The 57,382-nt window shown below is 38.0% G+C and overlaps 1 protein-coding gene across 2 annotated transcripts; it reads right to left on the reverse strand.

The window, feature by feature from the left end:
- Nucleotides 1–4,613: 4,613 nt before the first annotated feature.
- On the reverse strand, nt 4,614–44,035 carry STX7 (syntaxin 7). Of its 2 annotated transcripts, none has more exons than XM_019729369.2 (10): nt 43,904–44,035; nt 38,867–39,017; nt 18,803–18,872; nt 16,665–16,758; nt 15,837–15,974; nt 14,973–15,025; nt 14,324–14,420; nt 13,098–13,170; nt 8,711–8,793; nt 4,614–5,960 (listed from the first exon to the last, which is right to left on the reverse strand). In XM_019729369.2, exons 2-10 carry the CDS (start codon nt 38,949–38,951, stop codon nt 5,868–5,870), a joined length of 786 nt encoding a protein of 261 aa, XP_019584928.2. In that variant the 5' UTR covers nt 38,952–39,017; nt 43,904–44,035; the 3' UTR covers nt 4,614–5,867. The 2 variants fall into 2 exon arrangements, with proteins under 2 accessions (XP_019584928.2, XP_019584929.2); XM_019729370.2 differs by having other exon boundaries at nt 4,614–6,862.
- Between the last annotated feature and the right edge of the window lie 13,347 nt (nt 44,036–57,382).

Raw genomic sequence — 57,382 nt, forward strand, 5'->3', positions numbered from 1 at the left:
GGAATTAAGGCCCTTTCAAGTTTATTTAAAGACTCAATTCAGTTCTAGCAGATTCCCTCTAAAACAAGCAGGGGTGTTATGCATGCTAACAACTGCACAGGAAATCTGGTTTTGCCTTCCGCCACTTACATTTTAAGCAGAAATTCCATCACTACACAAAACCTGCAGGAATCCCACTCTGAGTAATTAAGTGACCAACCTCTTAAACATCTGCCAGAATCAACAGTGTCTATAAAAATCTATTTAGTGTGTCAGTTATTTAGTTCTATTTCTGCATTTAAAATTAGGATTATTTGGAGGAAAATAAGATATTACACAATTCTCATGTTAAACAAATGATTGCCAAAATAAAAGATTAAAATTATCATACTGACACAGTATTTCAATGATAAGGGATTAACATGAGCCATTAAGAGGGTGCTGTTTATTCCCTTTAGATACCAAAAAAAAAAAAAAAAAAAAACTTGCCAAAGCATTGGTTAGGGTTAAACACATTTTAATGACCATTTTACCTGGAGCATATGTAATACATTGGCTTTTGAATGCAATCTAAAGAAATATAGATTTCCAAATTTCCCTTAGCTCTTTCCCTTCTTTCCAGTGCTCTCTGCCCTCTGTCGGAAGCAATGATTTTCCAAGAATCCAATAAATGTCAGATCTGACTTCAGGACGCCCCCACTCTGTCTGAATACAGATGCCGCCACCTAAAGAAGGAAGGTCCTTTTTTGGAGACATTACATACAGATATCCTTTCAAATTAATAGCTACTCTTTAGAAAACTATCAATTTTCTTGTAGTCTTACTAAGGGAGCAAAGAAAATGAAATTCAGTTACCTGGTAAGGGGGCTAATAGGATAAAGAGGAAGCCAGTCCTTAGAGTGAATGGTCCCCAGATCTAAGGTGCTAGGTGGTCTGAAAAGTGAAGAATCCATCCTCAGATATTCCTTTCTTCCTTGTCTCCTTCCTCTCCCACCTACCATTTTCTTTCTGACACATCAGTGTTTATTGTGTGCTAAATGCCAAATGTAGGCTCCTGGGGGCAGGGCCATATTCTTCTGGTTCACTTTTTACCCTCTGTGCCCAAGACTGTAACAGCCTGGCACAAAATAAATGCCAAATTACGTCAACAAGTATTTATTGAGCAACTATGAAGGGAGTCTACTGCTAGGTGCTGGGGACCCAGAATGTTTGCTTATATAGGACTTTGTTCTGGTTGGAAAAATTGACTTCTTTACCATTTAGGAACAGTGCTTCTAAATTTTTTCATCAAAGAACTTCGAACGGAAGAGAATACTGGGAAGCTGTTTGCTTCATGGAGTTCGTGCTCTTGCGCCATTTTAGTGTTTCCACTCCTGTGCTGGGCAGTCTGTCATCAGCTCATCAACACTGCTCCCTCCTTCTGTAGTGTCCTCTGCATTGCAGAGTCAGAAACTGCATTTCCCAGACTGTCCTTCGCTTTCTGGTTCTAAGTCGGAGTCCACCAACGAAGCAGAGGTGTTTCCATGAGATTAGGACGGCAGAGAAAAGGAGAGGTCACCCTTCCTCAGGGGCTGCTGGCAGGCAGAAGTGTGGGCAGGCAGCAGACACAGGCTTTGCAGAAGCTTCAAGATCTCTGGCAGGTCACCTGCTCTGCTTGCTATCAACAGCCAAGTAGGTCTTTGAGACCAACTGGCACCCGGGCTGCAAGCTGAGGCAGCAGGCATTCCGGATGTTTCGAGATTCAGTTTGCAGCGTCTCCCGGGACGGCTCCTGAGATCTACCCTTGTTGCTGCTGCAGATGAACCTTTCCTCAGCCTCCCCCGTTCTGATGCTGGTGGAAGCTTCTCAGTTCCCATATTGTAACCCTTTTTGCTGACATTGAGGGGCTGTTTTCCTGAGTGTTGCCTTACAGCTGCCAAACCATTTGTTCCCTCACGCTCTTCCCAGGATTTCACAAGGGAGTGCCTCAGCAAACTGAGGCCCAATGGAGAGATATCGGAAAAGCTCCTTTGAGGGGAAGTCTCAGCAAACTGAGACCCGATGGAATTATATTGGTCCCTCCCCTTCAATGGATTCCTTGGAGATGTGCGTGTGCGTGAAGGCAAAGTCCAGGCTGAAACACAATGGGAACTTTCGGAGAGATGGCCAGCAGGCTACTAACACACAGATCTTGAGATTAACAATCATTACCTCTTTAGAAGTTTACCAATAAAAACTACACATTGGCCCGATTTGGGGCTCAGTCCCTGAGACTGTTGCCCTTGGCCCCGCTTGCACTCTATTACTGGCTACTGTCTTTTCTTAACCCTACGCGGCCTTTCTCACTCCCCACAACCCACATCGTGCTGGACTTGACAACTGAGCACTGGTTGAAATGTTAAAATAGTTTCAATTACCGTTAAGAGAAAACAAGTTTTCCAAATGCTTTGTTAACTTAGCTTCCTCACTGTGTCTAAGATGGCTTTGCATGTTTGCATCCAGGCATTTCTTTAGTATTTCCTGTGTTACAGTATTTTAGGACACAAAGTCTTAAATATGTAAGGAACATGGTTTTATCTTCATTGACTTATGAACTATGACTGGGCAGTTGTTAAATAGAGATGTCATGTATTTTTGTCAAAGAAGTGGTACCGTGTACAAGTTCCAGCTCCTGTTCGTGTAAATTTTACTAAGTATATTTCCTTGCTCAGAGGTCAAGCTCCTCAAATCTTATGGTAGACTACAGAGGTTTGGAATCTACAGATCAGTTTTTTCAACTGGTCATGAAAATTCACTATTTTTTTTTTAAGGAAAAACACTTGATGTTATTTACCACTAATGAGAAATTTTCATCATATTTAAAAGAACTAAAAATGTTATTTAACTCATAACTTACCCAAACAACTCTCTTCATCCCATTCTGATTTTTTTTTTATTGCAGAAAACTACTATGTAAAAAAATTGTCAATTTTTATCTTTCAAAAAAATAAATGCTGAATGTTGCCCTTGTGAATCACTCTTCGCTATTATGATGGACAATGGCTTTCTTTATACGGGCTTCATCTTTTATTATGACATCCTTTTTTCTATGTGAAGAAACAAAAGTTACACCAATTACAAAAACAATTCTGCACTTTCTTTCCTAAACTAAACTAATTCTGTGAAGGAAGATGCCTCCAAGTCACTTCTTTTTTTTCCAATATAAATTTGTCTAAAACAATTGGTATTCAAAACTTCTGTTGTGTACAAAATTTTACCATTTTTAGCAAAAGCAGCAAAGACCCTGAAGGACCCAGTGGCAACCTAGGCAAGGTGCGCTGTTCACAGCCCATGCAGATGCTGCCGACCAGGAAACCGGGCCAGGTCCGTGGGCCTAACACCAGGTGCCGCGTCCAGGCTGCCATCCTAGATTGAGCTCCAAAGTGCCCGTATCTCTGTCTTCTTTTGGAGGTAATCTCATGTCTACTGAAAAAGCAAGCTGCATTATGTTGAAATGACTCTGGTTATTCTTTTACCATCAATCACTGTGCAAAACCAAAACCTTTTCATATTTAATGACCAATACAACGGTCAAATACTTCATGCCACACTGTCATTCAATTTAAGCAAAGAAGCTATTGAAGCTCAATCAACATCATTCAAGCATGTACGTGGGGCACAGCAAAATAAACAATATGTGCCATCTGATAAAATAAACAATATGTGTCTTCAGTTTGAGACTCTGTTTGCCTCACAGATTCAGATATGTTGACAATTCTAATTTTATTTTCCACAATGTACACTTCTCCACCTTCAAAGTGATTCTAAAACTAACCTAAAGGAGAGCTTTAAGAATTTTTAAAATTTGGCTATTGTACTGTTTTACATTTTATTTTTTCTAATCAAGATTACTCTTTGTGTTCTAAATATTTGTGTAAATTTCCCCCTCAAAATGAATGATTCTTAAAAGAATGCAAGCGACACAAGTTCCTGTTTTTGCCACTGATGTGTCCCAGTTTTAGAATAATTTATAAATGATTACCCTTTAAATAATGGTGCTAAAAATAAAATCCTGCCCCCCAGAATTAAGTGTGCTTGTTGTTATTGGGAACTTACCATAAATACAAGTAAATGATACAACTATATGATAAAAACATTTTATCAAGTACAACTGTGGGGGAAAATTGAAGTGATTTGTGGAGATTTATAGCCATGAGACAGTGGTATATCACATGAAACAGCATGCTTCGCTGCACTTACAAATAAAACATGTCCGAGAAGGCAGTGTGGGCTTGCACTGAGTTCAGCACAGATAGTAATTGTATGAATTCTCCTCCCTGCATCACCCATCCTGTTCACTAAAGCAACCGGATTCTGGTAAACGCAAAGTCTCAGTTTCTAATCACTCATAAAAAAGTTTTGTACACTCACTTTTGTGGAAAAAAGTGAGTTCTACTGACATACAAAGCAGCTTTTACCTATTAGTGGCAAAACCTCTTAAGATTGCCAAAATAAAAACTTTGAGTAAACCAGTACTCCAGAAAGATGGAGCATCGCTGCCCTGTGCTTACATCTCCTCCCTTGGGATTTCAGGTAGCACGGTGGCAAAAGTGTGAATTAAGTGTCAAGTGTCGGTCCCATGGAAGCAGAGTCCTCATAAAACAAAACTATACAGACACTTTCAAAATCATCTTTATTTTGGTTGTAAATATACAATTTACTTAGTTACTTACGATTTCATTTGTTCCCATTTGAAGTTTCATAGTTTGCCATGTAAAACACTGCCCTCACTATCAAACTGCTTGCTATATAAGAACACTATAAAATACAAATTATAAACTAAGACAATCCTCTGTACAGTATTCAGATTAGTGCATTAAAACAACATCGATTTTAAAAGGCAAGTGAGTTAATCAGCAAACATCCAATTCCTTTTCTAACGAAGGATAGTACAAAATGATATGCAAGGTAAACACTAAATTTTAAGTGCTGGGTGCTGAAAAACAGTAATTGTGGAAAAGTTACTTCCCCCAAATAATTTTGATCCAGGGATACAAATGTAGCCATTATTCTGTAGGATATAAGAAAAAGTAATCAATTTTCCATTATATAGCTGTGGAAATACACAGTGAAATAACAGGTTAGGATCTTTAGAATTCGAACAAAATAGGTACTGATTTGTCATACTTTTCCTCCAAATCACATTAAACATTTATAGTGAATACACGTTCCCTAGTAACTGTCAGACTTAAACAGAGCCTATGTAAAAACAATCTACTCTTAGTATTTTACTAGGCAATGTACAGCAAATCCTTACTATATACACATCAGGTATATGAAATACAGTAGGAAGTTATTCACTTATTTCATTCAGAGTAATCAAGGGTCATAAGAGAAAACCAACAATAAAAGTTAAATAGATAATATATACTGCTCTGAATCAGAAAAACAAAGCCAACACAAGCAAATATGTTAATTTTTTTAAGTTATAGAGAATATTTCTTTCACTGGCCCAAATCAAAATTAAACTTTAGAATTGTAATTGAAGTTACACAAATCTGGGTTCATGTTACATGTGACAGAGACAGATGCCCACAGAACACACCTTTAAATTTACTAATTCCAAAAACTAAGTCAACAACATAAATAAATTATAAATGAAAAACATATACAATGTGGACAAAAACCTAACAGTTATTACACCAAAAAGCATGGAATTCATGACAGCAGTGATATTTAGAAAAGCTTTCAGTATTAGAAAACATCAGATTTAATCGAAGGAAAACTTCCCCCCAATAAAAATAACAAAGTATGGGAACCATCCTTTATGCAATAGTTTTAAAATAATAATAATAATACAGAAAAATGATCACAGGAACCTTCCTACATAATTTAGATAATGTAGTGCAACAGTGTGCTCCTTTGTAATTTTAGCCTTTCACTCCCCATATAATTAAACCAATAATTGTAACTCCGACGACAAGGATAGAAATGATGATGCACAGGGTTTTTCTGGATTTGCGCTGCAGATGCAAAAACAAAAAACATGTTTACAGATGTAGTGCAGCATCTCCATAGCAACTGAAAATCATTTTGTTCATTTCTAAGGTAAAATCAATAGTCATTTATTGCCCTCAAATTTTTGGCTGTAATTTTTTCCTTCTCAAAAATCTCTTCAATATATATGGCACTATTCTTTCAAAAAATATTCTTCTTGAGTTAATGGTACAATTCAAAGGGTAATTATTCAACTTTTGTTGGTAATTTTTCTGGGATGTAGTGGGCTTAAAAAAGAAGATATAGAAAATAAAAGTTACTGATCTAAGCAAGAGACTGAAGTTTACCTCTGTGTGAAAATGAAGAGCAGCTTAAAAGTTTATACATGTTTAAACTTTTATCAAAAAGTTCTTCAAATTGCCAGTTATAAAAATAGTCACGGGGATATAAAATAAAGCATAAGGAACATAGTCAATAATATTGTAATAACTATGTATGGTGTCAGATGGGTACTAGACTTATTGGGGTGACTGCTTCATAAGGTATATAAATGTCTGATCACTATGTTGTACACCTGAAACTAATATGATATTGAATGTCAACTGTAATTGAAAATTAAATTTTAAAAAAAGTTGTTTGTTGTCTTCAAAATGTTTTCTCCGAAAATATCACCAAGTGTAAATGTTTGGCAATTTTTCCTAAGGTGAATTTATTCATTCCCAAATTAATTTTCATTGTTTAGTATTGACAGAAACTGCATTAAAAAATCTCAACATACAAATAAAAAACAGAGAGGCAAAAAAAATTATGGCATTTAAAATATAAAGGTTAAGAGTTTTGTTCCATTCTTCATTCCTGGCCCAGTTGCAGATTTCTATATTTCTTTAATGGCTTGTGTATCTCACAGCAACATGCAGGAACCTTTTTTCTTACAGAGTAGAAAAATTTGTAAATTTACTTTGTGTCAACCAGAAGTACCGTAAAATATACAAAAAGATGTATTTCTGACTCTGAAATTACCCTGCAAACCATGAATACTTTCAGTATTCCACATATTCACCTAATTTTTCAACTGAATACTCCTCATATGTTAAACACAATTTCCCTCAAGTTTCAGTATCCTCATGCTTACGTATCTGCCCAGACTCCACCTGATTACCACTGACACACTACATGAAATGGGCCTCTGCGAACAGTTACAGGTATCCCACTCCAGTACACCTGTTACCAAGGGCACCCTCCCCATGAGGGGTAGTGAGGTCCTTGGGCTCTGCAGTGGCAAGAGCACTTACCACCTTCCTTTAAGCTCCTAGTCCACCCAACCTATTTAGAAGCACCGTATTTTGCAAAGGAATGACTATTATCAAGGCTTCCAAGTAGGACAATTTGGAAAACTGCTCTCTTCCCAGCACTTGTAGCACATGGCTCTTTCCTCATCCCTTCAGGGCCTATGGAATTAAGGATAAGCACAGCTTGGGAAACGTATTTCTTTTCCTCAGGGTGGCTGCAGGCTTTCTCCTCCACAAGGAAGAAGAAAAGTAAAATTTTTATTTATCTACAGCTCCCCAAAATCCAAAAGTAAAAATAACAGTATGTAAGTGCAGTCACTGATGAATCCTGTTAAACACTATGTTTGAGCAGTTATAACTGTGGCACTTACAGATTACCAGGTGTGTGTGTTCAACTATTTATGCATAATACCTGCAGTGTATGACACAGTGACATTAATTCTGCAGAGCTGCATATCTAAATCACATGCACAAAGACGGTCAACATGAGTTGCTCTGCCATTAAAGACAATGGGTTGTCACTCAGCAGTCTCTATATAGCTTCACTGTTCTCTACATATAACTAAATATGCAGTGATTTGTTCAGTGAAAAAAAAAGGCATTGAAACTAAAGCAAACTTCTAAGGTTAGTGAGAAAAGTGAAAAGCAACCGAAAATATCTAAGATGGCACAAATCTTAGATATTTTATAATAGGGTAACAAGGTCTGAAAAGATAATTATGAACAACAACAAAAAATGGAGTTTTAAAATGGCAGGCAAAAGCTAGGGTGCTATTTAGGGGTTTCCTAGGAGCCTGGTCTCATCCTTGTTGAATAACACAGGTCCAAATATTAAACAATATATTAATAGTTCATGGTCCCAATATTTACACAGTACTTTACACAAACTTTATATTTGACACGAACATATGAACCCCTTATATTAACCTGATTCACTTAGGAAATCAATTCACTCCTGGTAAAGGGTCTGCTGATGCTGACAGAATACATACCCAATGGTCAAGGCCATGCCAAGCTAATATAATTTCCACAGGAACTGAAGAGATTTCTCTAAGACAAACATCTTTAGCTCTTTAAATCTATAGTGTCATTGACAAAAAAAAAAAAAAAAAAAGGCGGGTGGGGAGAGGGAGGGAAAAGTAAAGAGAGGGGGTGGGGGGAAGAGAAAAGGTAGAAGGAAAGAGTGAGAAAGGAGGGAAAAGGCTATCAAAGAGGTTTCTGGGTCGGAATGTCACAGGGACATCAGAGGCTGCCAGAAGGGCCTGGAGTTCTCTAGCGCTCCCCTCAGGATTAAACACTAAACTTCCTACCCCTGTGGACCACAATTCTGGTTCAACCCTGAGAAGAATCGCGCAAAGCCAGTTCTAAACCGACTGGCAGATTTCTGACCTGTCCTCCATGGGACCTGAACATCTCCACCCACCGATTACACACACCTACAGTAAAAAGGCCGAGAGGTGCAAAACATTGATTCCATTTAATATTACCTGATATTCTGCTGCCCTTGACAGTTGCTGGTTTGCTTGTTGAACATGCACCTCTGTAGTTTCAACGTTGGCTTCTATGCTATCTTTAAAACAAAAGACACACACATGCACACACACACAACTGTTAAACATGTGTTGGCGTTACCGTAATAGAGCTGCATAAATCACTCGATGGTATTCAAGGTAAGATTAAACATGTTCGCTATTCAAAGGTTAATATTAATATCTGAACTTGTATTTAGGGTAAATATAGAGAACTGAAAACCATCATGTGTTTTGTGTCCATCCTTAAATTACTTCAGAGCCGAAACCTAGCCCTCCCTCTGCCCATGCAGTCTTCTCAAGTGCTGCCAGTTCTCCATCTCACCCTCCTATGGCCTGGACCAGGGGTGGCTGTGCAGCATGAGTCTTGAGACACAGCTTCAACTCTCAGTGTTAAAGCTCATGCTATCAAACTTACCCACCCCTTCTTGTTACAGACATCTACAGATCTTGTGGCCTTTTCTTCTCTTTCATTGAATGTTTTTGGCCCCTGACTCACAGATGTTCTCTTCAATCCTTTTCCTATTATACATATTGGCCATTTCAATATCCAATCGCCTACCTTCTAATACCCTGGCCACTCAGTTCCTTGAGCATACATTTTTCAAAGACTTAGCTTGTTATTGTTACCTTGTCTCAGACACTCACTTCCCTGATCACATCCCAAACCTTGTTATTACAAATAACTGCAGCTTCTTCATAATCTTCATTTCAAATCTCACGCTCTGACCACCACCTGCTATCTTTACAGTTCACCCCTTCTAATACCCCACTTCACAGATCCTAGTACTTTTCCACTGTCCCTCACATACTTCCTGTCCTCACTTCCCTCCTTACCTAGCTTGGACCCCATGGGCAGTCATTTATCATGACTTTGTTGCATTCATCCTCAGTTCCCTCATCTGTATACATTGGTCATACTTCACCACAAAACCCCAACCTGTCTCATGCAGCTGAACATAGATGCAAAAGGGAATAACCTTCTATTTTTCAATGTATAGGTCTTTCACATCCTTGGTTAAGTTTATTCCTGGGTATTCTATTCTTTTTGTTGCAATTACCAAGGAATTTGTTGCAATTTCTGTTGTTGTCTTTTTAAATTTCTTCTTCTGAGATTTCATTGTTAGTATATAGGAATGCAATGGATTTTTGTACATTGATACTGTAGCCAGCAACTTTACTGTATTCATTTATTGCTTCTAATACCTTTTAGTGGAGTCTTTAGGAGGGTAAGGGGGGAAGAGAGTGGCAGATGAGGGCAAACGGGGTCAAATATATGGATGAAAGGAGAACTGAATCTGGGAGGTGAACATACAATGTAATATACAGATGATGTATTACAGAACTGTATATCTGAAACCTATGTAACTTTACTAACCATTGTCACTCCAATAAACTTTACCAAAAAAAATAAATAAATAAAACAAATAATCTATGCTGATTTATTTCCCTTTAAATTTGCGACTGCCAAACAAGCCTACCTCATTTCCCTAACTCCTGAAAGACTATTACACTTTTGGGCATACTTTCTCCTTTCTCCTCAAACTTCTCATGCCTCTTCATGCACTGTCATTCTCAGCCAGTGACCTTGATTCTAGATCACTGAGATAAAAGAACAATCAGAAGACATTTCCACATTTTCCCTGGAGCCTACCCACCAAGGACATGCAACAATATACCTGGGCTCTGACTTCCCTCCTTTGATGAGGGAAGACCTGTCCACGTTCCCAGCAACAGCCAACCTCTCCGTTTGTGCACTTAACCCCATTCCTGGTCACCTGACTCAAAGACCTCAGCCCAGCACGTTTCCTCTCTGTCACTTATGAACAATATTTCTTTCCCTTATGAATTATTCCCTTCAATCCTATAGCTGCCATCTTAAAAACAAAAAGCCAAACACCTCTCGTTTATTCTACATCCACTGACAACTATGACTTTATGCTCTGTTCCATTTTCCAGCCTGACTCCTTAAAATAGTTGTTTATACTTGTTATCTCCAGATGCTCTCTTCCCATTCTCTCTTCCATTTATCATGCTTTCACCAACACAGTTCTCATCTGAAGTCTCCTATGTCCTACACACTGTTCAATTCAGTAGTCAATTCTAAGTCCTCAGTTTACTTAACAGTAGCATTTGGAACAGCTGATTGGCCATCACTCTCAAAACACTTTTTCTACCCCACTCCGAAACAATACAGTCACTTGGTTTTCCTCTCAATCACTGGTTAGTCCTTCTTAGTCATTTTGTTGGTTCCTCCTCAGCTGTATGGGTTCTAAATCAGGGGTCAACAACTTTTTCTGTGAAGGGGCAAATAAATAGTAAATATTTTAAGCTCTGCAATTCATGAAATTTCTGTCATACTCAACTCTGCCTCTATTGTACGAAAGCTGCCATAGATAACACATAAATGAATGGATGTAGTTTGGGAATCACACGCTAAATATTTATAGGACTCAAGGTTAAATCTCAGGCCCCTGCTCTTCTCCATTTACACGCTCCCTGGTGACCTGGTGATCGCATGTAGTCTCACGGCTTTAGATACCATCTATGTGAGATGACTCCCAGACTGATATCCCCAGCCTAGACTGCTCCCCTGAACTCCACCTTCAACACCTACCAAAGCTTCAGTTGGGTGTCAAATGGTGCCTCAAACTTAACATACCCAAAATTGATTGGTTTATATACCCAAACCTGCTCCAGTTACTGCTTTCCTCATTTAAGAAAATGGCAACACCATTACTTTTGTGGGCCAGGACAAAACCTTAGAGTAATCCTCGAATTAATTCTGTTATGTCCATATCCAGCTAGTCAATAAATCTTTTTGCCTCTACATTTTCCAGCTACCCAGAATTCCATCACTTCTCACCACTTCACTGCTTCCGTCTGATCCAAGGCAATACCAGTTTTCACCGGGATTCCTGTAATATAGTTTTTTAAGTTGTCTCTCTGCCTTTGGTATTGCCCCTTTACAGTCTGTTCTCAAACTAGCAGCCCAAGTGAGTATTAAAACCGAAGTCAGACTGTAACAAATCCCTCTGTGGCTTCCCATCTCCTACTAATAAAAGTCCTTGCAGTGATTCAAGGTCCTACATAATGGCATCCTGACATCATCTCCGTCTTCCTCTTCCTCATGTCACTCACCAAAGATGTCAGGCGTGCTACTGCCTGAAGGTCTTTGCACTTGCTGCTCCCTCTGCCTGGCACACTTGCTCTTACTAGCTCCCTTACCTCCATGAAGTCTTCACCAAAACGTCGCCTGTCAGTATGGCCTTACCTGACTATGCTATGTAAAGCAGCAACTTCCTCCGCTGCCAGCAGTCCCATCCCCCTACCCTGGCCTTACTTTCTCCATAGCACTTTTCACCATTGACTTACTTTTCTTTCTTTCTTTTTTTTTTTCTTTTTAATTGTCTCTCTCCTTCAATTAGATTTTTAAGATCGAAAAAGGCAGGGTCTATTCTCTGTTGTCCAATTTCAGCTGAATCCCACTGCCTACATTTCTGGCTAGACACAGTAGGCACTCAATAAATATTTGCTGGATGCATAAATAGTCTTTGACATTTTACCCTGTGATCTACTGGGGCAACAGAAGAGTCTAAGAATGGACACATAACAGCTATATTAAAGTATAGGTCTGCGTATTTCAACTGAACCAAATTCAGAAAACATGTTAAATGCATTTTTAGACATATCCCCAGATAGCTTCGTATTTCAAAATGATAAAAACAATCAGCATCCTGATCAGTGTTCACATTTATGCCTGAAATGAATACTATTATTTAAAACTTAATAAAATAAAACTTAACAGGAGTCTTAGTCACTGACTTAAAGACATTGTTTTTTAAAAAGAATTCTTAGTATCTAAGCAATACTACTAAATTAATCTACCAAAAAGCTCTTAAAACGAATGATCAGGGAAATGGCTACCTATTCCCTCTAATCTAAAAGGCCAGGTAGCATGCACAATTACAAATAATACACATTTCCCAAAACGTCCTTGTTGTGATGAGAATTAAGCTGGGCTAAGATGAAAACCAGAGGTCCTGGAAATAAGCTAGAATGATGTTACATGGTGCCTTCCATGACCTCAGCGGCAGGAGGCCTGATTCAATTTGAGGCTTCTGAGATAAATGAAGCTGGTCATTTCAATTATGAGGAGCCAAAAACAAGATCTGTTTTAGATGATACCAAGGGTGATGCCTTGTCTGTTGTAGACTTTGCTTTTGATTCCAGAGTGACCAAAAGGCAAAGAGGGAGCAGTAACTCTTGTCTGAGAAGTTACGACAGGTAGATCGTATGTAGGTTGCTTGCTCACACCTCATGAAATCTAATCCGTAGGGCTTACCTATCATATCTCCTTGCTCATGAATCATCATTCCCAAATCTTTAAATATTTCATTAATATCCATAATATCAGCCTAAGAGAAAAAGACACATATTATTATAATCAGAAATTCAGTCTCCAGTCTACAAAAGGGAGGAAACAACAACAAAAAACAAACCACCACTCATACATAGAGCATTAATACATAAATTGTGACAATATCAGAAAACTGTTTTACGATAAGCAATCCCAAGTAAGTAGACCTTGAATAACAGTAACCTGTTCTCTAAAATAAGTTTGTAACACCAAAAATATCAAGCAAAGCAGGATGAAAATGAAAGATGTATATTAGGGGAGGGCTATGGTTACTAAGCTTATGTTATACAATCTGATTAGTTTTGTTTTCACAAGCAGCATTTCCTTACAAGGGTATAAAATATTCTTGTTATGATATATTTCTAGTAAAAATGTACTCATCAATTTGACAATTTAAAAGCATAAAACTTTAGGTGTAGATTGAAAGTCTCACATTAATAAATTTGAATATGCAATGGGATAGTGATGGATAAAGAAGTTATAAATTTACTTTTCTTCAATATATGATAACTATTATTTTACCCGAATAAACAGTAAAATTAAAGTATTTTATTCAGGAGGGTTGGGGCAATTTGCATACTTGTCCTATGTCTTAGTTCCCACACTATAAAATGGCAATGATAATGACATAGTTATAATCACTTCACAGAGTTTTTATGAAAACTCAATGAGACAATTAAGATAAAGAGTTTATTACATAGTGCTTGGCACATGGAAGCCCTCAATAAATTGTAGCTATTTTTGGCTATTAGTAGCCCGCCCTCTAGGGAACAGGTAGGTGCCATAAGAACTAAGGCTTTAGATCTTTTTGTTGTCATAACATAAAGATAAATTAAATACTTTTAAAGCCTTTGTAAAAATTCTTCTTCATGCAGGTGTAATGTGTATGAAGTGTCCTAGAAGCCATCCAGACTCACTGAACAGACATTTATCTCTAGATTGTTACTTTTCTTTATGCTAAGGTGATCTGAGATTACTTAACAAAGAGAATACTTATTTTTAAAGGAATTATTCCAATTTATATGAGACATGCTACCAAATTGATATATTTATTTAGTTTTCTTTGTCAACCCCTTTCCCAGCATTATTTAAGCATCTCACAAACTCACTAAGAACAGAACAGGGGTCCAACTCTACAATGTAAAGCTTACTTCAAGTTGCCTAATGGAAGACTCTCTCTCATGAATAAGGCGAAGGTCATCCTCTGTAATTTCATCATCCTGCACCTGCACTTGAGGTTGAGTTTGGCTAATAAAAAGAAAAATAGATGGGAAAAATAAAGACCGTATTACAACAATGGGGCTTCCTTCCTATTTAAGAAATACCAAGTAGAATAATTTTTCTTCGAAGTCAGAGACTTGCTCATTTAAATTCTAAGAATATAACAGAAATATTAATTTTTATTCAGGTTTCATTTCACTAACACTATTTTTTAGAGTTGTTATGAAATTAATGAAAGCTATATCTGATAGCCAGGTTTTTATTGTTGGCCAATTTAAACCTCACACAAAGGAATAATCTATATCAAATACTAATTAAGTCAATAATATTTATTTGGACAAATAATTATCTATAAAGTATTATTCCTATATTGGAATATTTTTATATATTTATATATTTTACAGTAAGTACTGATTTCAAAAAAAGTTTCAAATTTATTATTTATTTTCTATTTATAAGTAACTTAGGATAGTCATAGTACAAAATACTAAAAGCTTTAAATCTGTTCCAGGGACCATAATGTATAAAATGTATTTGAAAAAGTATCTTTTGATCTATATAATGTTTTATACTTCTTACCTTTCCCAGGATACAAGATTCCTTTCTTTTGAGCTCTCCTCAGGAAAACCACCCTGAATTATTTAGTAATAGAATGGATTGAGAAGGGGAAAGAGAAAACACACAACATTCACATTTTCCCTTATAATAATCTAGACTGATTTATAGATGCATGTGAATACATGTGTAAAGAAAAAGAAAAAATTTTGATCTAATATTTTTGGTCAACTACTTGAAGTAATAATAAAATATAAGATGGCAAGGAAGGAATTTATGAAATATTCCCAAGAGCCAAATAATAGTTTTTATTTAATTACAATGTAACGTAGTCTTAGAAACTCTACCTTAAGGAACAAGAAAACAACTTGTGATAGTTTCTAAGGGAATTTGAAATTAGATTAAGTCATAATTCCATGCTAAATTATCCTTTCATTCATTTTCTCCAGGTTATATTTCTCCAGCTGAATATTCTTCAACATTTGTACAATATATTCACTCTGTTGATTTCCAGCATCTTCATACAACCCAGGAGTAAAGTGCTCTGCTATACTAGCATGAACACAAAGTAACAGCTTCAAGTTCAAGTAAATATGGGAATATTACTTAGGATTTGACCCCTCATCTTTTCTGACAAAATATTTCTATATTTTTATATAATCTGTAATCTGTTCCATGACATGAACAAAATAACCACAATAATACATAACTACAAAACTATCATCCTTCTTAAAAACTGAGCAGAAACACCTGAAAACAAATATTCAAATACTGATTTCCCAGCTATTCACAGATCTTTATGACTTAAAAAATATGCCAAAACATGGTCTTTCAAGGGATCCCTAGAGAATATCGTGTTCATTTTTACAATGCCTTTTTAATACTTACAGATACTCTGGAACTGGCTCTCACTCGAGCAACAAACTCTTTCTCTTTCTCAGCAGCTTGCCTCTGGACCTTCTGAAAGTTTGTCAGTGATGTTGTGAATTCAGCCACTAAGCGATCCTTCTGTATTTTCCTTTGACGCTAGAGGAAAGGGGGATAAAAACCTACTAGAATCAAGCTGTGAAATTCTACAGAATTTGCAAAAGTTGTTTCACCACTAGCTGCTCTTTATTTAATTCTGAAATTTTCACTCACTCTCCAATTATAGGGCCTTAATAATTAACTCTCAATAACATTTTGACAACTGTATAAATTTACCTTGAGGCCAAAGGTCCATAATGCTGAATTTCTCATCTCATGTTTTCATCCTAAAATCTAGGCCATGATTTTGAGGTTATTTTAAAGTAGCTCTTTTTTTTTTTTTTTTTTTTTTTTTTAGGAAAATAATACCTTATACTCTTACCTAAGTAATAATGTCCACTAAGTGAACAAGGAAATATGTGCCCCTAGGAAATGTCACATCTTGAATGAATGTGCATGTTATATGGAGTCAGTCCTGGAAGGCCAGGAAACAATTACTCAGGAAGCATTTTCTGAGCACTTACTTAATTATGGGTCAGGGCAACTGCATGGAAATAATTTTTGCTTTACTGAACCACAGGATACTACCTGGGCAATTAAATATAGTTTTGTGTTCTGTGAACTAACCTCAAATAGAATTCCCCACCCCTACCCCTAATTTCATTTCCAGCCTAACAGTGCAAACGTACTACAATGCATTTGATTTCTTTCACACTCAGTACATCAATACTGTGCTTTAAAATTTGATACCTGTTCACTGGGGGTGGTGGGCAGAGATCCAAACTCTTTAATGTACTTATCTGTTTCTTTGGCAAGCTGGTTAGTATACTGCTGCTTCTGTTGCCTAAAGTGAGAAAACACGCATTATAGCCAAAGAACTAATACATTTCTTGAAGCTACAACTCTGCCACTTGAATCAACCCTGATGAATAGTTTTATAAAAATCACTTTTTTATAGACTGGCTCCAAATTTTCTATATGAAAATAAATTTTTCAGGTTCTATTCTTTGGTAAGTATTGAGCAAATATTCCATGAAAAGTTCTTTACTCACATGAGGGTAACTAAGCTTTAAGAATTAATTATCAATAGCCATTTAGAAAGGAAGACGATTTAAGCCAATATGAGAGTGTGAGATGTCTAAGGTTTGAGATATGGGAGTGTGGGAGCCTTTTACCTGCATCCCACAATCGGGAGGTCCTTGAGTGAGGAAAGAGGATTTGTTGCCTTAAACTTTGCCCAGTGCTCAAGTCCTAAGATACATCTGGCCTCGTATTTCTGTACTTGGGTATTTATATCCTATAGACACTTAAAAAAAACAAAAACACCCCCAAAAACGACTACTGGGGAAGAGTAGTAAGTTATACTACAAATTTACTATTATTTAAGTTTGCTGTAGAAAAAAATACCACTTCCCCATAAATGGAACAGGACACAATAAAAGAAGTAAATTATATCGTATCTACATCTATCTTGCTAGCTAACTCATAAGTAAAAAGAGATCTAAAGAACTTGACACTAAAAAGCTTGTATTAATGTGATGTTTTATAAGTTGATTGTAACACTTGTACCTCTCATGTATACTATCTCCTTTTAAAAACATATTAGTCACACTTACGATCCTTTAAAAATGAAATACTATATAAGACTATGTTTAAATATAGATATCTGTATTTGACTGAGAAGGAAGAATTATGATCTATTTGTATATATTTATTGAGTATCCTATTTTTAATATGCCTTTTTAAATCTTTAGAAAATATAATTAAAATTCTAATAAAAGACTTTACTGATGGCTACATATTCAGAATCACCATTATTAACCTTAGCAAAATTCTATAACTATTAAGAATTATGTGTTTCTATTCCATTTTACTTTATTTTAATAAATGATGGTTTATTATTTAGATTTGTGACATTTTTATCACTCTGACATATACATATACTATAGAAAAATACAATATAAATTAGAGATAAATGTAAATTCTTCAAATTGTACTTCATAAAAAACATGAATTATTACCTTTTAATTTCTTCCTCTACATTTTTTCCTTCCATAGCTCATGTTCTTTGACATATCACTTATTACATATATGTTACTTGAAAATTTGTAGCTGTAACAGTGGTGAACTAAGATTTAAAGTTCAGAATGATGTTGGGCAAATCATCAAACCCCCAAAAGACATATTTTCCTTATGAACAAATGAAAACAGTTATTTTGTTCTCTCGATTTAAGTTCAATTTTATAAGGTTCAGGTGAGAAAATGTATAAAAGCAATCTAAAACCTGTAACACCACGAAGTATTATTGCTGTTCTTCTAATAGCTTATTAACTTACAGAAACATGTATTATATAACTTTGTTATATCATTTTTCTAAACAGAGACCAATGCTTTCTGAAATTCAAATATGTAGGTATAAGCTTTTGGGGGATAGTTCATATTATAATAGATACGTATTAGATCTAAACCAAGTAAAAATGTGGTCACTGTAGGAACTGTTAACTATGGAAAGTAAATCACAGGGATACACACACACACACACACACACACACACACACACAGAGCTTAGAGTACCAGTTTTCAAAAGCCATAAAAAAACAACTTATTTAAAAAATATAAGAAAAGCAACTAAAGAAGTTCTGCTTTGATAAAGTAAACCAGATAGCTAAGAAAACACACACACACACACACACAAAACCACAAAACAATCTGCCTATTCTGGAAAGGGAAAAACTTACACAAAAGCTTGATACAAATGAGGTAGCAGAAATACCTTATTAAGTTTCAATTGTTTTCTCCAGTAAACATAACACTACACACTATTAAAGGAACATAACAGTAGTTGTATTTTCCCATTCTTTTTCTTTTTTTTTAAATTAAATACTTACAGCTGTTGCCTCAATTCAGGTGAATCTTGAGGTGTTCCAAGTTGATTCAGAGTCCTCTGTATTTCCACAGCTATTATGATAGAAAATAAATGTATAATTGTTACAAATGTTAGCATAACAGAAATTAAGTTGGAAATTAATATAAGCAATTGAGCAGTTAGAAAAAAGAGAAAAAGATAAATATAGAAAACATCAATTGAGAGAAAAGAAATAAATGGTTTATTTGAATCTAATTAGTAACAATTAATTAATTTTCAAGAAGAAATTGTATGGAGATATCATCATATGAAACTGCACTTCATGATCCAAAAATATTATCTTCTTCCCTCTCTTATCAGAAGATTTAATACAAGGGCACATGGACTTTACTGGCATAAAGACTGTGAGAAAAATAATTGTAACAATTTATATTCCAATGAATAACAATGGAATATAAAGTAAATGAATTATAGTTAACAAACAAGGGAGGAATAACAGCATTAGAAAAAAAATCATTTTTCAATTATCCTGTAATAAGTGATTCAAGTGAGGTTGATCAAAGAATACTAGAACCACACAATATTCACACGACCTTAAACTGTTACCACATTGCTAACATTAATTATAAAGGAATGAACTTTATCATAAATTTGTTGCTTAAAACAAAGGATCAAATTTAGAACTACCAATGGTACAAAGTGGCACTACGAGCTTCCCGACAGGATGTAATAAGAAAGTCACAATATGCCCTATGCATTTTCCTTGCCAAAATACAGAACTTCAATCTAATAGTGAGAAAGAAATCAGACCAAGCTAGATTGTGGGATAATCTACAAAACAACGAGCTTGGACTTTTTAAAATGCCAATGTCACAAAAAGAAAAAAATAATTAAAAGCACTAGAGCTTTCTAAGTTAAAGAACTGAAAAGCCCCAAATAATAAAACACACAAAAGGTAATATATGATTTTTGACTCTGACTCAGAAAAACGAAAATGCTATAAAAAAAAAACTGTGGGAACCATTGGAGGAATGTGAGTGGAATTTGAATCTGGAGTGAGAGATATCAAACAAAAGTTGAAAAATGTCAACAACTGGTGAACCCGGGTGAAGGGTATATAAAAAGTTCACTGTACTATACTTTTACTTTTCTATAGGTTTAAAATATTTAAAATTGAAAGTCAGGGGTTTAAAATTCATGTGAAGCTCCCAATCCAGAATTCTATTACCACAGCAAAACAAACAAACAAAAAGACTCTTTATAATAAGGAAGGGTCCTATAGTTTTATGTATGTGTGTACACAAATAAAATGTCAAGTAGAAATAAGTTGAAAATCCATCTCAAAGTACGTTCACATTTCCAAGAATAATACAACCCATCGTTCTCTACATTTAAAATAAGTGGTTTATTTATATAGCTTAAATGCTTTTAAATAGCATTATTTATTTATGGAATCAAGGGAATAACTATCTCAAAACACAGCATAACTTTTGTTCACTGAGGATGATGTAATGAACACTGCTTTCAAGTCAAAGATGAAAAATATAAATACTGAAGAGGAGTCATATAGCAACTGCTAACTATTCAGCTAATTTCAAAGGAATTCCTTTTCCCTTTTAGTTTGGCAGATTTTTCTTTTGTAGGGTGGAAAATTCTTATTTGCTGTTTTTAACTTATGGCTGATTGCAATTAGTTATATATTTCCTTCTCAACCTCAACAGATTTTCTTGGACTGCCTTATAGGGGTTTAAAGCTTTTAGTTTTTTAAGTATGTTAATAAGACAAACTGCAGTGTAGGCCTCTATAGGATAAAGACAGGCATTTATCTCATCTGGAGAGGGTTCTTCTTGTCTTTTAAAAACATCACATTAAGTGAGAAAAAAATAAACTGCTCAATAAATGACACCAGGAAAGCTCGCTAGTCATTTGCAGGTTAGAGAACCCTATCTCACCTCATGTAGCAAAATAAACCTGTAATACATTATTAATTGAAACATTAAAACTGAGACCATTAAACTGTTACATAAAACTATAAAAATGTATTTATTACATGACCTTATTTATGATCTTGGAGTGAGGTATAAATTATTATCTGAGTATGAAACAAAACTAAAAACCATACAGGAAAATATGACAAACAGACAAGAAGAAAATTTTTAAATGTATGAAAAATATGTATCTATGTTACAAATATATATAAAGAAGATATATGTGTGTATACATGGGAGAAAATATCTGTAGCATATGATGAGCAAAGGGGTTAATATCCTTAATATAAAAAAAAAACTCCTACAAATTGGTAATAGAAAAATAGCCTATAAAAAAATGGACAAAATATATCCTCTTAAAATTTACAAGCAAATAATCGTGTAAGAAATTCCACTTCACTGATCATCAACTTTTCACATATCATACTGATAAAAATCAAGAAAAATAAGCAGGCAAGAATATAGTAATTACAACCAAAAGCCTTAAAAAGAAAAGGTAGAGACATACATAAGAAAGAAGGGGCAGTATCCATAATGTATGAAGGAACTAGAGATAAGTGAGCAAAGGTCAGGAAAACCAGTACAGAAATGGACCAAGAGCAGGAACTTTAATAATGTTCACTGAAAAAATGAAGAGCAAAAACAGATTAAAAAGCATATTAATCCTGGAAAGGATAAATCACTTTAATGCATGAATGCTATATAAAATTGTTCAGGCGCTAAAAAGAATTAAGTTGACCTGCTTCTGACAGGCCCAGTGGGAGCCTAAATCCACCAAGTTGTTATTTCCCTAGGTTTTTTTTAAATTTATTTATTTTGTTTTGGTTTTTAACAGATACACTCTGTAACTCCAGTTTTCATCCTTTCTGCCTGAATGAGGACTTCAGGGAAAGGAAGAGATCACTGGAGGCCTCTGGGGGCTCAGCACTCCTAACAAAACAATAAACCAAGAGCAGCTCCTATTCCTGTGACATTGCTCAGAAACGCCACCCACGACCTGGGCAGCTCGGAGCAATGACACCTCTCCTCTCATGTAACTGGCTTGTCTGGAGGACACAGAAGACAAAACAGTCATGGTGGCTAGCAGAAGCTTATTCAGAGGGCGAGTCCAACTGCAATGCTCTAAAATATGGGATCTGTTTACTGGAACAGATCATCACATCTCGGGCACCTTGTATAAACCTGTTGATACGATACATACAGTTTGCTCTAGCCTGAAAAACAGGACACTTGAGGAGTTTGCTTTCAAATGGACAGGACAGTAGTGAGCCTTAACAGTCTTATTTCGGTTATACACACTCTATCTCTGTAGTACAAGCTGGTTTCCAAGGATACCGATCATCTCCTGTAGGACACTACACTAATCCAACGCATTGCTTACATCTGCTTGTAAGATCTGAAAAGCAAGAAGCAACATGTACTGTTAGGTGCCTTGGAAGGATGTTAAGTATGCCAGCAGGTAGACGATAAATTCCATGAAAACATAGGGTCCTTGGTGATAAAATCTTGGTCCATTAATCTGTATGGATTGTTGACATGCTTCTGCAAAGTAAATGATAAACTGCTTTTCTTTGCAGTCTCAATACAAATAGGGAAAGTGCTGGGTGAGAGCTATGCTGCTCCAAGCATTTTACTGAATGCCCCAAAAGGTTGCCAGCTCGGGCTTCAACTCCCCCAGAGAAAAGTCTACCCCGCTAGTTCAAGTTCAAGTAGCGGTACAAGTAGCTCTATAACTTGGCTTTAGTGACCTGGTTGACCCAGTCGTAACTCAAGTGGCAGTGTATTACCAGGATGCTGGATAAAACTAGTCACAAGTCTCAACAGATAAAAAAAACATAGCAGTCCCTTAGAATCATGAAGCAAAATCATGCTCTCTTTGGCAAACCAGTGTTATCATCTTGAGGAATAGTTTTGGTCTTGCTACTGAGCCCTGGATAAAAAGTAGATAGTGGTATATATACTAGGTAACCAAGTGACCTGAGCTGCCCACTATGCATTAGGTGTTATGTTACCTTGTTGGTATATGTTTCTACATTTTGTTCTATGTATGTCAACCAGCCTTCCCCTCACTCAACTCCTATAGCACTTGTTCAATGTGATAATAAACTAGCAATGGAGAAATAAAAAGCCACATATATATATAGGCTCACCAACATGGACTTCCCCTTTCTCAGACTAACACGATTAGTGGCAATGCCATATACCAATTTGCAGCAACAGCAATCACAAGTAAATATGTGTGACATGGCACCATTCCTGGGGGTATCGGCAAGCCAGTGCAGAGATGATTATACTCCTTCCACTTTGGTGGAAGCAGAATTTTATATTCACTGAAATAGAAACACTGTAGATTTTATTATGCTTCCTCTACTCCCCTCACCCCAAGATTCTAGCAGGTTCCTAATGCAAGTATTAGACAATCATAGTAGTCCACACACCAGTGCTTCTGAGCAACATATTCACTTTAGAGAGAGAAAAAAAAGTAACAGCTCTTCCAAGAACAACGGGATTCATTGCTCTGCTCGTGCTCCATTATCTAGAATGTGCTGGACTTCTGGAACGTTTAATGGCCTCCTGAAGACTCAATGATGGCATCACCTGGGAGACAATACCTTGGAAAGCTGAAGTGCCGTCCTATGGGATCTTTATGGTCTCAAAGAACAACCTTTCCACAGAGCTGTTTTACCCATAGTCCAAAAGCACACTTAGATTTGAGAACTAAGGGATGAAAGTGAGTAGAAATTTCACAATTACAGCTGATTACCCATTTGCCAATTTTCTTCCATCCCTGAGGTGATTTAGAAACAATATCCACATAAGGAATGGAACCATGTCTCCACCTGAGTAGAAGCTGAGATTGCACCTGTGCATCTGGGACCAGGATAGTATAATATCGTTGACCGAAGTAATTATTAAGGGGAAGTACGGTTATGTCCATGGCAACATGAGAGGGAGACATGAAAACAAGTTTGAGGATGGAAGGAGAACTGACTCTGGGTCAATTGATATATATATACGATGCATTACAGAATTGTATGCTTGAAACCTATGTAATTTTACTAACCATTACAGCCCAATAAACTTTAATTAAAAAAATCAGTAACAAAAAGGTAAATTAATTAATTAATTAATTTGAGGCAATTAGCTGGGAGGAACCAGCTCATACTTCCATCTGTAATAATAACAGTGAGGATCATACTGCACGTGAGCAGGAGCCAAGGGGACCCAGGTTGGAACATCTGGGTTACTCCAAACAGCCAAGGTGTTGAATAAAGGCCTAAGGAACATGGAATGGTTCTTCAGGGAGAAAATAATTAATATGAACTGCATCCTTGTTCCAGCCGTAGAGCGGCAACAATAGATGACAAAGAGGTTTCTAGATAGATGACAAACAGGATAATCATATGGAAAAAGTGATAATCATTCACAGTTTCCCCCAAATCAGGTCTAAAAGGTTTCATTTCATTATCTAGCCTGGGGTATTGTGAATGCATGGAATAGTCATGCTCAATTTTAACTGGCATATGTCCAACTTTAAAGGAAAAAAAAAACCCTCATGAAACATGAAAATTCTTTACATAATCATAAACAGTTTCTTGAAGAAAAATTGACCTACTACACGGAGGTAGGGATTAAATTAAGATGCACCTCTACAAGAATACGATGAACAAACTGTTTTCAGATTATTCACAATTTGGAACTATTTGCACCATTGCTTCTAGAAGGTGACTTTAAAGAATATATTACATTTTTTCATAGCATAAAAAGAATAGCATTTCCTACACATCCAAAAAAAGTGTATTGTTATTTTCTAAAAACCCAAACAGTCCCCTTTCTGGCTCTTGACTTCACTACAGAAGACCCATTCTGTTCCACATGGATTTGCTGCCATCTAGTGGATTCCTTTAAAAATGCTTCATAGCCAAGACAATATATGAATATATATATATATACACACACACACACACAGTATATCTATATATTCATATACATGTATATATATGGTCATAAGACTGTAGGCAGCTGTTGGTGTCACAGGCTATGCAATGTGACAACCTGTCCGGGTTCACCGAGGAACGGGGAGGACGCTGTCCAACCAGCGCTAGTGGCGCGCCGCGGGCACCAGCCCTAACAGGTAGACAGAGCACCTTCAGAGAACTGTATCCATATAACTGAGAGCAGAACACAGCTATCCTCTCTTTTAGCACAAAATATCTCTGTTGCAGAACCCAAAATAACTCAGAGTTGTAAGAGCCAACTAATGGTTAGTAAAATCCTTGAGATTTTTCACTCCGCCCCACCCACATCACACTGAGAAAGAAGTGGAGTTGAATGCCGACCAGCGGGCCTTGGAGCCAGGCAGCCCGATTTGGCAGCCTGACCTCACTGCTTCCTGGCGGCTGACCTTGGCCTGTTTTCCTCCTCTCTCCAAGCTATAACTGCCGCAACAGTCAAATGGAGAGGAAATCACTTCCTTCTCAGTTACGAATTTCCACTGAGAACAATGGACGTAAGCACCGTGTACTGGATAATAAGAGCTCGATAAAGGAGAACTGACAGTATGAACTGGTTTAGTTTTTCTCTTGGAAGTCAGAAATGAATAAGAAGAAGATTCTTATTAACATAACTAACTACTGTGAACCATGCTTTAGGAAGGTACTAAAGCCTAATTTCTGATACAGTTATGGCAACTGCAGAGATGATGATACATATCAACTGACATGAGACAGTTACATCCCACATTTGGGAGGGAAGTTAGCTACCTGACAGTGACAAGCATCTACTAATTAGTAGTTACATACAAGTGATATAATCGAAACTGAACTAGAAAAAAAAAACACACACAAGAAACAGACTCTGTTTTAGACTCAACTCCTTCCTCATCTATTAAAGCCTCCACCTGTTTTAAACAGTGGTTTGGCGTACTACAAGAGATGATATGTATGAAAACTGGCAGGTTGACTATAATTAGAGAATCATTAGGTTAGGCTCATTTCAAAGTACAAGGTGCGTAGGGTAATATAGCACGAGAAAATACCTATATCGTCTCATTGAAAATAAGTATCAACACAAAAAGTTTCTAAGAAAAAAAAAATCAAGTGAATTCAGTCTCTTTCATATATCAAGAAAAACCAAAAGAAGTGTATTCTAATTCCAAAAAGCACATCCCAAGTGGAGGAGAAACTCCTAGAGAATCTGAAAGAAAGCTACTAAAATAATTACGGGCTTTTTTCCAAACAGGGGCTATCTCATGCTCTGTCTTGTGACCCCAACAGAGAGCTTATTTCCTTCGTGGGTAAAAGAACTGACACAAATTATGGAGAGGAGAAGGGGCGGGGAGAAAGATGAAGGATCTTCTAAAGGATGCGTCCTGAGTGGAGAAGACCCGGGGCCCGACCCACTGGTTTGCCGTGCTCTCCTCCTTGGCACGCAAACACCTGTGGGCCTCCCCTGCTTCCACGAAGCAATCTCACATTTAGAACATGCTTAATTTTAAATTTCTCACTGGTTTTCTTCCTAGATACTTCAAAGGTATAAAGGCACACAGCTTAACAAAATGGAAATTCGGGGCATCTAAAAGCTATTGTAGGTTAATACAGGGTTAGATCTGAAAATGTGCTTCTTAAAAATAAAGTACAAAAATAACAAGTAATTTGAGAACTATACGTCGATAACACTTTGGATTTCTAAGATGGCCGGGGCACTGCAAGCTCTCTTAGCAAAGATATTCAGTCCTAACATTTTATCACACAGACCTGCTCAGTTTACCAGCTGAGACTCTAGAATCAGAAGGCCCTGAGGAGGACGTGAACCCCTGAGAAGGTGAGCTGGGTAAGCAGCAAACGCAGGCGAGGCCTTGGGGAAGCAGGTTCCAAACCCGCCCCGGACAAAACACTCCTATCCAGGCTTCCCCTGTGCCTCTTAAGTCATGTGTAAAAGACACAAGGCTTTGTTATGATGTTCTTGGAAATACAGTTGTACTGTCACTGGTGCCTCAATCATATGGTTCTTGAAAAGGAAACCAACCAACCTGTGTGAGTTTTAGACTATGTATCTATGCTCTTAGCAAAATTAGGTTTTCAAAAACATGAGAACAGTACAAAATTGCAGAACCACATTTTGTTCCTTCAAGGCTCTCTCTTGTACGTGCCACTTGAAGACCTGTGAGTGTTCAGTAATTTTATTTTAAAAACGGAACAACTTAGGATTGTAAAGCGTTTTATCATGTTTTCTGAAAACAGTTGTTCTTGGTTTGCTTATGTAGAGTCCTGCCTTATTGTTTCTCTTTATTTATGACAGAACGTACAGAATCTGTTTTGTAGTTTTAAATTTTAAAACAATCCTTTATATAATAAAATAAAGGATCTCAAAAAAAAAGAGGGGAGGGAAGTACGGTGAAGCCTCACTCTTTCCAGTTCCCCAACCTTCTTGACCCCTTCTTGGCCCACCTCCTCGAAGAGCTTCTTTCCTGTCATCCACCAGGCGGCCCAGTAATTCCCCTCTGGCTCCCAAAGCAGCCAAGTATTAGCCATATCACGAAGTTCACCTCCAGTTTATATGGCAGTGACTCCCAAATCGTTACCTCGGTCCTAATTTCTGATCAGTTGTATCTGCCGAGATTCAGATGTTGCTAAAACACTGAAAATGGACTTCAGCTTCCTATAGGAACATAGTAGAAGTCTGTTTCTAAATCTTCCCATTTCTTCCCTCCTCAAGTCAGATAGAACAAGGGGGTAAGGATGAAGGAAACCCACCAAAGTTACATTTTCAGAACCATTAAGACAATGAAAAAAAAATAATCTGAAAAAATATGCACATGTGGCCAAAAGCAACAGAAAAGAGCCTCTCCTGAGTGGGAAGACATATATGCGTGGGGCAGGGAATAGGGGAGTTTGCAGAGGGGAGCTAGGGGAGACAGAGCTCCAGAAGTCACCAGCAAACATCCACTTCCAGAGGATAATCGCACCCTGCGTGGGAGCAGGAGCAGGGCTGAGAAGGATCGGGCCACACTGCTGGGGGAGGTGGGAAGGAGAGGCTGGGACCACACTCACCGGAGCGAGCGCCAGACTACTGATCTCTGTAAGTGTCATCTTTCTCTAAGGGGAGGCAGATGCCTTAGAAAGAGGGGGCTGTGCATCTTGGGGCCAGTGGAGTGATGGGGGCACATCAGGACTGGAGGGGAAGCCCTCCTACACCACGCTAGGTTCTGAGAGGCAGAGGGGGAAAGAAACGGTGCCTGCCTCAGGGCAGGACAGAGAGGAAGGAGTCCTTGAGCAGAAAAACAGGGTACTTCCCTCTTCACAGCGCTCTCCTGCCAGGAAAATCAAACTTACTCTACTGGATTAACAAAAAAAGAAGATATAGCAGCCACACAATACATATAAAAGAAATCATAGAAAAGAACAGCAAACTCTCAACAAAGAAAATGCAGCAGGGAAACAATGTTGCCACAAAGCAGAAAAGGTGAACATTATAACCCAAAATAGCACCGCACATTTTTTCTTAAGCTCGATGAGGCAATTGCAATTTTAAGAGATCACAAAAGATCTCACAGATGTCATGGCCAGATAATAGGCACCCTCGAAGTGGAAACTAGAACTCAAGAAAGAAAGAAAAAGAAAGGCCAAATCAGGAATGAAGACTAACTGACAGGAAGCACAAGAAGGGACACACAGAAAGCAGGAGCCCCCATCGTCACCGCCCATTACAGCTATAGTCATTTTTGGTTGCTCAGGCCACCACCCCACACACATAGTTTCTGATGGTTTTAGCTCCTGGCTCACCATCACTTCAACTCTTGTCTCAATTCCTCATGATTTCACTCACAGGCCTATGCTACTTCCACCATCCTGGCCTTAGTTCTTTGCACGCTTTTCCCTAAATTACCTTGTCCTCCCGCCTACCTTAGCCACACACTCCAAGTTCCTATCAAAAGCTTTCTCATTACCAATAACTGTAACTCTTCCTAATGGCAGTTTCATGCACACCCCACACCAGTCACCACCTCCTGTACACCCCGCTCGTGCCCACTGGTACCCTGACTCCCACACACCTCTGACTCCCCAGAGCCGTTGGTCCCACCACTCTGCCACTTTCTCCCACACAACCTCCTCACGTCTCCACTTGTCTCCTGACCCGACTTAAACGCCAGGCACTCATCCTGTCACTCTCTTGCACATACCCCCAAGTCCCTCACTCTATTCATCTTAACCACTGAACAAATCCAAAACTTTGGTTAAGACCAACACTGTCCCTCCATTACATGAATGTGCCATATGTCATTTAACCAAATCTCCTTAATGGACATTTTATCCTAAGATTATATATTTAAAAGTTGGGGAACTTACTATTTATGCTGCCTCCACAAATGAACCCTTCTGAGGTATATCTATTTATAGATAAAATAAAGTATGATGCTGACTATACGATAAAATTCTCCTATCTATGTTTCCACACTCCATTTATTTAAATGCTCAAAACCTGTGTTCTACGCCGAGTAAAACCCGAGTCCTTCCGAAGGTCTGCAGCTCCTACTCAGGGCTCCAAGCCCACGGGCCTCCTCACCTCTCCTCTAACACCCCAAGCACATTTCCACCTCAGAGCCCTTGTACTAGCTGCTCCCCCATCGAGAACATTCTATCCCCAGATAAAGGATGCATTCCCTTACTTCCTCTGAATATTTTGTCATCACATCAGTAAGGCCTATCTTGGCTCCCTGTGTACCCAGTGTATTTATAAACGTAATCCCCTCTCCAGAATACGAGTATCAAATCCCCGCTGGGATGTTTTTGTCACTGCTTTTCATGACACTTAACATCTCCTTCCAACATATATCTAACTTATGTTATGTGTGTCTTCTCTCACTAAAGGTTAAGAGGCAGGTATTTTGTTGATTTTATTCACTGGCATAGTATCCAGACAGTGCCCAGGACATCATAGGTACTTAATAAATAACTCTTGGAATGAATGAATGCATAGAAATGCCCTAGTAACATCCTAGTACAATAGAAAACATCCAAATGCAGTGTTGCGTGAATCCGACTGTCCGCCATTCAAATACTACCAGCCTCCCCACTTAACAGCTGTATGAACTTGAGCAAGTGACTTAACCACTCCCAACCTCAATTTTCTCATCTGACAGAGCTGCAAGATCAAAGAACAATGGACACAAAATTGATACCAAATACCAAATACAGGGCACAGAGTAACCTAATAAAAGTTAAAAGATACTTACCTCTCAGTAAGAGGTTTTTTTGAATAAAGCAGTGTGTATATACAGGCAATGCTAAACAACTAAAACCACTCAGTAAGAGGTTTTAGAATAAAGCAGGGTGTGTACACAGGCAGTGCTAGACAACTAAAACCGCTGGCTGTATCTGGGCCACTTTGCCCAGCTCTCCTCCCACTCCCCTGAGCACCTCAGTTTTCTGTGTTGTTCACAAATAAGCAGGCCTCTGCGGGACTTTTAGCTAAAGGCTGCCACACTCCCCAGCAGGAAAATAACAGTCCACAGGCAGGAGGGTCTCTTGATATCTGTGGGCATTTTCTCGGACCAAACTACCCCAGAGAAGTACTTACGGATATTACTCAATATCAGTAAAATGCTACTGCAGCGATGGCTTCTTCAAATCATGATCATGATAATGACACTATAACAAGAAGGAACGCTGGAAAAAAATAGTGTACCATGATGTACAAAACGTATAGAACATTATTTTGTATGACCTTTGGGTTCTTCCAAATCAATTAATAGGCAAACTAACTACTAACTGCTTTAAGGAAAATAAACCCAGTCTGGACTAAGTATGAAAGGCAATTAGTCTTTAATGAAAAATACTGATCAGTAGTTGGTTAAAAAAAAACCAACAAAAAAAAGGATCAAAGAGATGAAGGTTGGAACCAAGAGTAAGGAAGTTCGCGTTCAGGGCAGAGCATGTGGACAACTCACTGAGTAGCCAGGAGCACTGAGGGATGACGCTCCTTGGAGCACGTTGGAGCCGTATCTTAAAGTTGTAATTTATAAAACAAAAAGGGTTCATTCACATTTGGTCACAAACAGCATTTGTGTCTGGCTGTGCAGGAGAAGTCACTGGAGAGAAGAAAAAGCCGCTCTCTGTTAAAATTCCCTTGGATAGGACACTAATTTCCATACCTATCTCTGTTCAATGGCAACACCGCAGGCGTGCAGAAAACCACAGCAACGAAATCAAAGCTACTGAAGTTTTTCTCCTCAAGGGAAAAAAAAACAAGCATTTTCAGATGTGTGATAACTAGAAGTAGATCTATCCAATCGATCGATTGATCCAATTGATCGATTGGATGGATCTATATAACAGCATTTTAGGAGGAAGAGGGAGGGAGGGAGTGACGAAGGGGGGAGAGGGGAAGAGAGACAGAGACAGAGACAGAGAGAATACACATGTTTTCCACCCTAGGAAAAAAAAAAATCCCCAACTCCTGGGTAAATACACACAGTTCCAGTAAATTCACATTAACTGCTCAGGATTGAGGCTCTTTTTTGAAGAAAAGCTTACCCTAGCACCAAAAAAGAGAAGTCGCTATCAGCTTCCTCTTTGTGCAATCATGAGTGAAGGTAAAAAAACCAGACTCTAAAAGAATTGTATTCATTCTCGTAAGTAACAAAAAGGCTCACATTTCTATATAGACTGTATTTCATCTCACAGTCCTATGAATCTTATAGGGACAAGAGTCAAGCACTGATCCTTTATAATAAATAAGGAATGAGAAGCTAGTTGCAACGCAGAAAAACCAACGGTCTTTTTTTCAACTCTAAACAAGTCTGTGTTGGACTAACAGCTTTAATCTATAGGATAAAAAAATGGAACAATAAAGATTCAACATAAACATTTTTCAGTCACCTTCTCTTAACCTTTATAACATGGGCTAAAGTTCACACATTTTATGCCTCTCTAGAAAGTTCTGCCTTCCAAAATCAGGAAAACACACACACATACACACACACACACACAAACACACGTGATAAATAATGCATATTTTAGCAGAAAATTTCTGAACTGATAAATTCAGATGTGTATGCTCTATATTACCAATGGATGTACTTTACTCGTTTTCCAAAGGCTGTTAGCCACCCTATCCTCCTCCTTCAGATTATTCTTAGAAAAAAAAAAAAAAAATACTCAAATGCCAGACTTCTCACAGCACTGGTGGGAAGACTTACTGTAATATGTTTGTATGGGAAATTTTTATCTCAAGGACTATGTTTCATGGTCAGCTGTTATCATTTCTATTTATCAATTTCCTTCAATTCACTTAGTTAATTCTAACACGATTTACACTGGAATCCCTTTTGACTGTAACTCTCCCACCTCTCAATACTTAGAAATAATGCCTAGGTCTTAGCGGAACTCTAGATGGTCTTGTGAATGACTGTTTTTATTATGGGACTTTAAAAGTATGTACTACGGATTCTGATATGGCAACTGGTTTTATAATAAGAAAGAGAATGATCCTACATGTATTAGAAGAACTTTCAGGATTCTTTAACACTTGGTTAGAATCACAGCCTGTTAAAGTTGGAAGACCACATTACAGTCCACAGAAAATAAATATGTAAGGAGATCATGTCCTAGGAAGTTAAACAGTGTATGCAAGGTCACACTGCTATTTGGATCTGATTTCAGGAAATGTGCATGCACACACATATAGCGTGCTTTATTAGAAACTTTTCCTATCGTCTCATTGATTTTCCTAATTCAGCGATAGTCTGAAAAGTCTGATTCAAGTCAGGAAATTGCAATATAAATCACTATGAGCTACAACTATGGCTAAAATTGGTAAAATGCAAAAACGTAAATGCCAAATGTTGGCAAGCAATTGGAGCCAATACAAACTCTGATACACCGACTGGTGAAAGTATAAGCTGGTACAACTACTTCAGGTAACTGCATAGCTGTATCTACTATAGCTGAACATACACATATCCTATGACCCAGCGACCCAGTTCCTAGGTACACACGAGACAAAGAAAAGGTACAAGAATATTCAGCATTGTTCATAATAACAAAAAACGAAAACAGATCCAAATGTCCATCAACTGTAGAAAGAATGAAGAGATTATGCTATGTCTGAATGTGGAATATTATACAGTAATGAAAACAAATGACCAACAGCTACATACAACATGGATGAATTGCACCAACATAACGAGAAAGAAGTCCAATATAAAACATATTACTTGATTCTATTCGATAATTAATCACTGATGATGTTAGAAGTCAGGACACTGATTACCTTTCGTGAGCATGGAGGGAAAGGGAATAAGCATGAGGAGGGCTTCAGGGGTCTTGTAATTTCTGTTCAATTTATTGACATGTGTGGTGTTGTAACAGATAATTCACTGAGCTATACACTAACAATTGGTGTACTACTGTATATCTAAAAATACATCCTTTTTTAAAAGTTAAAAAAACATCTTGAATTATGTGATGGAGTTCAACAGATTTACTCTGCTTCTATCAAAAACATGAGTTCTGTCTGTGTGTCTTCTTGTCCTGAATACATTTTCCGCTCTTGTTTGTGTTTGTGCGAAGAGGAATGGCCCCTTGAAAATACCCTCCTCTGGTTTACGTTAAAGAACAGGCTTAGCCATGTCAGCCCACAAAGGCTCGCTTATGTTTGTACTACAATATACACCACTGGTAAGAGTCTGTCTCAAAGAAAATACAAATGATAAAGAGGAAATGGGTGTATGTCTCATTTCCAGATACATACTGCTAACAAAAATGTTCCTTTCGAACATCTCAAGCCAGAGCTTGAGAATTAAATCGAAGCATTTATTTGGTGTATGATGGTTTTCTAGACCTGGGATAACAAACAGTTTAATTTACATGCCAACTCCAGTCCACTGGGAATGGGTGCCTAGAGCACTGGGTTGAGAAAGACTGGATGCCATGCTGAGGCCAGGGACAGAATACCGCCTATGCCCCGGGCAAAGGATGGAGCCCCAGGCGCATAAATCCCCTGCTGACTCCATGACAGAGTCAACAGGACACTTTCTCTCTGGAGAAAGACATTGTCTTAATCATTTTAAATGCTCCACAGAGAAATCCCTAATAAAGTTCCAGTTTGTTATACCTATTTCTTCCTTATTCTTAAAAAGTCATTTTAATGTAATCTTTTTTTCTGTCTAATATATTTTATGCTTAAGTATTCCTCTTTAAATGTTTTGTTTGATATAAATTACATTACTGTAATATGGTTTAAATACTTCGCTGGTAAAGCAAATTGGTAAGACTATATTTTTAACAAAAAGCAGTTTAAGGAAAAGTAGTTTAAGTACATTTTCTTTCATTTATACTATTCTTTGCAAACCAGAACTGCCAGAATATAATACTAGTTAAAAAAAACGACAATAAAAATACCCCCCAAACTCCAATTCTCCAATTTTACTAAATGTTATCCTTGGGTTTCTCCAAGAATCAAAAATCTTTTTGATTGCTATTTTCTTTTTTGGTATAAACTAAACCATACAACTCAATATTTTGCAAGTTTTCATTGATCTGTATCAAAACTAACATGAAAATAAACTTCCCACTGCAGTGATCAGAAAGACTTTAGCTCTAGTTGAACAGACGCACATGTTCTAACTACAGGGTATTATTACCTTACTTACACCCTCCCTTTAGATTTCTTTTGTAAAACTAGGTCATTTGTACAGACACAAATTCAAATATGCAAATGTAGCGTGAAGAGAGCACCTAAATGTGGTGCCAAGTACCATTTTATTCAATCACATCCAGTATTATTAGCATTACCAGATGGGGGGAAAAGTGAACTGAAATTTCACACTTCTGCCTTTCACTTCCATGTGATATCTTCACAGCCTGTATCAGTGACACACACTGGATACTAGGTTAAATTTTTAACAGTAACTAAGTCTATGTAAATCTAAACTTCCCTTCATTTAGACACTGAATCTCAGAATTAGGAAAAATACACAGTGATGACTGGTTTCACTAAATTCATGTCCCCAGATCTCAAATGAATACTCAACCTTGTCAAAACTACAAGCAATCACTTTCTCTCCTTTCCATAAATTTCCATCAGCCTTCCTTCCCATTCTCTATCCAGGGCCTTTGTCTGCTGTTTTGTTTACAAATAGTCCATTCAGACAGGAACTCCCCATCTTCACACACCATGTTCGCTGTCTACACCACAGGACTCTGCACAGTGGATGAAAGGAGAAGCAGACACTAAAGATCCATTCCCCTTCCCCTCTAGCCTTCGAGACATTTCTATTACAAATACGTATACTCACTAGAATCTCCTTTTTGTGGTGGAAAAATGCAACCCTTTCTTTCACCCTCTTTCTACTTCCATGGCAGAATCTACCAGCTGTCTGCTAAGTACTGATTCCTTCTCTCTCAAATGGAGCAACAACCCCCAATCTTAGTGAGCACATTGCAATCCAGCCTTCCCGCAGCGAGGTGTGGCCATATGACCACATCAATTCTGGTCAATCATATAAGCAGAGGTCAACAGGCTTCTGGGAATTCTCTTTACATGAAATGGGTTGGTCCTTCTTCTTCTTTTTCTCCATCTACACTTGGAACATGGATATGAGACCACACTTTTCAAAGTCACCAGTTCGCTCGATCTAATACTCTGCTTTTATCTTAGTCTGTCAGCAACAATAGACGTAGGTGATGCCTCCTTCAGTCTTGAAACACTATTTTTATTTATTTATTTTTTTTGCTGTCTGGAAATCTATCGTATCCTGATTTTCTTGTTATCTCACTGGTCATTGCTCTGACTCTTTATTCTGCTCTCTTCCGGCCTTCCTGACCTCTACATTTTTTAATACTCCAGCCCTCTTCTATTTATTCACTCTTTTGTTATTATTTTATACCCATGGTTTAAATGCCATTTCTATTCTGAGGACACACTGATCTCTTACTTCATGTGTCTAAAACAGATGTTTGACATCTTCACTTAGACGTTTAAAAAAACATCTCAAAATTTACTTGGCCAAGTGTCCATCGGATGCCCTAGAAAATCTGTACATTATTGAGTATATTCCCCAAATTGTCTTTCATATCCCTGTGGCAATCTTGTAGTTACCAATTTGTGCTTTCTCATCCCCTCACCTTCTCCCTCCTCCCCACCTGCCTCCCATCTAGCAACCCTCAGTTTTTCCTCTATGTCTCTGAGACTGTTTCTGATTAGTTTGTTCATTTATTCTATTCTTTAGATTCCACATATAAGTGAGATCAAATGGTATTTGTTAGGGAGACCACTTCATAGGTAGTAGAAGTCCCTGACCACTGCACTGTACACCTGAAGCTGAAGCTGAATAATAATGAATGGCAACTATAATTAATATATATATAGTCACAGGATGTGGAGTACAGCATAGGAATAGAGTCAGTGGAACTGCAACAGCTATATAGGATGTCAGAGGGGTAGTAGATTGGGGGAGGGGTGTAAATGTCTAACTATTACATTGTTTTGTACACCTGAAACCAATAGTAAAAAAAATAATTTAAAAAAAAAGGTAATACAACCTAACATATATATACAAATTATAGATATCTACTAAACTGTAATTAGTGTTTACCTTTGGGGTGGGAACTGGCATGGGAAGAGTTGGGGGTTAAATGAAGAATTTTACTTTTCAACTCAAAAAAAAAAGTTCTTGGCCAAAGCAAAACTCTCCTCACTTCTCCTGAAGCGCAGACCTTCCCATCTGAGTACACACTCACCACCACCCACTTGGCTGCTCAGTGCAAAAACCATGCAGTCGTGCTGGACTCCTCTCTCCCAGTCCACCCACATTCAACAGGAAGTCCTGCTGCCTCTGCTTCCAAAGAGCATCCGTCATTTCTGTCCTCACTGCTACCACCCTGGTGCAAGCTGCCATCTCTCTCATCAGACCCCTGTGATGGCTAGCGTGTCGCCCTTCTAGTTCCCCAAAGCAGCGGGCAAAGTAACCTTTTCAAGGTGCAGATCTGATTAGGTCTCCTCCTGCCTCTCAGAGTGAAAGCTAAACTCCCTGTGTGGCCTCCAAGGCTCTAGGTGATCTGCTCAGCCTGTGTGCTGATTTCATTCCTGGCACGCTTGCCTGAAGTGCTGTGTTTCAGCCACACTGGATTTTTTATTTTACTTTTTGCTTTCTATTTTCTGAACATACCAAGCTCCTCTGGACTGCTTTTTTTTTATTAAAAAGCAGTCCATCTGAACGCTGTGGCCTCCATCTGAACGCTCTTTCCCAGCCCCTTCTCATCCTCACTCAGGGCACCATCTAAGTGAAGGCAGCTTCCCCCACTCTCTTGCTCTCATATTTTATTTTCTTCAGAGGAAATTATGTTGTTCATTAACTACTTTATTCTTTTTACCCTCTGTTTCTCCTTACACTGCAAACTACAGGAGAACAGAGCCACTGGGATCTTGTTTACTGCTGGATTCCCAGGGTCTGGAATGGTGACTAGCAAGTAGAGGTGCTCAGTAAATTATTTGTGGCATGAATAAACACAGACTGTCAAAATCAAGACTCACCGAGTCTGAAGCCTGATTCCTGTGTTTAAAACTCTTAATAACAGACTTGAGGAGTATCTGACCACCACAGTCTGTCTCTATCACCTCCGCACACACAGCTATTTCTCCTTCTTCCCAAAACTTCTGACAACATTTCGCTGGAGGAGGCCTGCCCTATTCTTTGGAAGAAGGTCTCTTGGCCTCTTTTCTTAGTTAACAGTCCCGATTTCCCACACAGGTGTATTAAAATTATAAGCTCTCTTGCTTTATGCACAGGTAGCCTGAGGCAGACCAGCACTATTTCTAAGTAGCAGCAAGGGAGCTACAAAAAGAAGAGGCCCTTGTGGCTATCCTCAGAACAGGTGTGAAGCCAGAAGGACAGAGGGGAGCCAGTGCTGGTGGCCCGGGACTAATGGGAACAATCCTTGAGGTACTATTCTTATAGTCCCCGCTGTGGACAACAGGACGCCTCTATTCACTGCCTTCCTCCTCTAAGAACAGCCAAAGAAAACAAAAAGAATTAACCCGAATAAGAATAAGGGTTATTTTACACAGCTGTGCACAGTGGCGTGTTTTTAGAACCACCTGTAATTTAATTTTACTCCCTTTGTCCCAAAACACACTGACATCTCATTTAAATCATTCACGGAGAGTAATAACTGTTGGGAAGTTGATTAGATAAAGAAATACACTTTGGTTATCTGAAAACGTTCCTTATTTCCTCAGGGTGTTAGCATCTTGGTAAAGAGAGGAGGCTTAAAGAAGCAGACTGAAGAATGACACTATACTAACACTCTAAAAGAGTGCATGTAATGCCCAGAGGGCCAAAATACTGACCACAAGATGACTAGAACCATCTAGGTCTCTGATTAGGTGTGATTCAGGAACAAAAAAAAAAATAAAAATAAAGTAAAACAAAATCCTCAGGCTCAAATCTGCTACAGTGACTTTTTTTTGTATTCTTATGTATATTCTGAGGAGTAATAATTTCTAATAAAACACCACATGGGATCAGTCTACTAGTATTCTGTCTTTGACAGTTGTAGCAGAGGATGATTTATGGGGAATCCAGAGAGTAGTTATCTTGTATAACTGCCTCAATAGATAAAAATGCCCCCTCCTTAGTTCTTCCCTGCTCCTTAATAATGTGCCATATATTTACCCTTTACAAAATTAGTCTAAACCATATCCAGTCAGATTTTATTTTTAATAAACATATATTCTTTAAAATTTTGATAGTGCTTCCCAGTTCCAAAACTATGAGATTAAGTCAACAAGTCTCACTACTCTCATCTAGAACCAGATACCTTTAAAGCAAACATAAGTATGAACCTTTTAAAATCTTAATTGCATTAATGAAATTGTGTGCTATTATGTGCCTGATGCTCTAAAGAAAAACGCAGTTAAGTGTTATCTCTTCTCATGTAATCAATTCTTATATTCATTCCAAAGAGTTCTAGCCTTTTAAAATCTGTTTAGAGAAACGCTCCTCCCTCTCCCAGTAGTTGTCCTTTTATAAATCGCCACCAAGTTCAGTTAAGAATTGAAAACAAACAGTGAAGTCAATTGAAAACTCAACTCACAACATTGTGTGATCTTCTGGATATTGGAAGAGATACGCTGGGCCAGCTGGGTGGAGTCACCAACAATTCCTGGAGTGTAAGACATGGTTGATTTGCTTGTGCACTAATTTCATCAGATGTTGATGGGCTGCGCAGTTTGCTAAGCAGTCACCTACGTAATATAAAAGAAAAGTCACATAATTGTATTTTTAGTTACTGGCTTACACTTTCCATAGTCAATTTGGGAAGTCACAAGTACAAACTTGACTAACCAACAGGGTAGAAATCTATCAAAGGGGCACAACAAATAGTAAAATGCTTATGTCTATCAAAAAAACCTAAACTCTAAAGGACAGAATTGAGTTAAACATGTTAAAACAAAATATGGTTCAAATTGTACACTCCTTTTGAACTTCTCTGATCTCTCTAAGGAAGAGTTATTAAGTCCCTTTTCTGTGTATAGTTTTAATTGTTTCTATATTTTCTCTTTAAACTGCGAGCAACTATAAGGCAGGCCCCACATGCCATTTATCTTTCTCCAACATTTAACATTGAAAACAATTCCTGGCACAGACAGGTATTTAAATATTTATTAAAAGGAAAACAGACTTCAGGCTATCCTGAGAAATTTCACTACTGTATCTACTTTAACACACGTAGGAACAGCTCAGGAACATATGATTAATGGATGTGTAATTTTAATGGGAAAGAAGGTCAAATTTGAAAGAGCAAAGTCAACAAGTGAGGGAAAAAAAAAGGAATGCCCTGTAAAATGCTCATCACACATATACCTTCCTGACAGAGCAAGGAGAACAATATTCCTCGTCCGGAAGCCAGTGTCTTAGGACAGGAAGCTAAGCTGGGATACTGCTATCGGGAGGGGTACAATGAAATTCTTTTCTTCCTCAATCCATCCCACACCATTCAGTTTGCAAAGACAGGATGAAAAGGGGTGTCCTATGTATACGACCATGCCCAACAAAGAATTTCAACTATTCCTACACCATCTTTTCACTGAGTGTGCACGGAATACTGCAAAGTTGTAGGAGGTCAACTTGTAATCCAACTCTGCTACGAGTCTGCTACCTGCCCACCATTCAAAGAAGCACTTGGGAGCTGTAAGCAAATAAACAAAACAACAAAGATAAAGTATCTTCCCAAATCAAGTTTATCACTTAGGAGAAAGAATAAAGTTAATAATGTAAGAACAACAGAAGCAACACAAATCAGTAAAAGGTCACGTGCTAGGCGGAAATGACAGGGAGTGTGAAAAGGAAATATCACTATTGTCGCTATCTAAAAACACTTATGAAACAAAAATATAAGACTTGGATACCTGAGTATGACTGGTGACAAAGACATAAAGCCCGGGGTGGATATACCCAGAACACGTGGACAGGGCAACCACGGGGTGTCAAAGTTCCCAGTCAACCCTGCATCAGATGATTCATGGCTGGGGCAAGTGAGACACAACACAGAAAGGAGAGAGGGATGACCTAACATTTATTGCACATCGGTGAAGTGAAAAGCATTTCACATGGATTGTCTAGTTACATTTTTTAAATCTCCCCTTTAAAGTAGGTAGTAGCCAATTAACTGTTTTAATGATAAACAAATTCTGTGGCTTTTAAAGATTAAGTAACTGGAAAGGTAACCCAACCCACCCACCAGGTGCAGGTGGGACTCAATCCCAGGGCTCTGGTTCCAAAGCTACCCATACTTGGCTACCACACAAAGCTAATGTCACAGAATAGGGCAAGCCCTGGATGCTAGGTTTGGTTTGAATACGTTGCGATAAGAAACCACTGGAGATTTCTGGTAGGGGAGAAGAGGCCACCAGGAAATAGGTGTCTTTGTTCCAAGGGTCAGTGCTGGCAGAAGGTGCAACAGTTGACTGTTAAGATGGGTAAACAGTACTGGTTCCATGCCTGAAATTCTGGTGCATCGTGGAATGTGCCTGGCAGCCCTGGAATTCCTGGGCACTTTTAGATGCTCTCCACTCTCCTTCATCAATTCACAAGTCCAATGAGTCTTCTGGACCTCATCAAGACCTACAGACCCCAAACCAACTTCATAAAAGAGGAAGATCAAACCTCAACTCAAACAGCAGAATCACTGCGGCAGAGTGGCAGGAATAAACTTCCTTTCAGGTAGCCTTGGACTTGGGCCTGCAGCCACCTGAAGTGCTGGGGCTCACACAGAACAAGGCTGGACCTGGGGATTCAATGAGACCAACACTATCCCAAGCATCCTACAAACCACCAACTGGATTTCTAAATCCTGCATCTTTTCGTTTTTTTTTAGAGCTTTAGTGAAATATAATTCACATATCATGCGACTCACCAATTTAAAGTGTACAGTCCAATGGAGTTTGAAAATATTCACAAAGTTATGCAACTATCACATCACATTTAGAACATTTCATTACCCTAAAAATGAAGCCCATACCCATTAGCAGTTACTTCCCCTTTCTCTCCAACCTTCCGAGCTGTAGGCAACCACTAATCTACTTTATGTCTTCATAGGTTTGCCTATTCTGCACATTTCATTTGAATGGAATTATGTAACACATGTTCTTTTGTACACTGGCTTCTTTCTCTTAGCATGTTTTCAGATTCCATCCGTATTGCAAAATGAATCAATACTTCATTCCTTTTATTGCCAAATAATATTCTACTGCATGGATTGAGACCATTTTCTGCTGGCTCAATGACATTTTTCTTTTTCCTTTCCTTCTATCAACCAGAGCTCTAGAAAAACTGGCACACAGCCAACACAAACAGTGAATGAGGAAATGTTCCTTTTCTTATTTATGTACTCTCTTAGATGGGCCCTCCATCCATATACACAAATACATCTACACACACAAAGCAACAGAAAAAGTCAGTTTCACTTTCTTAAGCATGAGGACCAGCGTAAAGAACTGGCCTTCCCTCCACCTCATGTCCCAAAGTGTGAAAACATATTTGTCAAAATGTAGCATTTGACAGAAAAAGCAATGTTTTTTTTTTCTTTATATCTGAATTTAAAGAAAGTAATAACCTAAAAAACAAGAAGAGGCATCTTGAAATATTTTATGTGTTTTTAAAGGTCTTTCTATAAACCAACTAATGAGGGACAGGCAGTCTATTTTGTTGACTGCTGTATTCTCAGTACCTGGCTACATAATAGGTGCTTAATAAATATTTGTAGAATGACTGAATAAAGGTACCTATTTCCTAAAAACACACAACGAGTTTGAGGGTAAATATCCCTATCTCTAAGACACTGAATTTCAGCACGTTCTTTCAGATCCTGAAAGTCCCAGGCTAATTGCTTCCTTGAGGCCTGTGTTTGGTGCTATTTCCTATCCCTAGATAACTCTTCCCATGACCTCCATGTGACTGGCTCATTTTTTCCCAGCAAGGTCTCATCACATGCTAGGGAAGCCTTCGGTGACCACTCCCATCTGAAGTGAGATGTCACCCCCTCTGGCACCATCTGTTGATCTCTCTAACTTACTGTATCATAGTGCTAATCACCATTTAAAATGATCTAATTAGTATACTGCTTATTATCTATCCCCACCTCTGGAATATAAATGAGAGAGAGAACCTTGGAATTCAGTGTCAGGTGCATGGCAGATGTCCCATGAATGGAAGGGTGATTACTCTACGGACCTGAGCATTCTCTAGATCAACTAGATTAACCACGTTCTTTATCTCAGCTCCTCTGTCTGTTAAAATATTATATTATTTGGCTTTAGTTCACAATACAAAGGATTATTTTTCATCCTTCCATACACTAAGTTTCCAAATTAAATAGAATCACGGCAAACTTTGCTCAGACTTACTTCAGGTTTTACACATTTTTCAACCACCAGCACTTGGCTAAAGTTTGTAACCCTAACCAAAGCTAGGTTTGACTTTGTCATGGGGAGCAGCCAAAGTAAAATAGCTGAAGAAAAATGATGCAGACGTGAATGAGTTAACACGGTATCATATTAACTTCTACAGAAACTTTGAAACTAGAGCATCATTCTTAACTTGTCACAAGTAGTTTGAGACAAACTTCTCAAAGTGGCCTGTAAAGCAGAGGCCTGGTCACATCACAATGCACAGTGTAACCTTGCTATCAGTTTATGCCTGGGTGAGGCTCAAGCCACCCCTCAGAAGAAACGTGCACCCCCAGAATTACTGAACAGAACCGTACTTCATGATCATTTCCTTTTCTTTCAGATTCTGTGCAGGTTTATAGATATACATTTACCGGAATGAAACAAAAATGAACGTAAGTAAGAGCCAAGCAAATACAAGACACTTGAGAGAATAAAAAGATAGCATTTGACCAGAAAAGCAATGTTATTTTTTTCCTCCACGTTTGAATTTAAAGAAAACCTGAAAAACAAGAGGGGGAGGTATCTCGAAATATTTTATGTATTATTAAAGATCTTTATATAAAGCAATGAATGACATGTAGTGAGAAGATCAAGTTAGCGTTATCAAGCCAAACAGAAAATCAACAATGAGTCCCTGCATAAACGTATATGGTTCCTTTACTACAGCCATATGTTTTCAGTTCCTCTAGATCCGGGAAGAGAACTTTAAAATGTGTTTTCTAAATCCGTGAGTTAAAAAGAGGAAGCGGTCAACTCGTCTTCTGCTCGAGGCCGAAGCTGGATTCCTGGATTCCTGAGCAGCAGCCGGAGTCGGCTCCCAGGCGGGTTCCGCACGGGTGCGCGCAGCCCGCAGGTGCGCCCGGGTGACCGCGGCACCGCGCGCCCGAGTGGCGGCCGGGGGAGGCGGCCAGGCTGCCGGCGCCGGGCTGGCCGGACTGGCGGGGCCTTCCGGCCGCGCCGCCTGACCCCGCCGCGCACCCGCGCCGGGCCGGGGGGCGTGGGGAGCGGCGGGGGTTCCCAGAGCGGGGGAGCACCCGCCCTCCGCCTCCGGAACGCCTGCAGCAAAGCGCAGGGCGGCGGCCACCTGACATCCCGCACAAACAAGGAGGCGCGGCAGCCGCTGGGACACTGCGCCTCCGGACTCCCGGCCAGTCACCCTCCCTCCCCCAGGTTCCGCTTACCCCAACTTCCTCGGCTTTCTCCTCCTGCTCCGGCCACGGGCACCCAAAGGCCCCAGAGCCCCCAGATACGATTCTAAACTGAAGGGTGCTGGAGGTAGGACGCCCACTGCGCATGCCCGCAGTACAACCCAGGAAGGAGGCGGGGCTCGCTTCCCTCCAATTGGCCGCGGGATGAGTGACCGCGGTCCTCTCCCGCCCCCTCGTTCTAAGCAAAGGAATGGGGGTATCAGCAAAATTGCATGGGAAGTATTTTTTGAGGCCTGACATACAGATGGTGAACGCCTTAGCTTGCGTGCAAAAAACGTGGAGGGAATGGAGGGCAGCTGTCTTCTTTATCGGGTGACGCCGGCCTCTCTAGATGCATGTCTTCAGCCCGCCCCATCAGCTCATGCCTGTCTTGTTTCCTAACCCTTTACTCTGCAGTAGACCATATTCACAGCTCCAGTAAAAAAAAAAGGGGGTGGGGTGGGGGACACAAATGCACAATCCTAGCAGGAACAATGGAAAATAAGTGAAGAGTCACCTTTATGTGCTCATTTAGTAGATAAGTTTTCACAGCTTGTACAAATCATTCCAAGCATCCTTGAAGGACAGGACACATTTTTCATATGGTTTGAAAAGAACAGAGTGTTATAATAATATTCAAACATAATGTCATTGTTAGAGAAAAAGCATCAGTTTCTTCAGGTGAAAGAAATACCTCACCAAATTAAGTAGAAGATAGATTGGCTTGGCCTTTGCTTATATTAAGGCAACACTATTTTCTGAAAAGATCATCAGAACATCAAAAGTCCAGACACACTTAGGTGGGGGAAAAAACAACAGTATTTTGAATTGGTACCACCTGAGCCAATTTTAGGTTGTTTGGTATTACACATACATAATCATATCATACATAAGTAAGGTCAGCCAGGGATAAGAAACACAAGAATCTTTCAGTTTATCTTTCATTTTTCTACTTTTAACAGAGAAATGGGAGCAAGAGATATTTTCCATTTCTCATCTTTATTGAAGAAAACTACACTGCAAGTGTGATAATAAGCAGCAACTGACACTCTGCCTCTGTAAAGAGGGACCGATAGAAAGAGGTGGGCATGCTGGCCAAGCAGAATGAATTTATTGATAAATGAGAGGTACAGATTGACTTCTGAAAGTTTGATTTTGATTTAAAACACAATAGGAAAACACAGACACTTTCTTAAATCTGTGCTATATTAAAAGTCAGCTAAAGTAATACCTAATAAACAAGAGTTGTTTTGTTATGATTATTTTGGAGCACCTCCGAGCTCCCTCTGCAATCTGCTTGTTTTCTTTCTAAGACCACACAGGTGTCTAGTGATATGTCAAGCACAGAACAGATGTTGCTCTGATTTTAAAACATAGAGGTAATAAATAGGCATCCCACAGAAATCTTACATGGACATTTAACCCATGGTCGGTATGTTCATTTCTAATGTTACCTCCTAAATATTGTTGATATGTGCCCTCTACTCTCTATCCCTCACTGCGTCTGGATCCACTTCAATAGCCTCCTCATTGGCATTTCTACCTCAGGTTGTACTCGACTTTATTATCTTCTGAGTCACCACTGGGTATTTGAAGCACAAATCTGAAAACATCACTCCAGGCTTCATGCCATCCCCATGGTTGCAACATGCCCCCAAATGTACTCCTTAAAAAAAAAAAAAAAAAAAGCACTCCTTCAAAAAAGCAGGGGTGCTGGCTGGGTTGTATAGGTTGAGGAAAAGTATTAGGGAAGAGTGTCTATGGAGAAAGGTCTGGAAACCCATGGTATAATACATTCTTGAAGATTCAGAGTGCATGTTTGTAAATCATAGGCTCTGAGAAGTGGTTCAGTAAAAAAAGAAGAACTTTCTTTAACCTGCTATTTTCTAAATGTATTTGACCGTGGAATGTTTTTATGCTTAATGGCTATAAGTTCCTGCAGAATATACATTGTGGAAAACATTGCTCTCAAAATCAAGTCCAAGCCCCTTATTATAGCATATAAATAAGGTGATCATATGTCCAGTTTTTCTAGGACAGTCCCAGCGTATGCTTGTTGTCTCAGCCTCTTGTCTGCAGAGAGCACCCACTTTCATTATCAAAAGTGTCCCAGTTCAGAAGCGATGTTATATGGTCACCTTATAGACGAGTATAAGAACCTACATGCTCTGGATCCTGCCTTCCCCTGCATGAAAATTTTTGCTTTGGAATATGCAAGTTTAAAGAACTTCTTCATCTCTTTCTGCTCCTCCCTTCCTCCCACCAGCTGTCCAACCACACACCAGAGGTTATCTTATTTCTGTGCTTTGCTCATGCAGTCTCCTTTAACTAGACTATGTTCTCTCTCTCTCCTCATTTTAAAGTAAACTCTTTATTTTACAATAATTATAGACTTACAGAAGAGTTGCAAAGATAGTACAGAGTTCTCATACACACCTTACACAGATTCTTCTAATGTTAACATCTTCCATAACCATGGTGCATTTGTTAAAAGTAAAAAAAAACAAACAAACAAACAATAATGTTGGTAAAGTAATATCAACTAAACTATGACTTGGTTTGGATTTCACTAGTTCTCCATTAATGTTGATTTTCTGTTCCAGGATCCAATCTAGGATATCATGTTGTATTTACACAGCGTGCTTCCTTGGTTTCCTCCAATCTATGACAGTTTTCTGTCTTTCCTTTTTTCTCATGACCTGGACACTTTTTTAAGACTACTAGTCAGGAATTTTGTAGAATGTTCTCAAATTAGGTTTGCCTGATGTTTTCACGTGATTAGAAGGGGTCATAGACTTTTGGAAAGAATACCATGGAGGTAAAGTGTTCTCATCATATCATTTCATGTGGTACATGATATTTGCATGATCTATGACTGCTGCTTTTAACCTTGATCACTTGGTTAATACGATGTCTGTGAGTTTTCTCCAATGTGAAGTTACCATTTTCCCATTTCCATACTATATTCATTAGAAGAGAACTGAGTTCCACTTCTGGAATGAAAAAATGTAAAAAAATTTACGGACATATGTTTAAACTACCACAGTAAATAAATATTGGGAGAGAGATACTTGGAGGCCATGAACATAACCTACATTTCCTTAAAGTTTTGCCCACTGATTAGCATTCATTAGCATATTTTGTCTACAGCAGTTATTACTGTTGTGTTTTAAAGGTGACTTTCTATTTCCTTCAATTCTGCTGTAGGGAACATTTGTCTTTTCCCCCAAATTCATTTATATTTTAATCATTTATTTATATTAGTGTAGATTTATGGATATTTATTTTATTCTTTAGGTTGTAATAAGTTGCCTCTCCATCACTGGGAATTTTTTCAGGTTGGCTCCTGTGTCCTTTTGACAGCACCTCCCTCCCCTTCTCTTCCCCAGCACTTCCTTACTTGTTGGTACAACAAGATGCTCCAGGCTTATCTTGTATTTTCCCTGCTCTGGCTCTAAAATCAGTCATTTTACAATGAAGCCATTGTTTCTTTGACTGGAAAATGGTATTTGTATTCCAAGATCTGCACTCTACCTTTCTCATTGCTACTGGGGTGTCAATTGCTTCTATGCCTTCTCAGTGCACAGAGCTAAGAAATAAATGTAAGTATATTAACTCATGTATACACATGTATCTATAATTTTATCTGCATATATATGTGTATATATATATGAGTTCATATAGATATTTCCAACTGTAATCCAGTTCACAGGGTTCATTCTAACCTTCCCAGCTTCATTATTGTTCACTTCCTCTCTCTAACAGTGAGGAAACTAGCTCCCATTATCTAATTCAATTACTTAGTTGTACAATGTAGTTTCAAAGTTCCTAACTCATGCTCCGGTGAGAGAAAAACTTGAATACAGTGTTTATGAACAATTATTTTGTCTTTAGCCTTACAATGTTTTTCAAATTACCGAGATCAGCTTTTTTTCCCCATTTCCATCAGTGAAGTCATGTTTGTATTGCAGTCAAATTCAATCGTCATATCGTCTGCATTCCGTGTGGGATTCACCAAGCACACCTGGTTGATTTTTTTTTTTTTTCAGTTTGAGTAAAGTTCCCTCTTTATGGTATACAATTCCATGGAATTTTGATAAATGCATGGAGTCATCTATTCATCACCCCAGTACCATACAGAACAAGAACAGTATCATCTGCCTAAAATCCCCTTTTGTAGTATCTTTAGTCAACTCCTCCCCCAACCCTTGGTTTTCTGTCCCTACAGTTTTGCCTTTTCCAGAATGTCATATAAGTTGAATCATACAATATGTAGCCTTTTGGACCTGACTTCTTTCATTTGCAGCATGCACTTAAGACAAATCCACATTGTTGTATAAATTAACAGTTTCTTCTTTTTATGGCTGAGTAAGTAATTCTATTATTTGGATGTAAAATTGTTTATACATTCACCTATTGATTGTTTCCATTTTAAAAAATTATGAATAAAGCTTCTATAAATATTTGCATACAGGTTTTGATAAAATTATAAGTTTTGAATTCATTTGGGTAAATATCTAGAAGTGGGATTATTGGGTTGTACATGTTTAACTTTAAGACTGCCAAATTGTTTCCATTTAGCTGTATCATTTTTCATTCCCAACAGCAATGAATAGGGAATTGCTGTTGCTTTAAATCCTTTTCACCATTTGATATTATTAGATTTTCTTTTTTAATTTTATGCATTCTAATAGGCATGTAGTGGCATCTCATTGCAGTTTTAATTTCATTTCCATAATGATGTTGAACATCTTTTTATATGCTTATTTGAAACCCATATGCCTTCTTTAGTGAAATGTCGTCCATCTTTTAGAACAATTTAAAAACGAGAGAAAAACTTATTTTACCTTCATATGGTTCATTTCTGAATCTCTTCATTTCTTTGAGTAGATCCAAGTTTATAACTTATGTCGTATTCCTTTTACCTGAATGAGTTTTCTTATCTTAGACCGAAAAGGGCAAAGAAAGCGGAAACCTTAAGAGAATGATTTTGATTTATATTTATAACACACGTAAGAGAGGAAAAATAAAATGTCCCCTATTCGCTTAGGTTCAGTAGCTGGGGCTTACAAATGAAACTAACGAAAAACAGATTAACAGGATAAAAAGGTTTATTTTGCACGAGTATAAGAGCCAACTAAAGAAGCAGCTGGTTTGTCAAATGATTAGAAATGGTGTTTATGTACCTAAGTAGTGGGAAAATAGGGAGAAGAAAAGCTTTCTTTTGGGAAAAACAAATAGGTTTCTCTAAGAAAGACAAATAGGGTTTTAGGAGAACAGACTGGAGACAGGAAATTTATGATCATGTTTGTCTATACAGGTATGAGTGGTCTTAAAACTTCCCTGGAGAAGAGATTTGGGGTAGGTTTTATTTGGGTTCTCCCTTCTGAAAGTAGACCTTCTCTGAAGAGGAATTTTGCAGCAGCCTCATTTTCCAGAAGTTGCTGCCTTTAGTCAGATAAAAGAAGCTTGCAAAGGCTTCCCAACCCCCATCAGTTGAATCTCAAAGATATTTAGCTTAAAATAATCTCTGTGCCAAAGTAGCATATTTTAGATGGTATATTCTGATCCCCTTCACACAAAATTTTATAATTTCTTCATTAAAATCATAAACAAAGTGAACGAGAATGGCAAATAAAAAGAAAATATCTGCAAGCTCTAATACAGAGGTTTACATCCTCTTACCATTTATAAGAAAGACAAATCTCATGCAGTGGACGCTAGTGATTCCCCAACCAGATTCCTTTAACTGTCATTGTCACCAAACCACAGGAAGAACAAATCACAGCTGCCATCTCTGGAGACTGCCTTTGGCTCAGGAGGAGCTGCCCCACCCAGGAGTCAACCTTCCCTGACCCCATTGACTCAGTCAATGAACGATTGACATCAATCCTGGACTTTCAGTCGAACTGACTCTGTGGTGTAACTTGTCTTCCAGAACTCTCTGTGGGATGGACTGAAGCTAGTCTCCAGCATAGCCTACGTTCTTAGCTTTTCCTTCTGCTCATTTCCTTATTCCCCTTCTCCTCTGAATATTCTTCCCAACTTCTCTTATTCCCCCCTTCAGTGTCTCCATCTTGAGAAACCAACCTAAGACATCACACTGGAAAAATTAGCAAAACCTCAGAGTAGAGAATTCACAGAAGTGTTAATCCAACTTTCCTAAAAAATAAAGGTCTAAGGCAAAATTTTACATACTAATGTTGTTTTTTTTAAAAAAACTGAAATATAAGTGACATATAACATTGTATAAATTTAAGGTGTCCAGGTTGATTTGATACATTTATATATTCCAATATGATTGTCATTGTTGTATTAGATAACACCTCTATCATGTCAGGTCATTATCATTTCTTCTTTGTGGTGGAAATAATTAAGATCTAGTCTCTTAGCAATATTGGAATAACTTTCTAGGCCCAAGATGGTGCCACTCCTGCCCAGGGTGCCACATCAGCAAACTGAAACTTAGATAACTTTCATGTCCTGTGAATGTTCCACTTGACCAGAAACGCAGTCTATCCCATCAGTCAATCTCCAAACGCCAAATCAACTTTGGGCCTTCTCACCCCAAACAAGGTTGGCTATGTGGTCCCAGCCAATCAGATAGTTTCTGTTTTTCTCTTCCTTGTCCCTTATTCTTTATCCTATGAAAGCTTCCTGCTTTCTGCCCCATTTTGCAGTTCTCTGAAAGGAGACTGTGCACTTCACGAAATGTTAAATAAAGTTTGTTTGTGTCACCTAAATTGCTTTCTTTAATCATTTTTTTGACAGCAAGTTTGATGGCTATAATACAGTATTGTTGTTTATAATCACTACTCTGTGTATTAGATCTCCAGGACTTATTAATCTACTAGTTGCAAGTTTATGCCCTTAAACAACATCTCTCCGATTCCCTCTCCCCCCATATTAAAGCTTTACAGTAACTCTAGGGCAGCAAGAGCAAGGTGAAGAGAGAAGTGAGGCAGGAAAAGAGGGAGGGCAAATACACAGTGACACATCACCAAGAAAACATGGCTTAGTCTTAGGACCAGTGACGTGAGGCACCTTCCAGTTAGATCTCATAGTACCACGGTTCTTGGAAGAAAACTTGACCTTGTTGTACCACTGCTCCTTGGAAGAACACTTGGAGGGGTGTGAGAGAAAGGGAAGAAGGGAAAGGTATTTACTTTTGCTTCCCTTCCTTCTTTTGATGCTCATGGATCAAAATTTACCCCACGGGGCAGTAAGTTCCACTAAACGTTCAAGTTATGTTACCCACATTTTCGGAAAATCAGATCCAAAAACTTAGAACTGCACATTCTTTCAGGGGAAAGAGGTGGGAGAAGCCAGAGTCTCGGTGGATTAAACTGGTTTGGAACTGTGCACTGGCACTGCTGTGACTCATTCAGGGTGCATGTTGGAGGCGTTGCAGAAACCAAATTCATTGTATAAAGCCTGAGAGACCCAGGAGTGTTGGACTGTCTTTGGTGGTTGGGTCTCCTGGGAACAAGTGGCTGAAGTCACCTGGAATTGAGCAAAGCTGAGGAGGTTAATAAACTGTATGAGAAGGAACCAAAATAGCCAATAACGACACTTTGTGCACAAAAGTGCACAGCGAAAAGTAAAATAAAACAATCTGTTTTGTTTTTGTTGTTTTGACCTAGCAAATAAAAACCAAATCTGGATTTCGTAAGGAGAGACTCTACTTGGAAGTTATTGCAATCGGGGGGAAGGGGACTGTTGCAGTGGGGATAATCCTTTGACCATAAAATATGCAGGTGTCTCGTGAGTGAGTCAATAAATTTTTCTTTTATAGAGATGAGTAAACAACACGAGGAAGAATTGGGTGAGTTGGGATGAATGAACGTGACAAGATCAGAAAATGTTTTACTCTGAGACCAATCTATGGGGGATGGTGGGGCTGTGGAGGAGAGGCTGGCTATTTGCTGGCTCAGGCTGAGGCTGGACCAAAGTTCAGGCACCTTAGGAAAGGAGAGAATCTAAACGAAAGTTTGGTTAACAAGCATTTTGTTCTGATTGACCTGTAGAGATGAGAAGTTTAGCTAATCATTTATTAGGGAAAGAATGGGAATTTGGCCTTGTCTGTCTGGCCTTGTCATAGGTAAATGGGTGTGGGAGAGGAAGGGAATTCCTTGAGTCTTATCTATGCCATGTGAGGAAGGGTGGTGTTTTGCAATAATCCATTTCCCAGAACACAAATGTATGAGGATTTCTTTAACCATCACTGTTTTTCAAGATCACAGGCCTCAGGTAAAATTCAGCATTGTCAGACACCTAGGAGACGGCAATATGAGAAAGAATGGTAATACACAGTGCTGACAGGGGTAGGTATAAGGAGGAATAGACACTACTTTAGAGTGTGGCAGTTCTACCCATTGACACAGCCTTCCTGCAAACTTTTAAGTGTAATGTACTCACTTTCCAGCCCATCAACTTCATCTGTAGAAATCTATACCAAGAAAATGCTTGGACAATGTGCTGAAATAATATATATCACAATATTACTTTAAATATCAAATGTTTGGGAAAAACATGAATATCTGTTAATGAGATTCATTAAGGATATGTGCACACACGTAGCAATGTGGCATCAACAAAGATAATTGAGCGGTAGAAGCAGTGTGGTGGTTGAGAGTGTGCGCTCTGGAGTCAGGCTGCCTGGATTCAAGCCTCAGCTACAGCACGTATACACATATCATCTGGGACAACTCAATTTCTCTGTGCCTCAGTTTTCTTGTCTGGAAAACAGAAATGCATCTACCTTTTAGGCTTGTTGAAGGAATTAAATGAGTCAGTACATGATAGCATGTAGTGTCCATACTGTAATATAAATGTAATATTTATATTATTGATATATATTATTGATATCCAAAGATGTCTTCTATATATTAAATATGAAATCCAGTTACAAAATGAAATATGTGTTATGGTACCATTTTAAAAAGTGAGAGAGAGAGAGAGAGAGAGAGAGAGAGAGAGAAACAATAATATGTAGAAGAATATACATTCAGACTTTAATTTTTTAACTTTTTACCTTACATATTTTTGAACTGTTCAATGTTTTCTTTGAACAAGATCCCCGGGAAGAAAAATAAAACCATCACCTATTTGAAAATAAATAAAAGATATGTAGATAGTCAGGAAATGAGGTGGAAGAAGGATACACGGCTTAGGGCTGTACTTGGCCCAGGGGTTATAATTCTTTGCTCTTTGAAGTTGAATAGAAAATGATTTCCATAGATTCAATGTGTAGTGAGATTACTCTAGAATGCAGTCTTTAAAAGCTTAAATATTAAACTATGTTACAAAGCTACAACAATCAAAACAGTAATCATAAAAACATAGATCAATGGAACAGAATAGAGGGCCCAGAAATAGACCTATGTGCATGTGGTCAATTAATTCATGATAGAGGAGACAACAATATACAATGGGGAAAAGACAGTGCATTCAATAAATGGTGTTGGGAAAACTGGATAGCCACATGCAAAAGATTAAACATAAGACCTGAAACGATAAAACTTCTAGAAGAAAACACAGAAGATAAGCTCCCTGACATCAGGCTTGGCAATGACTTTTTGGATTTGACACTAAAAGCAAAAGGCAATAAAAGGAAAAATAAACAAATGGGACTTCATCAAACTAAAATACTTCTACCCTGTTTCCCTGAAAATAAGACCTAGCTGGACAATCAGCTCTAATGCAACTTTTGGAGCAAAAATTCATATAAGATCCGGTATTATATTATATTACATTACATTACATTACATTATATTATATTATACCCGGTCTTATTTTACTATAAAAACGGGTCTTACATTAATATTTGCTCGAAAAGACGCATTAGAGTTGATTGTCCAGCTAGGTCTTATTTTCAGGGAAACACGGTATACAGCAAAGGAAACCATCAATGAAAAGAAAAACAAAAACAAAAAAACAACCTTCAGAGTGGGAGTAAATATTTGCAAATCATCAGATTTCTGATAAGGGGTCAATATCCAAAATATGTAAAGAACTCATAGAACTCAATTGCAAAAATAAATTAAAAATCCGATTAAAAAATTGGCAAAGGATCTGCATACACATTTTTTCCAAAAACGCACATAGATGCAGATATATGAAAATCACTAATCATTGGGTAAATTTAAATCAAAACCACAGTGAGACAGCACTTCACACCTGTTAGAATGGCTATTATCAAAAACAACAAGAGATAAGAAGTTCTCGTGAGGACATGGAGAAAGGGAACACTTGAGCACTGTCAGTAAGAATGTAAATTGCTGCAGCCACTATGGAAAACAGTATGGAGGTTCCTCAAAAAATTGAAAATAGAATTACCATATGATCCAGCAATTCCTCTTCTGGATATACATCCAAAGGAAATAAAATCACTACCTCACAAAGGTATCTGCACCCCCATGCTTATTACAGCTCTGTTTACAATGGCCAAGACATGGAAATGATCTAAGTGTCCATAGACAGATACATGGATTAAAAAAAATACAAAAAATGTCACACACACACACACACACACACACACACAATGGGATATTATTCAGTCATAAAAATAAGGAAGTTTGCCTTTTGCAACAACATGGATGGAACTTAAGGGTATTATGCTAAGTGAAATATATCAGATAAAGACAAATACTGTATGATATAATTTATATGTGGAATCTATCAACAACAAAAACAAACAAACAAACCACAAACAGATATATAGAGAGCAGATTGGTCCTTGCCAGATGCAATGGGGAAGGTGGAGGCAGGTGAGCAAAACAGGTGAGGGTGGTCGAAAGGTACCACATTATAAACTTATAAGGTACCACCTTATAAACTTCCAGTTATAAAGTAAGTACGTCCTGGGGATGTAATGTACAGCATGGTGACTATAGTTAACAACACTGTATTGTTTATTTGAAAGTTGCTAAGAGAGTAGATCTTAAACGTTCTCACCAAGAGAAAAAATATTATAACTATATGTGGTGATCGATGTTAACTAGACTTATTCTGGTGATCATTTCACAATATATACACATATGAAATCATTATGTTGTACACCTAGACTCATACAATGTTATATGTCAATTACATCTCAATTTTTAAAAATCTGGTGTTAATTGAAATGAAAGATTATTGAAGATTGTAAAAAAAGTGTAAATGTTAAAAATACTGAAGAACTTCCTATAGCAGTTAATCAGCTGATGTACAATTTAGGAGCTAACAAGCTAAGCCTTGGCTTTGACTATTCCTAATTATGACCTCCAACTAATATTATCTTCAAAACTTGCTAAACTCCCCCCTCCACCTACCCCAAGTTATTTCTTTCTTCTTGAAGTCATCAGTATAATTTTGGTGCTTCAGTTTTCACAAGCCACTATATTGAGGAGAATAGAGAAAGGAGGCAACTGAAAAGTCCTTGTCTTCAGATAGCTGACAAAGAATGGAAGACAAAGACACAGGTTCATTTGAATCCCAGTTCCACCACATATTCTCTGTGAATTTGGGTAAGTTACTCAAAGTCTGTGTAACTCAGTTTTCATGTTAAGAAGAAATCATAATATTCTCTCATATAGTTATAATGATGAAATGAATTAACAATGTTAAATATCTATGAGAGTAAGTAACACAAGGTTAAGTGCTCAATAAGAGTTATTTCTCATTATAGGAGGCAGCGGCAAGATAAAAATACCTTGCATGGATGGTGACCTTTTAGGAAGGACTTTGAGAGGAGGAAGCAATTGTGGTGCTAGGCTGTGAAAGAGGAAGAATTACTGAAATGTAGAGGTGGGGGTGGGGAATCACTTCTCTTGGTCTTTCTGTCCTTGACCTTTCACTGCATCTCTGTCAATCCCATCTCCCCTCATCTCACTCTATCTCATTGTTTTCCATTTGGACCTTACATGGGTTTAACTGAAGATCCACGATCAATAACAAAACTAAACAAAAATGCATTATAGATTTCTGCTTGGTAGATCACTGTGAAATTATTAATGGAATTCAATGAGCAGTGAGGCTCTAATTTGTTTTTGTTGGAAGAATAGCAAGCTGCTCTTCATAAGACGTCATATATATAAATAGGACCTTAAACTTTGGGTGGGAGCTATTAGGAATCAGTGAATTGGGGTCAGTTATTTGACCTCTTACAAACACTGTAACCCCTGTAAACTGTAAGCGCACTGTCAAGGAAAAGTAAAAGCACCAGAAACATGTATGTAACCTTTCTTTCTCTTGCATGAATAACAAATCGAAGCTCAGAGAGTTTGGAGTTGTGTGCAGTGTCACAGAAATTAGAAGCTTGAATACTATTTGTCCTTACTAACTTACTTCAGAGTCTCTTTGACTGGAGAACTTTCTGTAATAAATACCATCAACCTAGCTCTCCCCAATGCCCTCACGTCCCCCACTTCTGATGCCGGGGCCCTTCTCCTTCCTCTTTCCAGAGTTCTTATCTCAGAACACTGTAATTGTTTATTTGGCCTCTCCCAAACTAGGTTATAAAATTATTCAGGCTATGGATTGTGGCTTTTATCTTCATTCTTTGCGTCTAGCATGGATGCCTAGCGCTTAGAAAGTGCGTAGTAGCAAGTGTGAGAGAAATTAATGGATTTTTCTGACTCCCAGTTTAGAATACTTTCCTTTATAACAGTGCTACTTCTCCTGGAGCAGTATTTCTCAAAAAGTGTTCTGTGGAATGCCAGACTCAGTTGGGCTGATTTAAAAAGCACATTTTAGATTGTACTTCAGTCCTAGAGATTAGAACTTCTGGGTGTAGTGCCTGAAAAGTTAAATACCTCATGTGATTCTAATGAAGACAAATGTTCAAAAACCTTTCTTTGAGGTTTTTTTTTTAATTTTATTCTTATTCTTATGGAAGGATGGCTTGGAAGGGAGAGAGAAGACAGCCATATAACAGGCATGCTTTCAAAGTGTTTGGTGCCAGGTTCTTTTTTTTTTTTTTTTTTTTTTTTGGCGGGGGCTCATTTTTAAATACACACTTCCGTTCCAGCCATTTACCTTTTCATCTTTTGTGTCCTCTTACCATTTGGTCAGCCCAGCATTGCTCAGAGTGACCACTAAGGGGCAGCAGAGTATGGGAAAAATAATAGGGCCATGATGCAAGGTGGAGACATTATTATTATACCTTTGAAATAGTTCAGTAATAAAGACATGCCAAAAAATAATAAGTAGTATGCCCCAATCCCCTTGGGGCATAATACTTTTACCTACTACCTTAGGGGTCTTACTTTCAAGCATCATCATTTATATTATCATTAAATAAATTATTTCTAGATTATGAATTGTTTCCTAAAAAAAAAAAATGTTTAGAAACACATTTTTTTCTTAAAATCAAAGAAACTATCCTGACTGAAGATATGTTCTGACACGGATGAGTCCAAAAATGGAAATTCTTTAAACTTGAAAAAAACTCATTATATAATTTGAACTATGTGATGGAGAATACTGTATCAA

The sequence above is a fragment of the Rhinolophus sinicus genome, linkage group LG05 (genome assembly GCF_036562045.2).
Source record: "Rhinolophus sinicus isolate RSC01 linkage group LG05, ASM3656204v1, whole genome shotgun sequence".
NCBI classification, from domain to species: domain Eukaryota; kingdom Metazoa; phylum Chordata; class Mammalia; order Chiroptera; family Rhinolophidae; genus Rhinolophus; species Rhinolophus sinicus.

Bases quoted from the DNA above. Each gene is read 5' to 3' on its own strand.
- STX7 (XM_019729369.2), bottom strand. From the start codon at position 38,951: ATGTCTTACACTCCAGGAATTGTTGGTGACTCCACCCAGCTGGCCCAG. The intron at 16,759-18,802 runs GTAAGTATTTAA...TTCTCACTTTAG, and splicing joins CCTGAATTGAGGCAACAGCT to GCAACAGAAGCAGCAGTATA. The intron at 14,421-14,972 runs GTAAGAAGTATA...TCTTTTTATTAG, and splicing joins AATCTTGTATCCTGGGAAAG to CCAAACTCAACCTCAAGTGC.